Source organism: Rutidosis leptorrhynchoides, chromosome 3, assembly GCF_046630445.1.
Source record: "Rutidosis leptorrhynchoides isolate AG116_Rl617_1_P2 chromosome 3, CSIRO_AGI_Rlap_v1, whole genome shotgun sequence".
NCBI lineage: Eukaryota > Viridiplantae > Streptophyta > Magnoliopsida > Asterales > Asteraceae > Rutidosis > Rutidosis leptorrhynchoides.
In genome coordinates this window covers 16,195,597-16,267,685 of record NC_092335.1, presented here as the reverse complement: position 1 = coordinate 16,267,685, position 72,089 = coordinate 16,195,597, and positions in this window count along the sequence as shown.

The following is a 72,089-nucleotide window of genomic DNA, read 5'->3' as shown; positions in this document are numbered from 1 at the left end:
CATTAATTTTAATATTATTATTAAAACGATTATTATAACTGTTATCAGTTGATGTTATTACTAAAATTATCTTTATTACTAAAAATTAATATTTTTATTGAAACTATCATTTTATTATTTTTATCATTATTATTATTATCAATATTATTTTATCAAATAAATATGCGTACAAAGATATTTTTACCACACGTAATGTAATTACATTAATAATACATACCACTATATTTTTATGATATTAAGTGAATTTTATAAATTTTATTATTTGAGATATATAAAAGTATATTTTTATCATATATGAATTTTAATATAAATTTTTATTTATTAATAAATGACTTGTATTATTTAGTATAATAAGATCTGATAAATATATTTAAATATATAAAACTACTATATATAAGTTATATAATAAACATGTATAGATTTTGGAAGTCATTTTGGGTCAAGTTGACTTTTGTTGACTTTTGCATGTCGGTCTCGAGCATTAGGATTGTGATACACTACGACTTGACCTAAATTGTTAGACAGATATTGACCAACATATAAATATATATACTTAATATAGGTTCGTGAATCCGAGACAAACACTGCACTTGTTCAGTGCCGTCATATACATAATTGCTACGAAATACAGTATTGTGAGTTTCATTTGCTCCCTTTTTATATATATTTTTGGGCTGAGAATACATGCGCTGATTTATAAATGTTTTACGAAATAGGCACAAGTACTAAAACTAATTCTATGTGGGTTTAAATCAGAAATATACCCTTAGCTTGGTAACATTAAACTACTTGTCTATGTACGGTAGGCGCGAATCCTAAAGATAGATCTATTGGGTCTGACAAACCCCATCCTGACTATGGGATGCTTTAGTACTTCGAGGTTATTTTAAACACACCTGATCTGGTGTACTTCAGAGGGTAAAACATGAACGTTAAAGCTTGTTACCGGGTGCCTACAACTTATAGAATACTTTTATACACTTGTGAGTGTACGGATATTTATAGAAACTGAAATCTTGTGGTCTATTACTATTACGGAAATGATGGATTATGATAAACTAATGAACTCACCAACCTTTTGGTTGACACTTTAAGCATGTTTATTCTCAGGTATTAAAGAATTCTTCCGCTGTGCATTAGCTCATTTTAAGGATATTACTTGGAGTCATTCAAGACATACTTTGAAAGACGTTGCATTCGAGTCGTTGAGTTCATCAAGATTAATATTAAGTCAATTATAGTTGGATGTAATATGAAATGGTATGCATGCCGTCAATTTTTTATGTAAAGAAAGTTTGTCTTTTAAAAACGAATGCAATGTTTGTAAAACGTATCATATAGAGGTCAAATACCTCGCGATGTAATCAACTATTGTGAATCGTTTATAATGTATATGAACGGGTCCTTTCAGTTGGTATCAGAGCGGTGGTCTTAGCGAACCAGGTCTTGCATTAGTGTGTCTAACTGATAGTTGTTAAGATGCATTAGTGAGTCTGGACTTCGACCGTGTCTGCATGTCAAAAGTTTTGCTTATCATTTTTAGTCGGAAATCATCTACTTACCATCCTTAGGAAATTACCTGCTTATCATTCTTAAGTCTAGACGCGTTTTCCTACATTTATTGCATAATAGTGTATAGACGAATTCTTATCTTAGCATATCTGTTACTGTGAACTTTGACTGACATCTTTCAAAGATTCCTCCGTAATTTATGGGATTTTGGTATTATATATACATATGTAAATTATATATTGAAGAATACCAAATCTAAATTCTACAATCTATTTCTTACCAAAAAAATTCTTTCCCTGATCATACAAGATGGATCCCTCAACCAGTTCGAGTTCCTTGGATTCCGACAGCTATGCCGATATGGATTTCCACATGAGCTCCGAAAGCAGCGTGACCGGAATGGATCAACCAATTAGCCATCATCTATTCTGGATGAATTAGGGATGTGTTCATAATCTACTTAACCATTGGAGACAAGAAGAAGGCGATCCCTTTCATCCACCACATTGCCCTCTTGGCAATGAACCTGAAGCACTTACCTTCGAACCTGTCCGAAACACCATTTTCTCTCTCATTTCCAGAGTATCTCGTCATGATTATATACTACACCAAATTCTAGATCTTATTTATCCGCTCGTCCGAACCGACAATCACCCCGGTGTAATAGAAGAAGTCAACGAGCTTCGCGCTCGGGTAGTGGCTTTGGAGAATATGGTGCAAAGGTTACAAACACCAGCAGTAGCACCAGCAGCATAACCAGTACCACCATCAACAACATCAACAGTACCATTACCACCACCAACAACAACCGCATCGCAAACCTCAACTTCACAATCTGTCCCACGAGCATCGACGTCATACGCCATGTAGATACCAAGGAATACCACAACGATGAAGTATTGATTCATAACTTCATTGGGGAAACATTCTACGGCGATTATGTAATTTCTAAAGTTTAGAAATTATCTATCTTAGCCTTAACCATAAATCAAATGAGTTTAATTTAATATTAACTCATTAAATCAATATTACATCTGAAGAAATATACACATATATATTTCCATAAAGACTGTAATAAAATTCTTTTGTACAAAATATTAATTGTGAAATTTTTTTTTAACGGGTAGGTAATACCCGAGAGATATATAAATTCACAATTAATATGTTACATTCTTCGAATCTGATTCAGCAAATAATCCATTATACTCCCTACTTTCACAACAATATACATTCTTTTATAGAAATCAAAACAACCAACTCATTCAAAATCTAATTACATATTCTGATTTTGAAATCCCAGAATTCGATTCAAGATATAACCGAAAGCATCACTCTTAGATTCCTACATCTTTCAAAACTATACTTTGACACTTCAAAACTGTCCTAGAACCTCATTTCTATTCATGGAACTCACAAAAATATTTGTATCATTCAAAATCTTAGAACATCATATGCATATTAACAATTACAATATGTGTTCAAACACTTCGAAATTCCTAAAGACATGCGAGATGATGATCCAACCACATATTACCCACTGTCATGCATCTGAAAAGCTCTCGAAACCAAAGTTATAGTTTAACACGTATCCGTGTCAGATCCTTTGATATTTATTACCAAATATAATTTTTCAATCTCTTTCCAAAATAGACAGTTTTGTCACAGCTCCAGCAAATCACCTTCATTTGTTTATACGAATAAACCTTATTATAACAATTACCCCTTCATCATTGTTACCGGGGAACCTTTCATATCTCGCCACATTAGCAGTAAACTTATCAACAACTTCATTAACCTTCGACTTAAGCCTCTCCGAAAAGCCACTATACTTATTCATTAAAACCCCATCATGTACTCACCTACATCCTGTAACAATAATTGTCACACCAACTACTGGGAATTAGCAATCAGTATTTTGAATTTCGCAACAATTTTACGTCAAAAGTTATACATATAACGTCTATCTCCTAGACTTACATACTTCGAATGTGAATTTTCTGAAAAACATCCCAAACTATGAACTAGTTCTCTGAAATTGGAAAAATGCTGATGAAGCAGCAAAAACTGTAAATGACTTTAACAGTCAAAAGTTTGATGATAAAGAATAGTATGGTGGTAAAGCTGAGAAAAAGAGAAGGTTTGAAACTGGAAAACGGATTGAGCAGACCATGAAGGAGGCTGTGGATAAATCACAAAGACTAAACCTGCCTTCAAAGGATCCAAATGATTCAGTGTCTACTGAAATCGTTAGCAAACACCTTACTTCTTATTCTAAACCTTCACAGACAAATCTTCTTCATCATCCATATTATCGTATCTTTTATTATAATATCTTCGATATTCCTGAAGATATTTTCACAACTATTCTTATCCGATATCTTTTATCTCTTCGCAATATCTGCGTTATAACATAAAAAGAAACTGTGTTAGTTTCTAAATTTAAAAAAAAATTTGAATTTAAAATAGGAATGTTTTTGAAGTAGTGTTGGGAACTGAAGCATGAGTTAGTATAATATAATAACACTTGATCAACGTGATTATATTACAGTAAGTCATGCTGAGTTTCTAATGGAACGTGATGATTCACAGAACATACCGTCATCATGTACTGTTTACACGACTCTTACATTCTACCCAATTTTCAAACATATTAAGAACATATCATCTTGATAGCTCTATATTTTCGGATATTCTGGTAATTTGCCAAATCAAGATCGTGCCATTACGATTTTCTTCTTGGAACATTAACTATGTTCATCCAAAAATTCATATCTACGAATTCTGGACTATTATCCGCTTGACTTAAGATCGGGAAGAGAAAACGAAAGCATGAAGCTCCGAAATATAATGGAAAATATAAAGCCCGATAACAACCCCGAAATTACAAACCGTGTATATAAATGCGTATAGCAATATAAAGACACGGGAGAATGAAAAACACAATAACCCCAAGGTAATGGTAGAAGAAAATAACTTCCTCCGGTGGTAGATGAAAAAGAAGAATGACAGATATGAAAGTTAAAAGTATATCAAGAATCAATACTGGATGAAGCATATTAATGAATGCTTTAAAGTATAAATTGGGGAGAAAGACTAGAAGGTGTGAGCTGTGGAAATAAAGAAACGAAGGGGGTGGAATTATAGTAAAATATCAGACAGAGAAATCGATACAGATTATCGCATTTAATCAAAGAAGATCCTGATTTCCTTAATCGCCAAAGAACCAAATCTTATTGCAAAGATTTTCTTTAAATCCCATGAATTCCGGAAATCAATCATAACTACGTCATCGGTTAAAACGAATATACGTTTACTCATTTCACTCTCTTGCGATAGCTTCACTTATACTCTTCGCGTAATCAAATTGTTTTATCTATATTACTCAATGATGATAAAACTCTATTTATCAACTCATATTCGTCATGAAAACATTTTTATAGTTAGCCATGACGACCTCGATCAAATTTCGGGACGAAATTTCTTTAACGGGTAGGTACTGTGACGACCCGGAAATTTCCGACCAAATTTAAACTTAACCTTTATATGTTTCTGACACGATAAGCAGAATTAGTAATGTTGAATCTCAAAAAGTTTGGAACTACATTCATGTAATCAATTACCCTTTGACCGTGTTCGACGATTCACGAACAATTATGTGTATATAGATATGTATATATAATATATAATATTAACTGAAAACATTAACAAAGTATTAGATATATGATACTTTACATAAACATATTTGTTTCGATATATTTATCGACAGAATTAAGAGATAATATCAAATGATTGAATTATTAGATACATTATGATATGATTACGGGCCTATGTTATGAGGTCCACTGTGATTTAAGAAATCTATTTTTTTTGACAACTCATTACTTAACCAGTATGATAAAGATAACGATATTTATATTTTATTTTATTAATATATATATATATATATATATATATATATATATATATATATATATATATATATATATATATATATATATATATATATATATATATATATATATATATATAACGATTTAAATTAATATTATATATATTTTTATACGCGTATTATACGTACATAGTTTTATACTTTTACTATACTTTAACTTTACCTTTACTTTACTTTTACTTTACTTTAACTTTAATAATTCATACTTTAATAATTTACTTTAATAATTCATACTTTAATAATTCACTTTAATAATTCAAACTTTAATAATTCACTTTAATAATTCATACTTTAATAATTCACTTTAATAATTCATACTTTAATAATTCACTTTAATAATTCATACTTTAATAATTCACTTTAATTCATACTTTAATAATTCACTTTAATAATTCATACTTTAATAATTCACTTTAATAATTCATACTTTAATAATTCACTTTAATAATTCAAAAATCTATTATAAATAGAATTCAATAGGTTTCATTATTTCATAGAAACTTGAAAATATATTTCTCTAAACTCTCTCAATCGAATTACATATATATATATATATATTTACTTAGTATTATTTCAAGATATTATTAGTATACATAAAATACTACGACGGAGTTATATTCAGACGATTTCAAAATAAGTTTTCAAATGGGATAGAGCTAAGGAAATTATGGGTTATAGCTATAAAGGTTATGAGTATTGATCGAGGGTATTGCTCGTGAGGTCAACCTAACGTTTATCATTTTCGTTGCGTCTACGTACTTTCCTGCAATATTGAATCACAATATTGATACGTGAGCATTCATATCTTATCTTTTATATATTAATAGTGTATCCCTGACTAGTGCTCGAGTATATATGATTATGCATGTTTGTATGCTTAGTTTCGTCGTTAAATAGTTTATGATAAATCACAAATTTGATACATATGCTACTGAGATAAGTTATATGATATGCATGTCGTTGAAAATCTGAAGAAAAAATTAATAACTTTTCATTTAGAAATCGTGTGGTTTCGATGAACGGATTAAAAGATATGGTCAATTGAATTATCATTAATTTTAATATTATTATTAAAACGATTATTATAACTGTTATCAGTTGATGTTATTACTAAAATTATCTTTATTACTAAAAATTAATATTTTTATTGAAACTATCATTTTATTATTTTTATCATTATTATTATTATCAATATTATTTTATCAAATAAATATGCGTACAAAGATCTTTTTACCACACGTAATGTAATTATATTAATAATACATACCTCTATATTTTTATGATATTAAGTGAATTTTATAAATTTTATTATTTGAGATATATAAAAGTATATTTTTATCATATATGAATTTTAATATAAATTTTTATTTATTAATAAATGACTTGTATTATTTAGTATAATAAGATCTGATAAATATATTTAAATATATAAAACTACTATATATAAGTTATATAATAAACATGTATAGATTTTGGAAGTCATTTTGGGTCAAGTTGACTTTTGTTGACTTTTGCATGTCGGTCTCGAGCATTAAGATTGTGATACACTACGACTTGACCTAAATTGTTAGACAGATATTGACCAACATATAAATATATATACTTAATATAGGTTCGTGAATCCGAGACAAACACCGCACTTGTTCAGTGCCGTCATATACATAATTGCTACGAAATACAGTATTGTGAGTTTCATTTGCTCCCTTTTTATATATATTTTTGGGCTGAGAATACATGCGCTGATTTATAAATGTTTTACGAAATAGGCACAAGTACTAAAACTAATTCTATGTGGGTTTAAACCAGAAATATACCCTTAGCTTGGTAACATTAAACTACTTGTCTATGTATGGTAGGCGCGAATCCTAAAGATATATCTATTGGGTCTGACAAACCCCATCCTGACTATAGGATGCTTTAGTACTTCGAGGTTATTTTAAACACACCTGATCTGGTGTACTTCAGAGGGTAAAACATGAACGTTAAAGCTTGTTACCGGGTGCCTACAACTTATAGAATACTTTTATACACTTGCGAGTGTACGGATATTTATAGAAACTGAAATCTTGTGGTCTATTACTATTACGGAAATGATGGATTATGATAAACTAATGAACTCACCAACCTTTTGGTTGACACTTTAAAGCATGTTTATTCTCAGGTATTAAAGAATTCTTCCGCTGTGCATTAGCTCATTTTAAGGATATTACTTGGAGTCATTCAAGACATACTTTGAAAGACGTTGCATTCGAGTCGTTGAGTTCATCAAGATTAATATTAAGTCAATTATAGTTGGATGTAATATGAAATGGTATGCATGCCGTCAATTTTTGATGTAAAGAAAGTTTGTCTTTTAAAAACGAATGCAATGTTTGTAAAACGTATCATATAGAGGTCAAATACCTCGCGATGTAATCAACTATTGTGAATCGTTTATAATGTATATGAACGGGTCCTTTCACAACACCAAACTCTCTCTTAATCGCAAACATGTTGAATTCTTCAATGTACGTCCAGGCAAGAATTCTTCCTTTCGCACTCTTTCTCAAATTAATCATCTTCAAATACTTTGGCTCAAGCTTCGGTTTCTCACAGTACTTTCTGATTCTCAATATATCACGCCAATCAGCTTCTAACTTCTCGACAACTTCATCATTATACTTAACCGGCAAGAAACCTTCAGGCAAAACCTCTGTCCTTTCCTTCTCTTTACACATTCTATTCAAAATCTCATCATCAGTTCTAAACAACTCCTCAAAACCCGGAAGATATTCATTCTTATCATTTTGATATGTAGGAAAATCTACATGAGTAACATCCTCAACTAAATCATCAACATCCCGATCATCAAGATCTTCAGAAATCTCAGGCCCAAAAGAATCATCCTCTGATGGAGGATCATCGGACTGTGCGTCAGCAGCTTTAGCTTCTTCTTGCTCTAGACGCACCATTTCGTCCAGCTCAGCTCTAGTGAAGTTGTGAGGGATCTCTCCCTCTTCTAAATCATCATAAATAACAGAATGCTTGAGCTCATCCTGTTTAGAAAAGAAATCACTAAAACTATAATCAATTTTAAGAGGAATTACTGACAGTGCTGTAGCTTTGGAGGAACCAGGTGCCTCCACCATTTGATTATCAGTCTCTCCCTCAGGCAATTCAATCAAATCAAACTTTTCTTCCCAAGCTGTAACCTTTGCTAGAGCAGATTCAGCCAACTTCCTAGCTTGAGAAGCCTCTCTTTTCGCATCAGTCAATAACAACGACTGATCACCAACCTTCTTCTGAAGCAATTCAACTTGCATACTTAACCGAGTAACGTCCTCGGAATTCACACGATTCTCTTCCTTCAAATTCTCAATCTTCTCATCCATTTCCTTTCTCAACCTCAAGTTGTCAGCCATCGCTTGAATATATAAATCATTCAGATTCTGAAGAGTAGATGAGCCAACACCTCCTTCTGCCCCTGTACGTGGTGGAGCACTAGGAATTAGAGTAGAAACCGTCTCATGTGACACTTGTTGAGCTATAGGTGGTGATTGATAAGTCGATTGGGTTTGTTGTATCGGTTGTTGTTGTTTTTGTCCTTGAGTTTGAGTGGGCGGTGTTCCTTGGGTAGCACCAGTAGCAGATCTACCAGCATCTTTATAAACCAACTTGAACCTTCTTTTCAATTTTAGCTTAGTTGAAACATGAGAACTCTCATCTTCAACCATTCTTCTTTTTGATCCCCTTGAAGCTTCTTCACCAACATCAGGATTAATATCACCAATCTCATCAACTAAACCTTCTGCACCCGAACCACCTGCAACTTGAGTATTCACAGGTTGATCAACTTCTTCATCACTATTAGCTACCTCAAAATCAGGCTCTCGATCAGATAAACTGTTTTCGTTTCTCCACTTCTTTCCTGGTGGACACCGATAATCCTCTCGAACAAGATGACACACCAACTTGCCATCACTAGCACTTTTCTTCTGATTCAATCGGTTGAACGTAAGATCTGTCATATGTTTCAAATCAATGGCATCTTTCCTCAATCTTGGCAAATAAACAGTTTGCTGGTTGATCATAATTTGTAAGAACCTTGGATAAATCAAATATAACTTGCTCGTCACATTCTCCACCAGTAGATCAAAGATGACCCAAGAGAAATTAAAATCAGCTTTTAAGACTAAAGCAGCAAACATTCCTTGATAGATTTCACTCAGTTCATCAAACCCTCCTTGCAACAGACTTAAAAACCTCAGCACAACCAGTGACCAATATCTATACGGTGGTGTGAATCCACTTCTTTTAATCGTTGCTCTCGTAATATCACCAGAATACTTGCATCTTAACACACATCCAGTAATCTTTGTCTTTGACAACTTCTTCGGCATATTCTCATCATCCTCAAACAAGAAAGTTTTTCGAATTGTATCTTCAGAAATCTGAATCTCCTGACCACAAACAGTACTTATAATTACCTTCCTCTCATCTACAGTCTCAACTCTTGCACGTTCCCAGAACTCTCTCTGATGTGAGTAATATGCTGTATAGGGCATAGAGATAGCTGCAAATACTCTTGAACGTTTCATAAACTCAATTACCCCCTTGTACTTACCAGCATTAGGACCTTTCTCATTTAGACATGCAGTGAGATTAGAGCCACTGTTAGCTTTCAATCCTGGAAGATCAATAGAAAACGGACCTCCCGATGACTCAGTATCAGATTCAGGTGCAATGTTTTCTGGATCAGCTTGAACACCTGACATTATGAAAATAACTGCAAACACAATTCAAATCAGCATCATAAAGACAATATCACGGTATGATCATCACAGAAGATATTACATTATAAAGACTAATAGATCAGGATCTCAGTTACACGATTACATGTCCGAAGTAGAATTAATACAGACATAGAATAGTGTATTAATGCTAACAAGCTAGCATTATCAAATTACATAACATGCTGAAACTAACAAACACATGAACATAAATTCAGAATCATTCATCCCATAATGGAATCCTCTGGCACTAGCTTTTCCTCATGTTGAATTACACCAAGTTTCTCAAACAAGGTATATAGTAAAGCCGCGTATGGAAATGGTTCTTCCATCTCAAGAAGATCTTTCATCACATGAATGAGAAAATGGCCCATATTCACTTGAATACCTTCTAGCAGGTAATACAAAAGCATAGCTTCAGTACCAGACAACAAATTATCTCCTTCTTTCCTAAAGGTCACATTCCTTTTGATGATTCTCAAGTGTATCTCATGTTGTTGTGACACCTCGTCATCACTGATTTCTACCCTACCAGCATTAACTACTTTCCCTGGCTTGCATAACCTTGCAACTATGTCAGATAGTCTAAATCTGTTGGGAATCTTTCGTATATCTTTACTAGGATACAAAATTTTAACCCCAGTGTGCGGGACATTCAATAGGTTTGAAAATTCCTCCATAGTCCACTTAAACTGATGGTCAAATAGACCTGAGTGCACAAACTTCTTCTTCCCATCTTCTAAGGCAACACTGGCATAAAATTCCCACAACAAATCAGGACAAAAGTAATCCCCAATGTCTAAAAAAGCTTGACATCCAATTTGTTCCCAAAGACTATAGGTCTGTCGAGTAGCAATGACCTTTTGTTCCACTAAGATGGGTTGTCCACTAGCTAGAATTCTCCTACGGTCAATGTTAAACATCCATTGCCCAACAAAGGATCCACCTGACATCCTAATACAGACTACAAGAACTAGCATTAGATAAGCATAACAGAAATTACCAGAGACCAAAAGAATTCATTCAAATATAACATAAAAATCGACCATCGGTTCAATCAAGTGACCATCGGTCGATGGAATGGACCATCGGTCCGATGGTCTAGACCTACGGCAGTTGGTCTAAAGCACATCTACAAACTGATCAATTTAGGACCTACGGCCGAGTGAGGTGTCATCCAGCCGAGTGTGAGACACCATCGGTCGATGGTCAGAGACCATCGACCGGAGGTAGTTCATCAGATCTGCTTGATTAAAAACCCTAATTCGACCAATCTGTGGTTTCTGGTTTGAATTTTGGTCACAATAGCAGCTAAAGAGGCCAATAAACATATTTAATCATCAATTTCAATAGATAGTTAACAAAAATCACTCGATTGGCATGTTAACCTTCGAACACAAATTAAACGATTCAGAACAAATGGAAACGAATTAGATTACCTCGATTATGGTGCTGGAATCACAATAAAAAGATGTACAATTCACACGGACCAAAACTCCTTTCACTTAACTTGAAAAACTAGGGTAAAATCAATCAAACTTGCACAAAGTGACTGACCCATTTGACTCTGGGTCCTTTTATACCCTGTCAGAGACCATCGGCCGATGGTCTAATCCTTCGGCCCGAGGGTCTTGACACTCGATCGAGTGTCTTTGTCCATCAGCCGGATGTAATTACAGTCGGCCGGTGGTCTGGGCTTTTGAAAAACTTTAAAACTTAACCCTTTTCATATTCAAACTATACTTCTTTTATCACATTTACTCCCCCTGGGACTGATCTCCACAGTATAAGTCAAACACGCTTTGTTCCTTTAAGCTCCAAACACTTTAATTAAATTTAATGAAAAACATAGGATCCTTTCACATTAGACTTTTTCGAGAACTGAGTTGTTTGGCTTAAACCATAAACAGAAATGCTCATGCAACTAATCTTATGAATTCAAACAATTTCAGATATGCATGCACATGCAAAAACACAAAGCAAATAACTGTACCAGACCCAGTGTGTCATGATTACCAATATTATAACAGACGTAATCAGTAACATTTAACCTTTTATATCTGTAGTGAATTAACTTCTAACATCAGTTTCATTAAACATTAATATTAACAAATGCATGATGTTATCGACATAAGAACAAGAAAAACTGCTTATCGTGAATCACACTTCAAGGAGTATAGCACATATTTTTGTGAGTTGATATATCAAATTGATTAAATCTTTTGATTTGGGGATCAGAACTGAACTATATTGACAAGTTATTCACAGTTCATTCATTAACTTATTTGATAAAGCATATACAGAACAACTTTCTAATATATCAGTAAACATTTATCAACTTTCACCCTAGACTTCGATGATCACGTTATATTAATTACCTTAACACTTTTCAATGTTAGACTTTGATCACGAAGTCAGTCCTCATTTAAGATCGCACGATGTTTCAGGTAGAACAATTGAGCACAACATGTTGACGCTGTCCTCTTATCACATCAATGTACTTTCAATTTGATTGAACATAACCATCTCACGATGTTTCTAGCAACCCTGTCAGCCATGAGCTTCTACCTTAAACTTACACTTTTTGTTTCAGATAACCTTGTGAATCTCAAATTTATTGCATACTTTGAAAAGACGCATACCGGCCGCTATAAACCCCATACTTAAACGGAAATAGTATGATCTATATATATATATATATATATATATATATATATATATATATATATATATATATATATATATATATATATATATATATATATATATATATATATATTTGAGTGATGGAACGCTAAGATATCCTCCAGAAGATATTCCATCTATCCAGGTCAATGGGTACAATTCCATACCACAGACAAAAGATATAAAGTTCACTAAATGAGATTGAACTGAATGATTTAAGTTCTCTATATCTGACGATCTGATAAATTCTCCCCCTCGGATGTAGATAACGAAATCGTTCAAATAAATCTCCGATTGGAATATCCGGTGTCTCAGACTTAGATAACATAGGAATCGCTGAAGCTTTGTTCAATTCTTGATCCATGATTCTCTTGCAGTTAGGTGGTGCATCATGTTATATACAACACTAAATGAATAAACATAAACAAACCATAACTTGCAATTTTTTTTTAATTTTTTTTTTAAAATTTTTTCTGATGTTGCCTTTTCTCCATAAATAAAACAAACAAAATAAATAAGTGAATACAACTATACATGATGATGATGATGCACCACTGTCTTTGACTTTATAGTAACTGCACGGAAAACCAATCTTCTGATATTGAAATCTAGAACCCGATGACATTGCAATATACAAATCATTCTGCGTCTGTGATACAAGACTGCACTTCTCAACCCTTCAAGAGAAAACACCTCCCTTTGGGTATCCGATATGTACGTTGTTGGATTTCGGTCCAAGTAATAAAGGTAAATAGAAACAAGTATGCATCCTAGACAAAGTATGCTCACCTTGGGGACTCACAAAATTATCCTTTTGCTACCGAGTATAAATCGTAGTAGGGGAGACCTCAACCGTCTGTTGAGATTCTGAACAACCATTTCTCAGTACATATTCAGTGATAAGTAGGTGACTACCCCCAACTGCTGTAAAACTTTCCGTGATTTCCTTATCATGATATTTATACTTTGTTCGTGTGATCATCTCTATCTAGAATTAGGCCAATAAAGTCTACTAACACATTATCAATCATTCTATATTACTTTTATTTCATAACTTACATGTCAGTTCAGTATTGCAATCACTTCCCACAAACATAACAAGCAACTCATTTTCAGGTTTTTCAATTTTTTATGGATTTTCCATTTTTCAATTTTTATTTGTTTTTCTGGTTTTTTTTTATATGGCTTTTTGATTTTCTCTGTACAAAAGCATAAATTTATCTAAAAACATAAGCAAACATGCAGAAATATCAGGAAAAACTAATCTATCATGCAAATGAAAAGTAAACATGCAAATGATCCACAAACTACCATGAAAAACTATACATACTCTACAAGCAGTTTCTTAACAATTCACAACTCAGTCTCAGGCTTAGGTTCCTCTGTGTCAGGAACCTCAGTTTCAGGAACCACATCTTTAAACAACTTAATACCTATCTCTTTTAACAGAAATTCAAAGCGTGGTTTATTAAAAGCTTTTGTGAAGAGATCAGCCCTTTGGGCTGTAGTGTCTATTTGCACTACATCTATCAACTTTTTCTCATAGCAATCTCTAATGAAATGGTATTTAATCCCTATATGTTTCGTTTTAGAATGGTTAACGGGATTTTTAGTGACAGCTATGGCAGCAGTATTATCAACATAAATAGGAGTGTTAGAGATTTGCAAACCGTAGTCACGTAGTTGCTGTTGAATCCATATAACCTGTGATGTACAGCTGGCCGCGGCAATATATTCAGCTTCACAAGTGGACTGAGCCACTGCTGTCTGCTTCTTACACTGCCAAGTAACTAATTTGCTACCAAGAAATTGACACCCTCCTGATGTTGATTTGAAATCTTTCTTACAACCTCCATAGTCTGAATCACTGTATGCTGTGAGATCAAAACCATCCTCACACGGATACCATAACCCTAAGCTGGGAGTATCTTTCAGATACCTCAGAATCTTCTTAACCACGAACATATGATGAACATTACGATTCGCCTGATAACGAGCACACAGGCAAACCGCAAACATAATATCTGGTCGAGAAGCTGTAAGGTACATTAGAGAACCTATGATCGCCCTGTACAAAGTAGGATCCACTGGAGCACCCTCACAATTGGGTGAGATCTCATGATTAACCGACAACGGAGTCTTAGCTGGTCTCTCTGTATCTGCCTGAAAGCGCTTTAGGATATCAGCAACATACTTAGTCTGATGCAAGAAGATGCCTTTATCCATTTGAGCTACCTGCAAACCTAAGAAAAACTTTATAGTTCCCATGGAACTCATTTTAAACTTCCGTTGCATAACCTTCTCAAATTCATCAACCATACTCTGATCTGTAGACCCGAAGATAATATCATCAACATAGACCTGCACTAACATAAGGTGTTGTCCATTCTTTTTGATAAAAAGTGTCTGATCAATGACACCTCTCTGAAAACCATTCTCTAGCATGTAATTGGACAACGTTGCATACCATGCTCTAGGAGCTTGGTGAAGACCATACAGTGCCTTTTCTAGTCGATAAACCTTTTCTGGAAAATGTGGATCTTCAAAACCAGGTGGTTGTTCAACAAACACTCTTTCATTGATCTCGCCGTACAAAAATGCACTTTTAACATCCATTTGAAAAACTTTAAACCCCATGAACGATGCAAAAGCCAAGAAAATCCTGATTGCTTCCAGTCGTGCAACCGGAGCAAAAACCTCATCATAGTCAATTTCAGGGATCTGTTGATATCCCTTTACCACCAATCTAGCTTTGTTTCTGATAACGATACCCTGTTCATCCTTCTTGTTCTTCAAAACCCATCGAAGACCATAGGGTACACAACCATGCGGTGGATTGACTAGCTTCCAAACCTTTAAGTATTTGAATTGTAACAGCTCCTCTTGCATTGCACTAACCCACTCGTCAAACTTCAATGCCTCATAAGCATCTTTAGGTTCAATTTGACACACATAACATGAGTGAGCATGCACAAATATTCTTCCTGTCTTATTCAATGTTGAATAAAAAGCTGTTGCCACATTCGCACTCTCTGTCTGAACATCTTCCGCTACTGTTGAACTTACACTAGTCACGGGAACCTCTGATGTAGTCAGAACTTCAGATGTAGAGGATGCATTACACTTCCCTAGAGGAATACTAATGTGAGGAATGCCTCTTGAATCCATATAATAATCATCAAGTCATTTAGGTGGCAGAATCACACGATTGGATCTACGTACACCTCCTGCTTCAGTTGGCGGTTCAGTCACTGTTACAGTTGGTGGTTGATTATATAGAGGATTAAGATGTTCCTCAGTCAGTTGTGTTCGACTAACTTCCTCGTCATCTTCAAGCTCACTATCTTCATCTGTATATACTACCCCGTCCTCATTTGAATCAAAATCACCTCTAACACTCTGCGGACTTGGTTGCAAGCTAGAAACCGGATTCTGAACCTGCGCTGGAGTAGGGATAACATTTTCAGAAGTGTTTTGAGAATCAAACAATATCTGAGTCGGAACTTCTTCATCTGTAGCGTCTGGCGGAAGATTGAAGGAATCAAATAACTTATCATATTCAAACTGCCATGCGAATCCTTTACTGACACGAGGTGGAGCATTGCGTTGAATATCAACCTCATAACGTTCTTCCACACACTTGGACTCAGTATTATACACCCGTTTGTTCGGATTCCCATATCCCAAGAAGATACCAGAGATCACCTTTGAATTAAATTTTCCTCCAGCGTCTCGTACCAGCATAGTACAAGGTGAACCAAAGGGTTCAATATGTTTAATGTTTGGCTTTCTCTTGTGTAACAGTTCATAACATGTTTTACCATGTCTCTTCACCACTAGAACTCTGTTCATCACGTAGCATGCAGTACTCATGGCTTCATCCCAGAAAACAATTGGAAGACATGAATCTGCTAGCATTGTTCTTGCGGTCTCAATTAGAGTCCTGTTCTTTCTTTCAGCAACACCGTTTGATTAAGGTGTATAAGCAGGACTGAACTGTTGCTGTATCCCCTTCTCATTACAGAACAGAAGCATCTGATTGTTCTTAAATTCCGTACCATTATCAGTACGAATCTTTCTAACCTTCAACTTATACAAACTTTCGAGCTTCAGAATCAAAACTTTAATATGATCGAAAGTTTCTGACTTGTGTTTCAACATTACGACCCACGAAAACCGGGAATACTCATATGTAACCACCAAGCAGTAAGACTCTCCAGTGAGAGTTTTATAGTTAACTGGACCAAAGAGATCCATGTGTAACAGTTCCAAAGGAATATTAACAGAATGATGCTTTTTGGTAGTATGTGACTTTCTAGTCTGCTTCCCCTGTTTACACGGAATACATACTTCAGGAATATGAAAACTCTTAACATTCACACCATCAACTAATCCATTGTGGACTAGATTATTCATCTTCCTTAGACTCAGATGACCCATACGCTTGTGCCAAATAATCGACTCCTGTTCAGTAGCTTTAGAAACAAAGGCCTGATGGCCTGAAGCTGCTTTAACATGAGCCTTACGCATATCAAGGATATAGAGATCCTTGCACCTTGGAGCCGTCATCAGAATCATGTCTTCCGGAATTACAAACTCTTTTCTCAAAATATAACAAAGTGTATCATCAAAAGCAATTGAATACTTTTTGTCAGCAACTTGTGAAACTGAAAGCAGATTGTTCGACATCTGCTCTACATAATTAACTTTATCAAAGCTGACGTTCTCATTAGAAATAACACCCTGAGCAGTAATAAATCCTCCTTCACTACCTGCAAAAGAAACTGGTCCTCCATCCACTGTTTTCACATTAGACATCAAAGACAAGTTCCCTGTCATGTGCCTGGACGCCCCACTATCAACAATCCAAGTACTGCAGTGTGGATTGTAGGCGACCTGCACATTAAAGTAAGAGGATTAGTTAGAAAGGGCCACCCATGCCCTAATGGCAGTGGGTTTCCCATCAACACCAACAACTGGCAACTCTACCCATTGTCCTTTAGATCCAGAAGGACCTTCAGGATGTTGAACACTCTTAACTTCTGATTTAGGTTTCCAAACTGTGTTATTCGGTAATGGTTTTCTATAATAATCATTAGTTTGAAAAACCTTTTTATCATTTGTTTGCACTGAAAAAGAATTAAACACCGGTGAAGGTGATCTCCTATTAAAGAACCGATTTGGACTAAGATCAACCTTCCTTCTTGGTGTCTGTTGAATGGGTCTGCAATTCATAGCCCTGTGTCCCAACCTCCCACAATTGAAGCAGTTAACATTATCAAAATCATGAGAATTAAACACTTTGCGTCTAATTGGTGAAAACTGTCTCCTAGGTGGTTCAGTATGTTGTCTAGTCGTAGGGGATGACGAGACTTGTTGCTTAACAGTCTGTCGATGACCAGGCGGAACATACTTGGACACACTCCCAGATTTGGAACTTGCCTCTGTTGGTGATTGTTCTACCTTAGCACCTGATTCATCTATCCTGTCCTTAAAGACAAACTTAGGTGACACTCCCTGGGTGTTCTTCTTCTTATTCTGTTTGGGAGTCAGAGTTTTCTTAGACTGAGCTTTTTGACTCTCAGTCATCTTACTAGCATTAACAGGATTTTTCAGAATGGTAACTGGTTTAGTGACAAGCTCAAATGGTTTGCTGTCTTTCTCAGTGTCGATATCAGTATCTGACTCTGTTTCATAGACAACATCTAAAGGCTTCTTCTACTCAACTATCTTAACAGTACTCTCAACAGGTGCTTCTTTAGGCTTACCATATTCTAGTTCTACAACAGGACCCTTACTTTTCTTAACTGGTTTGTTAATATACTCACCTAAAAGTGGCGGGGCAACCTGGTTGTAACCTAAACCCTGCTGTTTAGGAGGATTCAAAGTCTGTTTCACATAAGACATCCTCTGCCAATTGTCGATCCTAGCTTTTTCAGACTCGTATTTCAACTTAAATGAATCCCTTTCAGCCTTAAGAGTCTCTATCTGTCCCAAATACATAGTAATCACTTTTCCATCATCTATAACCGTTGATTTTAAGTGACCCACCTGATTTTCTAAAGACTTAATCACATCAACATAGTCTTTCTGTTTATTAAGGTAGAAAAGCGCATCATCATAGTTCTTTTTATTAGTCCGATTCTTCAAACTTAAATTCTTAAGGTCAACTCTAAGCTTAGGACAAGTCTCACATGTAACAGATATCTCATTAAGCTTTGTGATAACACATTCAAGCCTCTCAATTTCCTGTTCATAACCAATGCATTTAGAACAATTAGAAACTGAGTCAATACATACCTTATCATTTCCGGGCGTGTTAGCCATGAATGCATAGTCATTTCTTCCAACCTGAGAATCTGCATCTGATTTTGACTCTGACTCTGAGCTCGTACTATCTGAGTAATCAGCCTCATAACCTCCTCTACTCTCACCTTGATCTCCACAAACTGGACTCTGAACAGTAGCAATCTTCTCATCATCACTCTTAAGATCACAGTTGAGCAAATGTTCCAGCTCCTCTCTGAACCAAGTACCAACATGACAACTCATCCCTTCTTCTTCATCAGACGAGTCAGTAGTAAACTCAAAATCTGATAAGTCCTGAGCTTTGCGAAACTTATCATACAACCTATCCTTAATCCTCTTCCTGAAGCAAAGTTTCATCAGCTCTTCTGCTCTCTTCAACCTAGCATCACATTTGCACACATAGCATGTGCAATTCGGATTATCCTTACCCGTACAACCTGCATTTTTCCGAACAATTCTTTCCTCTTCAATTTCTGCTTCGCTTTTACCTACAAACACAACATTAGCCTTTTGCGTATCTACCGAGATGGACCAGTCACATACTTCATCCGCATACGTTGTAGTCAAAGCCTTGGATTGAATAGAACCTGAAGATTCTTTCTCTACAATTACATGTTGTGGTGTAACTGAGATGGTTGTCTGGTGAAAAGGATCATGAAAACCAGGCTTGGGTGGTCTCATGCAAGTCTTCTTAAAATGACCATATTCATCACAATTGTAGCACCTAACCTTTGACATATCAAAACTAAATTTCGAATCTCGATTCAAACTCAACGATTTTTGTCCTGTTTTCTTCAAGTACTTTCTAGCACGTCTCACAATGCTACCCATACAGTAAAGTATATCCATTCTCTCAAGCTCGTCCTCATCAATCTGATCATAGTCTTCATTTTCAAGATGACTATTAAGCACCTGTCCACCAATCATATCGTTGTATGAGTTAACAACAATAGCTGCTAATGTCATATCTTCCTGAATAGATTCTCGAGATCTCTTCTTGATATTCTCAGTGTGAAACACAGGAGTTTGATTCTGAGTCTGAGTCTGTTGAATCGGAGAATCCTCAATGTGACGATCGCTCCAAATCCATATGGACAATACGTCATTCATTGATTTCATTGCGAGGTATTTGACCTCTATATGATACGTTTTGTAAACATTGCATTCTTTTGAAAAGGCACACCATAAATGAATATTTAAATCAAAGGTTTTCAACATATGATGATTTTTACATATAGACAATCACTGTAAATAATAGTTTACAATAGTACTTCCGTTGACAATGCAGTCAAAATAAGATACATGGTGATGATTTGGTGAATGCAACGTTTCCTTGAAAAATATGCCATGTATGACTCCATGCACATAGCTTGTCTAACATATAAGCAAACAGCGGAAGACTTCTAGGGAACCTGAGAATAAACATGCTAACAAGTGTCAACACAAAGGTTGGTGAGTTCATAATTTTAGTGTTTTGCATAATCTGTATATAAAGGTGGATCACAAGATTTCAGTTGTTTCATCCAAAAACGTTTATCAAATATTCTACAAGATTGAGCACCCTGGTAACTAAGCTTTAACGTTATAATAAGTACCCCTGTTTTAACATACATGAAACCAACATGTACAATACACGCAATACAACGTGTACTAAACTCAAATAGCATACGTCTGTTTTATAGTTCAGGCTAGGGTTTCTATACCTGGAACAGACGGGGATGTCAAGCCCTATGGATCCATATACAACTACTCGCGCCCACCAGTTCTTATAACTGGCAATTATTAGTTACCAAAGCTAAGGGATTTTTGGTTCAAACTCAGTGTAGAATTTAGTATGTACTTGTATCCATTGCGTTTAAAATAAAGTGCATGTATTCTCAGCCCAAAAATATAGATTGCAAAAGCAATTAAAAAGGGAGCAAATGAAACTCACCTTAGCAGCACATAAAGTTGTTCATCGTAATGTGACCGAAACTCGGAATATCAAATAATCGTAGATCTCAACGTATCAATATTGAGATTCAATATTGTAGGAAAGTACGTAGACACAACGGAGATGATAAACACTAGGTTGGATTCACAAATATACCCCCGAACATTACCCATAATCTTCTTGGCAATAACCCATAATTTCCTTAGCTCTATCCCGCTTGAAAACCATTTTGAAAGTGACACGCTCGTGACCTCGTCGTAGTATTTTATGTATAATACTAATTAATAATAATATTACTAATAATATTAAGATTAATAATAATAATAATAATAATAATAATAATAATAATAATAATAATAATAATAATAATAATATAAATAATATAAATAATTAAATGTTTACGGAGTATATGAAAATAAATAAGATCAAAGTGCATAAATCGATCAATTTATAGATGTAATCTGGAATCCATTGTCATGCGATCGCATGAGTTTCATTTGATATGGCCATGCGATCGCATGGCCAGCTGTACCTGGTCACAAAGTTTTAACTTTTTGTTTGTCGACATAATTTAATAATAATATAATATATATAATGTATATAATTTAAATTAATTAATTATATATTATATTTTATTCCCGTGCTTAGTGGACTTGTAACTTTTGCTCCGATAAGTCGTACGTCATCACTCGACTTATGTCTCGGTTCCGGTTTTTCGAATGTCCTTTCGTACGCTGAGAAAACTTGTACATTACATTTTGGGACACGTACCTTAGTCAAAATATAGCCTTAAATTATCCCTAAATTATATCACTCGAAATATAACTTATACATTTGAGTGTTTTGGTCATTTACTTCTATAAATCATTGTCTCGATATTTGTTAAAATACATTTTAAAATAGTGTTTTACTGTAGCAATTCACTGTAGCAAATACAATTTTTACTGTAGCAATTCACTGTAGCAAATAGTGATTTTCGAAAACACTGTAGCATTTTGGGTACTGTAGCAATTTGAAAATACTGTAGCAAATTAGTGTTTTACTTGTTCATCTTAAACGCTTTAGTTAACTTATCTAAATATCAATCGAATCAATAAACGAATGTTACTATCGTTTACTAAATAACTTGAAATTATATATATGTATATATCTTTTTAATATACATAAATCAGTTTTTAAATACACATTGGAAGTTATTTATAAATAAATTTTAATAATAAATATTTCAACTTATCGTATATATTCAAATAGATATTTAAACCAATAAGTTTAATGTACGGTATCAAACAATTAATACATTGTTACCTTTTCAAGTTATAGTATATATGTATCTATTTACATATAATTATTCGCGAATCGTCGAAAACAACCGAAGGGTATTTAAATATATAAAAGTAGTTCAAAAATTTTGAGATTCAGTTTTACAGACTTTGCTTATCGTGTCGAAAATGTTAATCATACAAAGATTAAGTTTAAATTTGGTCAGAAATTTCCGGGTCATCACACTCAATCATCTTAATTGTAGAATTTTGAGCTTGTAATTTAGCATTAAAGTAGCCCGACTGAGACGATGGTGCAGACATTTGTGAAGCATTGGCTGATATGTATGATAAAACTTGTAAAAATGACATGACGATATATATATGGATATACATATGGTTAACATGAGATTATGATAAGTAAGTATCTCCATAAGTATATTAACAATGAGTTATATACATATAAACAAGACTACTAACTTAAGGATTTCGAAACGAGACATATATGTAACGATTATCGTTGTAACGACATTTAAATGTATATATATCATATTAAGATATATTAATATATCATAATATCATGATAATATAATAATTTAACATCTCATTAGATATAATAAACAATGGGTTAACAACATTAATTGAGATCGTTAACTTAAAGGTTTCAAAACAACACTTACATGTAACGACTAACGATGACTTAACGACTCAGTTAAAATGTATATACATGTAGTGTATTTAGATGTATTAAAATACTTTTGGAAGACTTCAAGACATATATCAAAACACTCATACTTAACGAAAATGGTTACAGTTACTTTTCCATTCTTTTCTTTCATCAAGAATTCTAGTCGTATTCTTACCCGTATTATACACAGCTTCAAAACGTACTTACTATGAGTATATACCAATAGGAACTAGCATGGGATTCCACTCTTGATTATGTCATGTATGACTAATCAATTTTAACTTCTACCATGAGCTAGTCAACTAACTAGAACTCCTTTTAACCCCACTCACCACTCACCAATTACCACTCATCATTCACTCCATTTCACTTCCAATTCTCTTTCTAATTCTCTCTCAACACACACACACTATTATGAACGTATTTTTCCAGTAGTTAATCATCATCTTCATCAAAAATCACTTCAAGAATCAAGCTATAATCATCATAGGAAGAACACTTCAAGAACACTTCAAAAATCCCTTCAAGTTTACTAATTTACTTCCAAGCTTTCTAATCCATTCCAAGTAATCATCTAAGATCAAGAAACCTTTGTTATATACAGTAGGTTATCTTTCTTATTCAAGGTAATATTCATATTCAAACTTTGATTCAATTTCTATAACTATAAACTATCTTAATTCGAGTAAAAATCTTACTTGAACTTGTTTTTGTGTCATGATCCTACTTCAAGAACTTTCAAGCCATCCAAGATCCTTTGAAGCTAGATCATTTCTTGTCACTTCCAGTAGGTTTACCTACTAAACTTGAGGTAGTAATGATGTTCATAACATCATTCGATTCATATATATAAAACTATCTTATTCGAAGGTTTAAACTCGTAATCACTAGAACATAGTTTAGTTAATTCTAAACTTGTTCGCAAACAAAAGTTAATCCTTCTAAATTGACTTTTAAAATTAACTACACACATGTTCTATATCTATATGATATGCTAACTTAATTATTTAAAACCTGGAAACACGAAAAACACCGTAAAACCGGATTTACGCCGTCGTAGTAACACCGCGGGCTGTTTTGGGTTAGTTAATTAAAAACTATGATAAACTTTGATTTAAAAGTTGTTATTCTGAGAAAATGATTTTTATTATGAACATGAAACTATATCCAAAAATTATGGTTAAACTCAAAGTGGAAGTATGTTTTCTAAAATGGTCATCTAGACGTCGTTCTTTCGACTGAAATGACTACCTTTACAAAAACGACTTGTAACTTATTTTTCCGACTATAAACCTATACTTTTCTGTTTAGATTCATAAAATATAGTTCAATATGAAACCATAGCAATTTGATTCACTCAAAACGGATTTAAAATGAAGAAGTTATGGGTAAAACAAGATTGGATAATTTCTCTCATTTTAGCTACGTGAAAATTGGTAACAAATCTATTCCAACCATAACTTAATCAACTTGTATTGTATATTATGTAATCTTGAGATACCATAGACACGTATACAATGTTTCGACCTATCATGTCGACACATCTATATATATTTCAGATTAACTATAGACACTCTATATGTGAATGTTGGAGTTAGCTATACAGGGTTGAGGTTGATTCCAAAATATATATAGTTTGAGTTGTGATCAATACTGAGATACGTATACACTGGGTCGTGGATTGATTCAAGATAATATTTATCGATTTATTTCTGTACATCTAACTGTGGACAACTAGTTGTAGGTTACTAACGAGGACAGCTGACTTAATAAACTTAAAACATGAAAATATATTAAAAGTGTTGTAAATATATTTTAAACATACTTTGATATATATGTATATATTGTTATAGGTTCGTGAATCTACCAGTGGCCAAGTCTTACTTCCCGACGAAGTAAAAATCTGTGAAAGTGAGTTATAGTCCCACTTTTAAAATCTAATATTTTTGGGATGAGAATACATGCAGGTTTTATAAATGATTTACAAAATAGACACAAGTACGTGAAACTACATTCTATGGTTGAATTATCGAAATCGAATATGCCCCTTTTTATTAAGTCTGGTAATCTAAGAATTAGGGAACAGACACCCTAATTGACGCGAATCCTAAAGATAGATCTATTGGGCCTAACAAACCCCATCCAAAGTACCGGATGCTTTAGTACTTCGAAATTTATATCATATCCGAAGGGTGTCCCGGAATGATGGGGATATTCTTATATATATGCATCTTGTTAATGTCGGTTACCAGGTGTTCACCATATGAATGATATTTATCTCTATGTATGGGATGTGTATTGAAATATGAAATCTTGTGGTCTATTGTTACGATTTGATATATATAGGTTAAACCTATAACTCACCAACATTTTTGTTGACGTTTAAAGCATGTTTATTCTCAGGTAAATACTAAGAGCTTCCGCTGTTGCATACTAAAATAAGGACAAGATTTGGAGTCCATGTTTGTATGATATTGTGTAAAAACTGCATTCAAGAAACTGATTTCGATGTAACATATTTGTATTGTAAACCATTATGTAATGGTCGTGTGTAAACAGGATATTTTAGATTATCATTATTTGATAATCTATGTAAAGCTTTTTAAACCTTTATTTATGAAATAAAGGTTATGGTTTGTTTTAAAAATGAATGCAGTCTTTGAAAAACGTCTCATATAGAGGTCAAAACCTCGCAACGAAATCAATTAATATGGAATGTTTTTAATCAATAAGAACGGGACTGATTCACAAGTCCCATTGACTCACCTAATAATAATGAAGAGTCAAATGTAAATTGGAATGACTCGTGGACTGATTCACAAGTTCCCGAAGAGGAACCGGAAGAAGAGTCGGAACCGGAAGAAGAATCGGAACTGGAAGAAGAAATAGAACCGGTGGGGGAAATAATAAAATGGTTAAGTAAAAGAGAATCCTCAACCAACCGACCAAGGTTAATTATGGTCAATGGTGTTTCCGCCAAGGAAGCAAAATATTGGGAGGATTACCAATTCTCCGATGAATCGGATTCCGACGAGAATTCCGATGATGTTATAGAAATTACCCCAACTGAATTTAAAAAGGCAAAAGAAAATAATAAGGGAAAGGGCATAAAAATAGAGAAATCTAATTCCAACCCCGATGAACTTTATATGTATCGTCAACCCCCGAAGTCCTTAAGTTGTAACAATGACCCGGGAACCTCTAAACCACCAGGTTTTTCTAAACCAATGTGGACAACGACGGCTCGTATTAGGGGAACATCATATATCCCTAGAAACTTGGCAAAACGAACCAAAACCGAACAAGAAGAAACGAGCGAGTCGGAATAAGATAGTTGTATTCGTGTGGTGTAATATATGTAATATAGTGTGCTTATGCTTTATGATATATGTAAAAATTGCTTGTATTAATAAGTATTTTTTTATGAATCTAACTCTTGTCTATTTTACAGTATAAAAACACAAAATGGATAGACAACCCAATATTTTAAGAGACCTACCCGGAGACATGATTGATGAAATCTTATCTAGAGTCGGTCAGAATTCCTCGGCACAACTATTTAAGGCGAGATCAGTTTGTAAGACATTCGAAGAACGTTCCAAGAATGCCTTGGTTTATAAAAGGCTTTCGTTCGAAAGATGGGGGATATCACATTGGGAAATCCATAAGTTACGATGTGTTTACTTTGACGCATATATTGCGGGGAACCCAAATGCTATTTTACGCAACGGGTTAAGAAATTATTTTGACTCAGTATATCCGAATATAGGACTTCGTGATTTAGAAAAAGCGGCTAACATGCAACATAAAGAAGCATGTTATGCTTACGGGTTAGTAATGTTCGCTTCTCACCAAAGTGAGAACAAGAACATCGGGCTACAACTATTAAACAAAACGTTCCCACAAGTGACGGAGTCAGTAATTGGGGTAAGAAATGAGGTTTTTAGGTTATTACGAGACTGTTGGTTATTACGTAACCCTCGTCCCTTTGACGACATTACAATACGCTGTCTTATCAACGGCCATAACGGTTATGTTCCACAAGACCAAGGATGGGAAGTAGTCCTAGTAAAACCAGAATGCATGACTTGTTTCTGGACGTATGAATTACGTGTCTTTATTGCCTTTGCTGAACGACTTGTGTACTAGCTAGAATTATCTTCACAACTATCTTGTATCAAAGTTATTGTGTGCTATATTTCATGCTTTATGTAAAATAAGCGGTATTGTAAGTTTGTAAAATATTGTATAAAAGTTTGAACGCGAAATATTATTACAATCAGTTTTTCATATAGAATTGTAGTAGTTGAATTGTATATTAGCTACTAAGTATGAACTTAAAGGGTAGGTACTACCCGAATTTAAACTTATAAAACGCTAATATGAAGAAAAAGCTTTTATAAATGAGTTCATATTATGCTACGAAATACTATTAACTACTCTTAATATTCTGTATGATTAACTTGTTCCATTTGACTATTTTGAAGGAAATGGCACCGACTACTCGACACACCGTGAATATGAATGAAGAGGAATTCCCTACTTTTCTAGCTTCAAACATAGCCGCAGTACAGGCTGTGCTACATACCAACAATAACCTTGGATCTGGCAGTACAGGAAATCATGTAGGATGCACCTACAAAGAATTCACTGCCTGCAAACCTTTGGAATTTGATGGAACCGAAGGACCGATCGGATTGAAACGGTGGACCGACAAGGTCGAATCGGTGTTTGCCATAAGTAATTGTACTGAAGAGGACAAAGTGAAGTACGCTACGCATACCTTCACAGGTTCTGCATTAACATGGTGGAATACCTATCTAGAGCAAGTGGGACAAGATGATGAGTACGCACTACCGTGGTCAGCATTCAAACACTTGATGAACGAGAAGTACCGTCCCAAAACCGAGGTCAATAAGCTCAAGACAGAACTTAGAGGGTTACGAACCCAAGGATTTGATATTACCACGTACGAAAGACGATTCACAGAATTGTGCCTATTGTGTCCGGGAGCATTCGAAGATGAGGAAGAGAAGATCGACGCGTTTGTGAAAGGATTACCGGAAAGAATCCAAGAAGATATAAGTTCACACGAGCCCGCCTCCATACAACAGGCATGTAGAATGGCTCACAAACTAGTGAACCAGATTGAAGAAAGAATTAAAGAACAGACTGCTGAAGAGGCCAATGTGAAGCAAGTCAAAAGAAAGTGGGAGGAAAACGGTGATAAGAATCACCAATACAACAACAACAGCAATTACAACAATAATCGCAACAATTATCCCAACAATCGCAACATCAATCACAACTACAACAAACGGCCCAACAACAACAACAACAACAGCAACTACAACAATCATCCCAACAACAATAAAAACCGCAACAACAACAACAATCACAAGCAGCTATGCCAAAGGTGTGAAAAGTATCACTCGGGGTTCTGCACCAAATTTTGCAACAAGTGTAAAAGAAATGGTCATAGCGCGGCGAAGTGTGAAGTCTACGGACCAGGGGTTAATAGAACGAAAGGAACAAATGGTGTCGGAACGAGTAATGGCGGAGCAAGTAGTGTCGGAGCAAGTTATGCCAATGTAGTTTGTTATAAATGTGGAAAATCGGGCCACATTATTAGAAATTGCCCGAACCAGGAGAACACGAATGGACAAGGCCGCGGAAGAGTTTTCAATATTAATGCGGCAGAGGCACAGGAAGACCCGGAGCTTGTTACGGGTACATTTCTTATTGACAATAAATCTGCTTACGTTTTATTTGATTCGGGTGCGGATAAAAGCTATATGAGTAGAGATTTTTGTGCTAAATTAAGTTGTCCATTGACGCCTTTGGATAGTAAATTTTTACTCGAATTTGCAAATGGTAAATTAATTTCAGCAGATAATATATGTCGGAATCGAGAAATTAAACTCGTTAGCAAAACATTTAAGATTGATTTGATACCAGTAGAGTTAGGGAGTTGTGATGTGATAATCGGTATGGACTGGTTGAAAGAAGTGAAAGCAGAGATCGTTTGTTACAAAAATGCAATTCGCATTATACGAGAAAAAGGAAAACCCTTAATGGTGTACGGAGAAAAGGGCAACACGAAGCTACATATTATTAGTAATTTGAAGGCACAAAAACTAATAAGAAAAGGTTGCTATGCTGTTCTAGCACACGTCGAGAAAGTACAAACTGAAGAAAAGAGCATCAATGATGTTCTCATTGCAAAAGAATTTCCCGATGTATTTCCGAAAGAATTACCGGGATTACCCCCACAGCGATCCGTTGAATTTCAAATAGATCTTATACCAGGAGCTGCACCAATAGCTCGTACTCCTTACAGACTCGCACCCAGTGAGATGAAAGAGCTGCAAAGCCAATTACAAGAACTTTTAGAGCGTGGTTTCATTCGACCAAGCATGTAACATCCCGCCTTTTTCCGTTAAATTTATTTTTAACACCGTCTTTTTTTTAAATAATACCTTTCGTTATTTAAATTCGTAGTTTCCGTTGACTAACATTCATAATAATTCCATCATTTAATTATAACATCACTCGTTTACTCGAGCGTTTTTAAAATATTCGTTTGGTTAATTCCCTCACCCGCTTTGAAACTTGAGGGACTAATCTTGGCACTTGGCCAAATTTTGGTAACTAGTCACCACCACCTCCCACCATCTCATCCATTCATTTCTCACTTCATCTTCTCCCTCTTTTTCTCTCTTCCATTTTAGAACTCAAACACCCATCTTTATAAAATCATCATCTAAATCCGGATCAAGAAGGAAACATCAAAACAAATTACATTTTCGTGATCCTCTCTTCATCCTCTACATTTTGGTACCAATTTCATCAAGTTTGGGTAACATTTCTAAAACTCTAGATTTTCTCTAAATTCGTGTTTTTATACTTGAAATGGTGTTAGTTAGTGTCTATGGCTCGTGTGTAACATGAATATATATTTTGTTTGCTCGATTTGTTGTTTTGAGTAACTAGTTTGAACATTTGAAATGGGTTTGCTTAATCTTGCATTTTGGAAGATTAAATGTTGTTTGATTGTTAAAGTTCATGTTTTAATTGTGTTACTAGTATCACTAGCTTCGTTTTGATGCGTAGGTTGATTAAGAAAACTTCAAACACATGATTATTGATTTTTGTGAATTTTGGTTAGGGTTTGATAGACTTTGAAATGAACTTTTGATGCGTTGAATGCTTGTTAATGTTGTTAGTAAGTGTTTAGATGCAATGTATGCTTAATTACCTTCGAAGCGGCATATCGTATGTGTAAATTGGATTCCCGAATCATAAAATACGTTTTACGAACTTGAAACTTTGAAAATAAACCTTTCTTGATCAATTGACGAGTTTTCGGTTATTGTAATTGATGTTTTTGCTTGGTGAAAGGTAGTTAATTGTATTCCTTGTCAAAAGAGCTTTCCAATGATATAAGATGCGTATTCTAAGTGTTTACGGTTTGCGTTTTGTGCTAAATTGAATTTTGGATCAAGACTTGAACTTTTGAAACTGACCAGGTACCAGGCCACGCCTAATGTCGCGGCGCGACACCTCTGGCCGCGGCGCGGAAATAGCCGTGTTTGGGTTCTGACCTACTTTGTCAAATTTCGAAAAATGTTTGCTATGCTACGCACCTCCGATTCACATGTAACTTGTTCTAACATGCTTATATATGAATAAAAACCTCAGAAAAATAGTTCGGGACCCGACCCGACCCCGTTGACTTTTTCGTTGACTTTGACCAAGTTTGACTATTAGTCAAACTTAACAAAACACTTATACAATCGTTCTAATCTTATTTTATACTTGATTCTTGCATGAAACTTGACAACGTGATTCACATGCTATATAATCGAGTCGTAATGAGCCATAGGACTAATTGAACACATTTCGCCCGATCTTATGTCGTAACCGGTTAATTGATACAACTTACTTGTTTAGGTCAAGGCTAAGCAACATTCATGCACACGTTTACTTTGTGAAGTACATTTATACTCGTGCACTCGAGGTGAGATCATAGTCCCATCTTTCAACAACTTTTATACTTTTAAATCATGGGATGAGAAACATATACGGTTTTATACTACATACTTTTACACTTTGAACACAAGTACGGAAATGAACATTCCACGTGCGGGTTTGAACAAAAAGCCTCAATTCAATTATCATTAGTTACACTTGCAGGGTGTAAACGAGAACTTATATTATGTGATCACATGGGCTTGACTAGCCTCATTCGGACGGTTCGCTACCGTTAGCGGATGAAATATATTTTCGGGTCTAGTGTATGTTCTAACACTACGCAAAGGGTGCAAAACAGTTAAGTTTGATAATTGGGTGCCCGGGATACAAATAACAACTTTTGGAATGCAAATGATTTTGATAATCATCTTATATTAAATCTTGTGGTTCAAATACAACGTTTACTAAAACACCTATGATTTCACCAACGTCTTTCGTTGACAGTTTTCTATATGTTTCTCAGGTTCATACATGGCTATTTGATACATGCTTCCGCGTACACTCATACTTACTTGGGGTCAAGCATACATACATGCATACGCTAGTGATAGCACCTTTGGATTCAAACATGTTGTTTACATACTTACGCTATTTATAGCAAACCGTGACTTTCAACTTATATTATGTCGCAAGTTATTTCATTTATACTTTACAACTTTTGTAAACTTAAACTTGTTGTCGAACCGTTTGGTAAACTAAACTTTGTAAGTATGATACGTTTCAAATGAATGCGACATAATTTTGGTCAAACGAGTCTCATATAGGGACTACGACCACGTAAAGGGACCTAAGTTAGCGGCGCCGTCAATGACGATTTTGTCGGGTCGCTACAGATGGTATCAGAGCGTTGGTTGTAGGGAACTAGGATGTGCATTAGTGTGTCTGACAGAGTCGTTAGGACGCATTAGTGAATCTAGACCACAACCGGATAGTTAATCATTGCATCCTGACTTGCATTTGCTATAGATAGCACTTACTTGACTATTTGTGCATATATACTTGAATCTTTCTTAGGTGAACTCCATAATGGTACCAAACTTTCATCATACGAATCCGTATTCTGCCACTTCCTGGTAACACACGTAAATTCGAGATTCATGTGCGTAAGGATGACAACGACTTCATTGGTCACACTTGTCCGGGAACCCTGTCTCCCAGATTATGATTCGCCACCGTTTCAACTTACTATCGGTGTCACACCGGTGTACCTTACTATCTACCACTTCTTGTTACTGCCATCACTACTCTAGGTGAGTATCGTCGTCACTACTTATCACTACGATTGCGTACTACTCGTTATCATGATTCGTTGCTCTTTTCGCGCCTAAAGACATTATTGTTTGACTTGAACCGCTTTGACATGAACAATCATTTATACACTTCCCTCGGGGAACGCTTCTTTAGAGTTGCACAAATTCTTTCGATTCAATACGAGTCACGTTAGAGATGCCGTTGCACTTTGTTCATTTTAGATCTTCACGGTTACACGAACTCGAATCTATGGAGTGATGTGGGAATGGAGGTATGAGTTAGCGTAATATAACGACACTCGATCAACGTGGTTATATTACGGTAATTCACACCAAAGTTCTAGTGACACGTGATGGTGATTGGACTCGATCAACCTAATCACCACCATGTGCCATGTACATGACTTTATTTTTCTTGTTTGAACATCCGAAAACTCCGAGAATACTGATAACAACCATACCCGGGACACATCTTCGATTATTGTCGAACCATATTGATGCTTCCGAATGAATGACAAATTCTTTCGACTTCAAACATATGTTACACGTGTGTACTATCTTGTTTTCTTATAGTTTTTATAGACGAACTACAAAATGCTTGGCATGCTCACATCGAGGCGAAAACTTCTCTCGCCTTACACTCGTACTTCCGTTTAAGGAAATATTTTATCTAAATTCTCAATGGAGATAGAGACTCTTCACACTATACTTGTATTCGCCTCGAGGGCGAATAGTCCTATCGAACATTTTCGGAAACCGATAAATCTTCCGCGGCGCGAAATTCTTGAGAAACAGAAACTTGTTCCAACAAACGTTTTCACGTCCTAACAAACTCTTTCAAATATACCTTAAAGAGATGTACCTCGTTTCGGATCGAGATCCTCGTTTCACTTCTAGATTTTGGAGTGCCTCACAAAAAGTCTCGGGACCACATTTAGACATGAGTACCGCACATCAACCACAACCCGATGGACCGAGCAAACATACGATTCAAACCTTGGAAACCGTAATACGAATTTGTGTTATCAACTTCAAATTTACTTGAGAAAAGTTTTTGCCTTTAACCAAATTCTCTTACAACGATGGTTATCATTCAAGTCTTAACGTCACACTTTTCGAGGACCCGTATAGCCGTAATTGTCGTTTTCTTAAATTGTTGAACTGAAGTAGCTAACAAGCGAACCACCGGACCCGAAATCATTCATGAAACAACCGGAAAATTTTTCAATTCCAAGAAAGGCTCAAGGCGGATCGTAGTCGCCAAAAGAACTATGCCGATGTTAGACGTGAACCTCTCGAATTCCAAGTGGGTAACCGCGTAACGTTAAAGTCGCACCTTGAAAAGGTGTAATCCGTTTCGGGAAACGTAGGTAGCTAAATCCGCGATATTTTTAGTCCTTTTAAAATCCTGGGGCGTTTTGGACCCGTTACTAGCCGTTTAGATTTTTGAACTCATTCGAGTCTCCGTTCATCCTAAATTCTACGTATCAAACTTAAAGGCGTGTCTTGCGAAACAAGAACTTGTTATCCTCTTCGATGAACTTACTATCAACGATAAACTCCACCTCATAGGAGGACCGATTGAAACTATAAATCGTGAAACCAAACTTTAAACCAACGTAAAAACCCCGACAGTCAAAGTTCGTTGAAATGCCCAAGGAAGTACCTTCACTTATTCGTAGAATTGGCAACACAAGATCTCGAGGAAGAAACAACGACTACTACTTTCAACTAAATTTTGGGACGAAATTTCTTTTAAGGTGTAGGTAATGTAACATCCCGCCTTTTTCCGTTAAATTTATTTTTAACACTGTCTTTTTTTTAAATAATACCTTTCGTTATTTAAATTCGTAGTTTCCGTTGACTAACATTCATAATAATTCCGTCATTTAATTATAACATCACTCGTTTACTCGAGCGTTTTTAAAATATTCGTTTGGTTAATTCCCGCACCCGCTTTGAAACTTGAGGGACTAATCTTGGCACTTGGCCAAATTTTGGTAACTAGTCACCACCACCTCCCACCATCTCATCCATTCATTTCTCACTTCATCTTCTCCCTCTTTTTCTCTCTTCCATTTTAGAACTCAAACACCCATCTTTATAAAATCATCATCTAAATCCGGATCAAGAAGGAAACATCAAAACAAATTACATTTTCGTGATCCTCTCTTCATCCTCTACATTTTGGTACCAATTTCATCAAGTTTGGGTAACATTTCTAAAACTCTAGATTTTCTCTAAATTCGTGTTTTTATACTTGAAATGGTGTTAGTTAGTGTCTATGACTCGTGTGTAACATGAATATATATTTTGTTTGCTCGATTTGTTGTTTTGAGTAACTAGTTTGAACATTTGAAATGGGTTTGCTTAATCTTGCATTTTGGAAGATTAAATGTTGTTTGATTGTTAAAGTTCATGTTTTAATTGTGTTACTAGTATCACTAGCTTCGTTTTGATGCGTAGGTTGATTAAGAAAACTTCAAACACATGATTATTGATTTTTGTGAATTTTGGTTAGGGTTTGATAGACTTTGAAATGAACTTTTGATGCGTTGAATGCTTGTTAATGTTGTTAGTAAGTGTTTAGATGCAATGTATGCTTAATTACCTTCGAAGCGGCATATCGTATGTGTAAATTGGATTCCCGAATCATAAAATACGTTTTACGAACTTGAAACTTTGAAAATAAACCTTTCTTGATCAATTGACGAGTTTTCGGTTATTGTAATTGATGTTTTTGCTTGGTGAAAGGTAGTTAATTGTATTCCTTGTCAAAAGAGCTTTCCAATGATATAAGATGCATATTCTAAGTGTTTACGGTTTGCGTTTTGTGCTAAATTGAATTTTGGATCAAGACTTGAACTTTTGAAACTGACCAGGTACCAGGTGAAAGGATCCGAAACTAATCATCCGGACGTTGTCCATATTGATTACAAACGAATTACAATAGTTGATAACATTGCGAGGTACTTGCCCTCTATATGATACATCTTACAAACGTTGCATTTATTCTTAAAAGGCAATCTATAGTTACATCCAGAATTGACATAATCGCCTGACATTTCATAATATTCAAATGACATAAACCGCCATTTACTTAATAATAGTCTCTATGAACTTCAATGACTCGAATGCAACGCCTTATGATATAAGTCCTTAATAGCCTCAAGTAGTATCCTTAGTACGAGCTAATGCACAGCGGAAGACTTAATTCATACCTGAGAATAACATGCTTTAAAATGTCAACATAAAGTTGGTGAGATATAGGTTTAATGCCGGCAGCGATATATATATATATATATATAGACCACAAGATTTCATATATAAACATTTTCATAAAAATATTCTAAGTGGTTGAGCACTTGGTAACCATACTTAACATTCAATCACGTCGCATATTCCCTTTAATATGAAATCTTACTACACCGTACCAAGTGTAGTCACAAAACGAAGTACTGTGCAACCGTTGAATACTGGTCGTCCAGTCCGGTTGGGGTTGTCAGGCCCGATAGATCTATCAACAGGATTCGCGTTTACAATACCGCTGTAAATATTAGTTACCAAGCTACAGGGAAGTATGCCAGTGGTACAACTCAACGTAGAATATATTTTTCAGTTACTTGTGTCCATAACGTAAATCATTTATAAAAACAGCGCATGTATTCTCAGCCCAAAAATATTTAGAGTTTAAAAGGGACTATATACTCACTTTCGTCTTGAAGATATATATATTTTGACTTGGTCTCCGGTTGATATCAATAACCTATCCATATATAATATATCAATACCTTTTCTTTTTAAACAAACGTCACATATATATACTTGTTATACTTTTAATACTTTTAATAATTCCTTAGTCCGTAGTTAGCAGTTCGATGTTAGTAATTCAATTTTAATGGTTCATTTTTAGATGTTTAATAAACCCCCAACGAAATAATAAAACCCCCATCGTATATGTATTGGTCGAGATTAATCTTGACCCACGGTACCGGTGTTGTCAAATGACGTGTTGCGTACATAAAGTACCGGTGTTGTCAAATGACGTGTTGCGTACAATCATGGGATCTTATGATTAATCTTCTCGTGTTGTTTACGGGTAATCCTGAACCATATAAAATTGAATTATAAGTACATATATATAAAATATCATGTTATCTTAAAAAGATGTGATTTATTTAATTTTTCCCAATTATTTTCGTGGCTAAACTAGTCTTGGATATCCGATTTTGTTTCGGTCATAGTTTCTTCGTTACAACTCCGTTTTCGTTGATTCAACTTTCCATCTCCTTGGATCGAGTCCCTCTTTAAGACTATGAACTGTAAATACCTTAGTTTGTATTCAAAATCACACAGCATAGGTGAAACTTTAGTGAAACTTATGAAGTTAAACATTTTTGTTACAAAAAATATCATTTAATGACCATTTTTCTAAAAATACTTATACTTTGAATTAAATCATGAAATTTTTATGTGTTAACATATTTATAGTAAAAATCATTTTTCCAGAGAATAAACTTCCAATTCAAAGTTTAAGATGGTTTTTAATTATCCAACCCAAAACAGCCCCCGGTTGCACTCCGACGTCATAAAAACAGTTTTTAAGGTGTTCTTTGAAAAACCAAGTTATACCTTGTTAAATTAGCATATACTTAAGTTATATTACAGGTCTTGAAGTATTTTAAAAGTTAAGTTAGAAGGATCTATTTAGTTTGCAAACAAGTTTGAAAACTTTCAAACTATGTTCTTGTTGTTAAAATTGTATACCACAAAATATGATAGCTATATATATATGAATCGAATAAAGTTATGAACATAGTTACTACCTCAAGTTCCTTGGACAAGGTTGCTGTAAAAGAGGAGTAAAAATCTAGAACCAAAAGGGTGATGGAATTGGATGAAAGATTGGAAGTAAGTTTGTGTTCTTGGAAGGATTTCTTGAAGTGTTTTTGTAAGGTTTTCTTATGAGGTTTAAGTGTTGTTTTTGAAGCTAAATGATGGGGAAAATGCTTAGAGATGATCAAGTATGAAGTTAAGAGTATTTTGAGAGAGAAATGGAAGTGTAAGTATGAGAAAATGGGGTGAAGAAATGGTGTGCATGCATAAAAACGTTTTTAGGTTATAAAGGAAAAAAAAAATACCTAACTTTGTTTTCTTGCTAAATAATTCATGCTACTTGACAAATGGTTGGTTCCACATGTTTCTTAATCATTTAAGGCTGCTAAGGAGCAGATTTTTATTGGTATATACCAATAGTAAATACATCTAGAAGCTGCGTATGATACGGGTACATATACCCTAGGTATACGTATAGAAATCTTTGAGAAAACGGAACGAGGATTCAAATATAGCTATCTTTTGTAAATATACTTATATTGTTTTATGTATTTAAGTCTTTAAAAGTGATTAAATACATTACTTATACGATATATGTATAAACATTATAGGTCATAAGTATTTAAGTCAAATAACGTTACGTATGGTTATCGTTTTGAAAACTTAAGTTAGTAGTTTCAAAATATACTTATAACTTATTGTTATTAATACAAAATGAGATATTAAAACATTCTTAGATCATGTTAAATATGTATATATACATATATATACACAAACATATAATTATCATATATTGTATAGTTCGTGATATCATCGGTCAAACTAGACGGTCAAACGTTGTGTAAAACTCTTTTCGAAAACATAAGTCTCAACAATTTGGATTACTTATCATGTTGGTAAGGTTTAATTTATGTAAATATTAATCTTATAAGTATAGAACGATCGAAAAAGTGCGGGTCAACTTTAGGGTTTTTGCTTATCGTGTCGGAACCATATAGAGATTAGAGTTTAAATTTGGTCAGAAATTTCCGGGTCGTTACAGTACCCACCCGTTAAAGAAATTTCGTCCTCGAAATTTGGTAGAGGTTGTCATAAATAACAATAGGAATGTTTTCATGACGAATATGAGGTAATAATGAAATTTTATCATTATTGAAAGATTTAGATAAAACGATTCGGTTATGTGAGACGCACGAGCGAAGCTATCACAAAAGAGTGAAATGAGTAAATATAGAATTGTTGTAACCGATGACGTGATTAGGATTGATTTCCGGAATTTATGGAAAATCTTACGTAATAAGATTTGGTTCTTTGGCGATCAAGATCTTCTTTGATTTAGTGCGGCGATCTGTTTCGATTTCTTTGTCGAATATTTTCCTATAAATCCATTTCCTTCTCTTCCTTATTTCCACAACTCACATCTTCTATCCTTTCTCCTTCAACTCATACCTTAAAGTATTCTTTTAAATTCTCCATCCCGTTCTAATTCTTGTTATACTTCTAACTTTCATATCTTTCATTCTTCTCTTTCATTTATCGCCAGAAGAATCTATTTACTTCTATCCTTTCCTCGGAATTATAATATTTTTAATTCTCCCGTGTCTTTACGTTGCAATACATATTGATATACACGGTTTGTAAATCCTGGGTGATTTTCGGCCTTTGTATTCTTCATTATTTTTCAAAGCTTCATACTTTCGTTTTCTCTTCCTGACTTCGAGTCAAGCGAGTAATGGTCCGGAATTTGTTGATATGAGATTCGAAATGAGTATAGCTAATGCTCTAAGAAAGAAATGGTAATAGGACAAATTTTGATTTGTCAAATTACCAGAATACCCCGGAAAAGATAGAACTGTCAGGATGACATGTTCCTATTATGTTTGAGAATTGGATAGAATGTAAGAGCCGTGTAACATGGCACATGATGATGGTACTGTGAATCATCACATTTCATTAGAAACTTAACATGACTTACTGTAATATAATGAAGTTGATCAAGTTTCATTATATTATACTAATTCATGCATCAGTTCCCAACACTGCTTCAGAACATTCCTATTTTAAACTTGAAGGTTTTAGAACTTAGAAACTAACACAGTTTCTTTTATGTTGTAACGCAGATATTACGGAGAGATAAATATTCTCAGATAAGAATAGTTGTGAAAATATTTCCAGAAATATGGAGAATATGTATAACGGAAGATATGAAGATATCTTATAATATCTAGGATAAGATGATGATGAAGAATATCATCGGGAAAGGTTTAGGATAAGGGGTAGGGTTTTTACTAATGGTTTCAGCAGGCACTGAATCGTTTGAATCCTTTGAAAGCAGATTCAGTTCTTGTGATTTATCTACATCCTCCTTCATACTTTGCTCAATCCGTTTTCCAGTTCCAACTCTCCTCTTTTTCTAAGCTTTACCAACACAATGTACTTCATCATTAAACTTTTGACTGTTAAAGTCGTTTACAGTTTTTGCTGCTTCTTCAGCATTTCAAGAACTACTTCATAGTCCAAGATTTTTTTTCAGAACTTCACATTCGAAATATGTAATTCTTAGGGATAGTCGTTCTCGGTATAACTGGGAGAATTTCTACGAGATTTTCAAAATACTGATTGCGGATCTCGCCAAAGAGATAACGAGTTGCTGGTACGTCTGCTGATGATGTTGTGAAAAAGGTTCTCCGGTAACAACGGCGAAAGGACAAAGTATAAATATCGAGATTATAATAGGAGTAGTCTCACTGAGAAGTCGAAGTGGAGCTGTGACAAAATTAGCTTCTTGAAAAGGAATCGTATGATTGTTTTTGATAATGAATGATAAGGAATTCGACGCGGATACGTTTTAACTATAACTTCGGTTTCGAAAATTTTTCAGGTGCATCACTGTATGCATAAATCTTTCTTCCGTAAACGAGGTGCGGCTGGTTCAACTTCTCGATCGAGGTGTTTTCAAGAATCATGAAAAGATTTGAATGAGGATTATAATTGTCGAAGTACAAATGAGGTTTAGGATGAAATCAAGTGGCAAACTTGAAGAATTATTTAGTTTCATATGTTATAATCAATATTTTAATTTAATTCATTTTAATTGTCCAAAGTTAGCAGTCCAATAGTCTGATGGTTCAATGATTCATATATAATTTAATATATAATATTCGAATTAAATAATACGTATCGTGACCCGTATACCGGTCTCGGTGTCGATCACAACTCAAAGTATATATATATTTTGAAATCAACTCCGACCCTGTATAGCCAACTCCCGCCTTCACATATAGAGTGTCTACGGTTGTTCCGAAATATATATATAGATGGGTCGATATGATAAGTCGAAACCTTGCATACGTGTCCCGTTATTTAAAGTGCGTAAAAGTAAATAACAGAAATTAAATGATGATAAATAAAATTGCGAGAATGTAAATTGCGATAAATTAAATGTTAATCAGTTAACTGGGAACAGTTAGCCGGAACAGTTAGCGTGAAATCCTATCACAATTTCAATTAATTAATTCGTTTATTTCTAACACTTTTTATTTTTGTCCAATGTTTTCTTCATTATGCCACTTGTTGGATTATGATAGATCAAAATCCAAATATGAAATTTGAATAGAAATGGTTATTCTGTGGTGAACGGATACGTATATCGGTAGTTGTAAGTAGGATAGTAAATGACCGTTGAATCAGATTTAGAGAATGTACAACGTAACTTATTAATGTGAATTCTAAATATTCCTCGGGTACTACCCACCCGTTAAAATATTTTCATCATTAACAGTTTGTACGAAAGAATTTTTAATTACAATCTTTATAAAAATATACTTGCATATATATTTTCTTCAGATGTAATCATAGATTCAATGAGTCAATGAAGTATTAAACTCATTTGATTTATCGTTAATACTAGATTACATAACTTCTAAAGCATTAGAGATTACATAATCGCCAGGTCGAACGAAGATAAATGAGGTAAAACGATACGTAAAGCGAAGATAATCGATGTAGAACGATATATAGAACGAAGATCATACTCGAAGTTCCGATGAGGTTTTTGAGGTATGTGATGTTGATATTCGAGATACAGTTTGTGATGTTGAGATTTTGGGGGTGACAAAAGTACTGTCGGCGTTGTTGATAGTGATACAGATTATGCTGCTGGTGCTGCTGCTGGTGTTTGTAACCTTCGCACCGTATTTTCTAAAGCCACTACCCGAGCGCGAAGCTCGTTGACTTCTTATATTATACCGGGATGATTGACAGTTGGAACGAGCGAATGAACAAGATTCGAAATATGGGATAGTATGTAATCATGACGAGATACTCTAGAAATGAGCGAGAAAATGGTGTTTCGAATAGGTTCGCCGGTAAGTGCTTCAGGTTCATCGTTAAGAGGACAATTTGGTGGATGGAATGGATCACCTTCTTCTTGTCTCCAGAGATTTAGTATATTACGAACCCATCCCCAATTCATCCAAAATAGATGATGGGAAATTGGTTGATCCATTCCGGTGACGCTGTTCTCGGAGCTCGAATGGAAATCCATATCGGCGTAGCTATCGAAGTCGGAGGAATTCGAACTGGATGAAGAATCCATCTTGTATAGTCGGAGAAATGAATTTTTGGTTTGGAATAGATTATAGGAGTTGGGTTTGGTACTCTTCAATACATAATTTACATATGTATATATAATATCAAAATCCCATGAATTACGGAGAATCTTTGAAATACGTCAGGCAATGTCTATAGTAACAGATACGCTAAGATATGAATTTTGTCTATACACTATCGATGCACTAAATGCAGTAAGACGTGTCTAGACTTAAGAATGATAAGCAGGCAGTTCCCTAAGGATGATAAGCAGATGATTTCCGACTAGGATTGATAAGCAAAACTTTTGACAGGCAGACACGGTCAAAGTCCAGACTCACTTAATGTATCCTAACAACTACTAGTTAGACACACTAATGCAAAGCCTGGTTCGCTAAGACCAACGCTCTGATACCAACTGAAAGGATCCGAAACTAATCATCCGGACGTTGTCCATATTGATTACAAACGAATTACAATAGTTGATAACATTGCGAGGTACTTGCCCTCTATATGATACATCTTACAAACGTTGCATTTATTCTTAAAAGGCAATCTATAGTTACATCCAGAATTGACATAATCGCCTGACATTTCATAATATTCAAATGACATAAACCGCCATTTACTTAATAATAGTCTCTATGAACTTCAATGACTCGAATGCAACGCCTTATGATATAAGTCCTTAATAGCCTCAAGTAGTATCCTTAGTACGAGCTAATGCACAGCGGAAGACTTAATTCATACCTGAGAATAACATGCTTTAAAATGTCAACATAAAGTTGGTGAGATATAGGTTTAATGCCGGCAGCGATATATATATATATATATATAGACCACAAGATTTCATATATAAACATTTTCATAAAAATATTCTAAGTGGTTGAGCACTTGGTAACCATACTTAACATTCAATCACGTCGCATATTCCCTTTAATATGAAATCTTACTACACCGTACCAAGTGTAGTCACAAAACGAAGTACTGTGCAACCGTTGAATACTGGTCGTCCAGTCCGGTTGGGGTTGTCAGGCCCGATAGATCTATCAACAGGATTCGCGTTTACAATACCGCTGTAAATATTAGTTACCAAGCTACAGGGAAGTATGCCAGTGGTACAACTCAACGTAGAATATATTTTTCAGTTACTTGTGTCCATAACGTAAATCATTTATAAAAACAGCGCATGTATTCTCAGCCCAAAAATATTTAGAGTTTAAAAGGGACTATATACTCACTTTCGTCTTGAAGATATATATATTTTGACTTGGTCTCCGGTTGATATCAATAACCTATCCATATATAATATATCAATACCTTTTCTTTTTAAACAAACGTCACATATATATACTTGTTATACTTTTAATACTTTTAATAATTCCTTAGTCCGTAGTTAGCAGTTCGATGTTAGTAATTCAATTTTAATGGTTCATTTTTAGATGTTTAATAAACCCCCAACGAAATAATAAAACCCCCATCGTATATGTATTGGTCGAGATTAATCTTGACCCACGGTACCGGTGTTGTCAAATGACGTGTTGCGTACATAAAGTACCGGTGTTGTCAAATGACGTGTTGCGTACAATCATGGGATCTTATGATTAATCTTCTCGTGTTGTTTACGGGTAATCCTGAACCATATAAAATTGAATTATAAGTACATATATATAAAATATCATGTTATCTTAAAAAGATGTGATTTATTTAATTTTTCCCAATTATTTTCGTGGCTAAACTAGTCTTGGATATCCGATTTTGTTTCGGTCATAGTTTCTTCGTTACAACTCCGTTTTCGTTGATTCAACTTTCCATCTCCTTGGATCGAGTCCCTCTTTAAGACTATGAACTGTAAATACCTTAGTTTGTATTCAAAATCACACAGCATAGGTGAAACTTTAGTGAAACTTATGAAGTTAAACATTTTTGTTACAAAAAATATCATTTAATGACCATTTTTCTAAAAATACTTATACTTTGAATTAAATCATGAAATTTTTATGTGTTAACATATTTATAGTAAAAATCATTTTTCCAGAGAATAAACTTCCAATTCAAAGTTTAAGATGGTTTTTAATTATCCAACCCAAAACAGCCCCCGGTTGCACTCCGACGTCATAAAAACAGTTTTTAAGGTGTTCTTTGAAAAACCAAGTTATACCTTGTTAAATTAGCATATACTTAAGTTATATTACAGGTCTTGAAGTATTTTAAAAGTTAAGTTAGAAGGATCTATTTAGTTTGCAAACAAGTTTGAAAACTTTCAAACTATGTTCTTGTTGTTAAAATTGTATACCACAAAATATGATAGCTATATATATATGAATCGAATAAAGTTATGAACATAGTTACTACCTCAAGTTCCTTGGACAAGGTTGCTGTAAAAGAGGAGTAAAAATCTAGAACCAAAAGGGTGATGGAATTGGATGAAAGATTGGAAGTAAGTTTGTGTTCTTGGAAGGATTTCTTGAAGTGTTTTTGTAAGGTTTTCTTATGAGGTTTAAGTGTTGTTTTTGAAGCTAAATGATGGGGAAAATGCTTAGAGATGATCAAGTATGAAGTTAAGAGTATTTTGAGAGAGAAATGGAAGTGTAAGTATGAGAAAATGGGGTGAAGAAATGGTGTGCATGCATAAAAACGTTTTTAGGTTATAAAGGAAAAAAAAATACCTAACTTTGTTTTCTTGCTAAATAATTCATGCTACTTGACAAATGGTTGGTTCCACATGTTTCTTAATCATTTAAGGCTGCTAAGGAGCAGATTTTTATTGGTATATACCAATAGTAAATACATCTAGAAGCTGCGTATGATACGGGTACATATACCCTAGGTATACGTATAGAAATCTTTGAGAAAACGGAACGAGGATTCAAATATAGCTATCTTTTGTAAATATACTTATATTGTTTTATGTATTTAAGTCTTTAAAAGTGATTAAATACATTACTTATACGATATATGTATAAACATTATAGGTCATAAGTATTTAAGTCAAATAACGTTACGTATGGTTATCGTTTTGAAAACTTAAGTTAGTAGTTTCAAAATATACTTATAACTTATTGTTATTAATACAAAATGAGATATTAAAACATTCTTAGATCATGTTAAATATGTATATATACATATATATACACAAACATATAATTATCATATATTGTATAGTTCGTGATATCATCGGTCAAACTAGACGGTCAAACGTTGTGTAAAACTCTTTTCGAAAACATAAGTCTCAACAATTTGGATTACTTATCATGTTGGTAAGGTTTAATTTATGTAAATATTAATCTTATAAGTATAGAACGATCGAAAAAGTGCGGGTCAACTTTAGGGTTTTTGCTTATCGTGTCGGAACCATATAGAGATTAGAGTTTAAATTTGGTCAGAAATTTCCGGGTCGTTACACCAGGCCACGCCTAATGTCGCGGCGCGACACCTCTGGCCGCGGCGCGGCAATAGCCGTGTTTGGGTTCTGACCTACTTTGTCAAATTTCGAAAAATGTTTGCTATGCTACGCACCTCCGATTCACATGTAACTTGTTCTAACATGCTTATATATGAATAAAAACCTCAGAAAAATAGTTCGGGACCCGACCCGACCCCGTTGACTTTTTCGTTGACTTTGACCAAGTTTGACTATTAGTCAAACTTAACAAAACACTTATACAATCGTTCTAATCTTATTTTATACTTGATTCTTGCATGAAACTTGACAACGTGATTCACATGCTATATAATCGAGTCGTAATGAGCCATAGGACTAATTGAACACATTTCGCCCGACCTTGTGTCGTAACCGGTTAATTGATACAACTTACTTGTTTAGGTCAAGGCTAAGCAACATTCATGCACACGTTTACTTTGTGAAGTACATTTATACTCGTGCACTCGAGGTGAGATCATAGTCCCATCTTTCAACAACTTTTATACTTTTAAATCATGGGATGAGAAACATATACGGTTTTATACTACATACTTTTACACTTTGAACACAAGTACGGAAATGAACATTCCACGTGCGGGTTTGAACAAAAAGCCTCAATTCAATTATCATTAGTTACACTTGTAGGGTGTAAACGAGAACTTATATTATGTGATCACATGGGCTTGACGAGCCTCATTCGGACGGTTCGCTACCGTTAGCGGATGAAATATATTTTCGGGTCTAGTGTATGTTCTAACACTACGCAAAGGGTGCAAAACAGTTAAGTTTGATAATTGGGTGCCCGGGATACAAATAACAACTTTTGGAATGCAAATGATTTTGATAATCATCTTATATTAAATCTTGTGGTTCAAATACAACGTTTACTAAAACACCTATGATTTCACCAACGTCTTTCGTTGACAGTTTTCTATATGTTTCTCAGGTTCATACATGGCTATTTGATACATGCTTCCGCGTACACTCATACTTACTTGGGGTCAAGCATACATACATGCATACGCTAGTGATAGCACCTTTGGATTCAAACATGTTGTTTACATACTTACGCTATTTATAGCAAACCGTGACTTTCAACTTATATTATGTCGCAAGTTATTTCATTTATACTTTACAACTTTTGTAAACTTAAACTTGTTGTCGAACCGTTTGGTAAACTAAACTTTGTAAGTATGATACGTTTCAAATGAATGCGACATAATTTTGGTCAAACGAGTCTCATATAGGGACTACGACCACGTAAAGGGACCTAAGTTAGCGGCGCCGTCAATGACGATTTTGTCGGGTCGCTACAAAGCACATCACCGTGGGGAGCTCCTGTTTTGTTTGTCAAGAAGAAAGATGGTACATTCAGGTTGTGTATCGACTACCGAGAGTTGAACAAACTTACCATCAAGAACCGCTACCCACTACCGAGAATCGACAACTTATTTGATCAACTACAAGGCTCGTCTGTTTATTCAAAGATTGACTTACGTTCCGGGTATCATCAAATGCGGGTGAAAGAAGATGATATTCCAAAGACTGCTTTCAGAACACGTTACGGTCATTACGAGTTTATGGTCATGCCGTTTGGTTTAACTAATGCACCAGCTGTGTTCATGGACCTTATGAACCGAGTGTGTGGACCATACCTTGACAAGTTTGTCATTGTTTTCATTGATGACATACTTATTTACTCAAAGAATGACCAAGAACACGGTGAACATTTGAGAAAGGTGTTAGAAGTATTGAGGAAGGAAGAATTGTACGCTAAGTTTTCAAAGTGTGCATTTTGGTTGGAAGAAGTTCAATTCCTCGGTCACATAGTGAACAAAGAAGGTATTAAGGTGGATCCGACAAAGATAGAAACTGTTGAAAAGTGGGAAACCCCGAAAACTCCGAAACACATACGCCAGTTTATAGGACTAGCTGGTTACTACAGAAGGTTCATCCAAGACTTTTCCAGTATAGCAAAACCCTTGACTGCATTAACGCATAAAGGGAAGAAATTTGAATGGAATGATGAACAAGAGAAAGCGTTTCAGTTATTGAAGAAAAAGCTAACTACGGCACCTATATTGTCATTGCCTGAAGGAAATGATGATTTTGTGATTTATTGTGACGCATCAAAGCAAGGTCTCGGTTGTGTATTAATGCAACGAACGAAGGTGATTGCTTATGCGTCTAGACAATTGAAGATTCACGAACAAAATTATACGACGCATGATTTGGAATTAGGCGCGGTTGTTTTTGCATTAAAGACTTGGAGGCACTACTTATATGGGGTCAAAAGTATTATATATACCGACCACAAAAGTCTTCAACACATATTTAATCAGAAACAACTGAATATGAGGCAGCTGATGTGTGCAGCGGGGTGTACTAAATAGTATTAATTTTTACTACAAAATGCGACGAAATATTACACAAGTTTTATTTATTTATTTATCGAGTGGATATACCTAAACCTTGCTACAACACTTATAGGCAGTGTACCTAATCGTAGAGTAGTGTAGTTTTTAGTAAGTCCGGTTCGTTCCACAGGGAGCTGGTGAAGTTAACGCTATATTATTAAGTTTATTTGTAAAAATATATATATAAATAAGTAGTAGTATTATTATAAAATGGGGGTTTTACCGTTTAATGACCAGTTTGTCGATTTTAAGCGTAAAAATAAATGACAAAAATTAAAGTGCGTAAAATAAATTGCGATAAATAAAATGACAGAAAATAAAAGTGCGATGAAAAATACAATAAAATAATTATGCTTATTTAAACTTCCGTAATCATGATGTTTAACGTTTTGATTTTAATTAATTGTTACTCGGGTTAATTGTCCTTTGTCATGGTTTATTTGATACCTATCTGGTTTTTATCCATAATAGTCCATCGGTCATAAATATAAAGTGCGAGTGTCCTCATCAAATTACCCTTATACCCGAAGTCAAATATTCCAACTAATTAAGGATTTAAACTGTGACGCAGTTATCACTTCTGTCAACAATTACACCAGTTATCACTGTATGTAATCTACCCCTGTTTTGATTAGATATGAATATTAATTTACCCACTTGATCAGTTTGAATAATCAATTACCCAACCCGAATAATTAATTAAATGATTATAATAGATTCCATATGAACGTCACTAAATAGGACAACCATAATCATTATTAATTATTAGGATAATTAATTTGAAGATAGGTTCGACAGACTCCAATGAGTTGTCACTCAATTAGACAATACCCCCCATCTATTAATAGTCAATAGTCCAATTTCCACAAGTGTCGGTCTTTTGCCCAAACCTTAATTATGGTACAAAATCCAATAACCCCGTCTTAATATTTAGTCAAACATCACGATTACTTCGGCTTAAATAAGCATAATAATGACTTAGCTACTAGACATTAATTTAAAAAGGAAGAACATAGCTTACAGTGGTGATTAATCGCGTAGCGTTACACGGACAGAGTTCCTACTTTAAAACCCGTAAAACATTTCTTACAATAACCCAATTATTATTAATCTTAAATTAAACTTAATATTATAAATATAAATATAAATTACATAAGAAAGAAATAAGATTGGAAAAAGGTGTGTTTTTACATTACGATTACAAAGCCTTTTATAGGCGAATTTAGAAATTGAATTTTCACTTATGACCCCTGAACTATGCTCAATTAACAACTTTTTATTATTTAATATTATTCTTATTATGAATTATTTAAATATTATATTTTATTCTTGTGCATAGTTGACTCGTAATTTTTACACCGTTGCGTCGAGCGTTGAGAGTTGACTCTGGTCCCGGTTCCGGATTTTCGAACGTCCTTGCATACAATTTTATATTTTGTACTTTGCGTTTTGTAACTTGTACTCTTGTCATTTTTAGACGTTCCTCATCAATAATTTGAACCTTTTTGATTGTATCTTGTACTTTTGAGCTTTTTGGACCTTTGTGTCTTCAATTCGTCGTTTTCGCCTTTTGTCTTCGCACTTATTTAAAATAAACGAATATTACTTGAAAATGGAACAATTGCAACTAAAATCTTGTCTTTCTTGGGGGATTTTGCTATGAAATATATGTTCCTTTTTAGCCTTATCAATATCCCCACACTTGAGCGTTGCTTGTCCTCAAGCAATACAGTCTTGAAATAATATAATACAAATCACACGAATCACTTCTTTATTCTTCACACTTTGTACATCAGTGATTTTGATAGAGCGGTATAAACAATGATAGTAACGATATGGTTTACAGTCCCACATGACTATAAAAATTTAGATCCATTAAGGAAATTGGATCTTTATGAAAACATTTGATCTTTTGAAAATTCATTCTAGCTTTTACCCTAGATAAGTTTTCTGATTTGATCCATCATCGGTGTTGCAAAATATATTTGTGGATCAATATTTTGGCTAAAACTTTTAGGTTCGTGTAATCCACTGCTATCCCGGTATCGGAAAGCACACATCCAGTTTACTTGTTCCGTATATTACCTTTCGGTAAACTACCGTCCGGTTGTAAAGGAAAGCGATGAACAAGAAACTGTTAAGGCAATGTCCCGTGACATGCAGATGATTATGGTCTTATTAACGTGTCGGATGCTAGAACTATCCTTGGTAGGAGCGATAGTAAAGATCATCCTATAATTTTTCGGTCTGGCACAAGGTCCTGTCTCCGACCATGCTATGCAACCACCGTTCTTACGGTTGACACCCGATTTGGTTCAGGTGACCTAATGAATTCCAGGTGAATTTCTTAGGATTTTACATTCAATGGTAATGAACGCATTGAAAATGGTTTTTCAGAAAACAAATCGGTTTGTATTTTTGATCAAAATATTTTCTCGTTCATGCTCGAGTTTAGATATCATCGAATTCCATGAGTTTGAATTCTCAATCTTTAAGGTCAATCTCTAGGATTGAGTATTATCAGTCTTAAAAGCTGATTTTTAATCTTTAAGGAGATTATCCTTTTCTGGGGATCTGATTCATTAGTCTTATCAAGCTAATTTGCACGGTGCCTCCCCATTGTACGAGATAAATCCTTCTCATGGTTAGGATAAATCTGACCACTTGGCGACCCTGTTTGATGCTGAGGTCCGTGGATTTCCTGCTGATTTTAGTGATGACTTTTCTAGATTTTTCGTCAACCTACAGCTGGTCTGGACGACAACTTCATGACCTAAATCAAGAAGCGCGTGTCTTTTTTGGAAGACTTTACTTCCTTTTAATGATGGAATTGATTCATCGTGTAGATCCATCTTTCTTTCAAATGTATTACAGTAAACCGGGTAAAACTGATTAGTATCGTCCAAAGCAAAAGTACCTGCAATAATCTTGTACAAAAATATGTGATATATGTTTTAAATTGAATAACTTGGTACATTCTTCCCACACTTAGTTTCTTTCTTTGCCTTTTTATTTTCTTCTATTTCATTTTAAATGAATTCAAGCGTTTTAGGGTGTTTCTCAATTTATGTCCTTTTCGAGGTAACGATAATTTCGGTATTATCACCTAGTTTTCATCGTTCATAAATATGTATAAACATGATTTTGAGTTCATTTAATTGAAAATTTTTCAAATTTTCACAAAATTTGGCAAATAAACTAAGTGTAAACCCGAGAGAATTTATAACCCTTCCCCACACTTGAGATCATGCAATGCCCTCATTTGCATGAAATCAGACTATAATTATAAATTCATGAGGGTGATTAGTGTAGAAAAGTGATTAAAAATACCCAGTTTGTAAGCATATTATTTTACATCACATTTGATATTTTGCGCCTTGTCATCAAAATTAGTAGCTTTTTGTTGAACTTAATGACAGTCTTTGAAAGTGCGCTGTTTTACCCTGTTGTGTACATAACATAAAATACAAACATATATACATATTTTTGAAGTTTGGTATATAACCCCTACGTTCAAAAATTAATATAATATATTTTTTTTTTTTTGCATACTTTAGATCAATAAAATTAAATGATAACAAAATTTGTCGCCCCGTCCTCGGGTAAAGCAATTTCGGCTCAACGACCTAGTCTTTAACTCACGACGAATTTTAGAAATCATTTTTTAAACTTAATGAATTAAAGTAAATTTTGTTTTTAAAAACACACAAAACTTAAATTTAAAAAGCATATTAATTTCATATAAAACCTACAAAGCAAAAATTCAGAATGGAGGGAGAAAACTAGTTCTTTAGTGTCTGCTAGCGGAAAAGACCAATCGGATTCCATTCTCAGAACTACACGAGAACAGAACAACTAATTCTAAATAACATTTTCTTTTAGAACATTTGAATCTCCCCACACTTAGGTAGCTGTGGTGTCGTAATTGTGATTAACTTCATCTTCAATTTCTCTTGGTCCATAATCAACTTGCATATCTGTGACTTTTTCTTTAAGCCATTGACTAGCTTCTCCAGTAATATCCACAATTTCAACTAGTTTCGCCTTTTCTTTAGGTGACAGATTGGATACTAACCGGTTACATAACTTAAAGTTCCCCTTACTTCTAGCATCTATAACCCGTTTATAAAGTTTCTTCATTGAACTGTTAATAACGGGATCATTTAATTTCGTATCAACAACGGGGTTATTTGTTATTGGGTCGTCATTAGGTGTTACTTCATTTTCCCCACACTTAGGTGTTTTATTATTAGTAAGCACTACCGTTGGAGTTGGTAAAACAACATGGTTATTACCAGTTATTTTTATTGGTTCAACGGTTTTGGTTGGTGGAGATTTAGACTTTCGAATCATAAAGGTGATCGATTTGTCACCACTCTTAAGTGTCATTCTACCGTTTCCTACATCAAAGAACGCTCTGGTGGATGCTAAGAATGGTCGACCTAAAATTAGAGGAATGTTTGGGTCTTCTTCTATGTCTATGACAATGAATTCGACTAGAAACGTTAAATTGCCTACTTGAATGGGTAGGTTGTCAGCAATTCCAACTGGGTGTTTAATAGTTTGATCAAAGAGTCGAACACTCATATCCGTTGGAGTTAACTTACCTACACCTAATCTCTTATATAAGGAAAGAGGCATAACACTTACACTTGCACCTAAATCTGCTAGTGCATCATACATGACACAATCACTAAGTAGACAAGGAACAATAAATTCACCCGGATCACCTATCCTAGGAGGAGGTTTTGGTGGAACTGTCTTCACCGGGTTTACTTCTACGGCTTTTGTTTCTTGTACTTTCTTATTCTTTTTCTTCTTCTTCTTTCCAGAGGTATCACAATCTTTATTACCTATCACTTGCTCATACTCAACTCCTTTTCTTGGAAACGGGATGGGTGGTTTGTATGGTGCCACCACTGGCTTTACATACTCGGGTGGTGGTGGTGTAACTTCTTCATTGTTACTCTCATCTAAAACCTTCCCATCTTCTGATGCTGGTTTTTCAGAATTTGTTGAAACCATATTAACATTTTCATTCCGAGAATTTACTTCAGTATTACTCGGTAGCTTTCCTTGTTTCCTTTCACTCATCAATCTAACAAGAGTACCTACTTGTTTTTCTAGATTCAAAATGGAAGCTTGTTGAGTTCTAAATGACTGCTCAAACCTCTCATTCGTTTAGGTTTGAGTTTCAATAAATTGTGTTTGAGATTCAACTAGCTTAAATACCACTTCTTCCAGATTTGACTTCTTCTCGTCGGTTTGTTATGGTGGTTTATACAAGCCAGGTCTTTGTTGATTGAAAGTGTTGTTTTGAGTTGGTTGGTTATTCGGACCTTGTTGGTTATACGAGTTATTGTCGGGTCCTTTTGGATTGTAAAGAATGTTTTGATTTCGATTGAAGTTTGGCCTTGGCGGTTGATAATTATTCTGATAACTATTTTCCAGCCTTTGGTTCATGTAGACAACATTCTCACGTTGTTCCATCGTTTGTTCAATGTGACAGTCTTTCATTAAGTGTGGTCCACTGCATTGCTCACAACTGATTCGTATTGCGTGAATATCTTTATTCATCTTTTCCATTCGTCTTTCGAAAGCATCTATTTTTGCGGAAACGGAATCAAAGTCATGGCTAGAATCGGCTCTAGCCGCTTTAGATGAACGAAAAATATCTTTTTCTTGATGCCACTCATGAGAGTGGGAGGCTGTGTTATCAATAATTTTGTAAGCTACAGTTGCGGTTTTCTTCATAATGGAACCACCAGCTGTTATGTCGATGTCTTTTCGTGTAGCAACGTTGACACCTTGGTAGAATATTTGTACTATTTGATAAGTGTCTAAACCGTGTTGAGGACATCCTCTCAACAACTTTCCAAATCTTGTCCACGCCTCATATAGAGTTTCATTTGGCTTTTGCGCGAACGTAACAATTTCTCCTTGAAGTCTCACGGCTTTGGATGCCGGAAAGAATTGTTTAAGAAATTTTTCAACTAAAACATCCCATGTGTCAATCGCCCCTTCAGGTAACGATTCTAACCAATCTTTGGCTTCTCCCTTTAAAGTCCAGGGAAACAACATGAGATAGATCTGCTCATCTTCCACTTCTCGGATTTTGAATAGTGTACAAATTCTTTTAAACGTACGAAGGTGTTCGTTAGGATCTTCATTCGGTGCACCACTGAATTGGCATTGGTTAGTTACCATGTGTAGAATTTGTCCTTTGATTTCATAATCTGGCGCATTAACTTCTGGCTTAATAATGGCGTGACCTTGGCCCGTGCGTGTGGCTCTCATTCGATCTTCCATACTTAGAGGTTCCGTTACTTCCATAATTGAATTTGTTGAATACGAATCACTAGAGGATTCTGATTTAATGGTTTGTGGCTCAGGAGGAATAATTAGTGGTTCAGGATCTTGGAATTGTCCTTGAATATGCTCCGGGTTCTTAATTGTGAAGTCGGGTTCAAAAGATGGATTATCGGAAATTTGAGTTGGAGTTCTTGTTCGACTAGATGACGATTCTAAAGAAAAATCAACGGCGACAATATTTGCTAGATGTCTTGATCGAGTTACAGGTGGTGAACGTATGAAAGGTGGTGAACGTTTTGCTCGGTGCATTCACAGAATATCCTATTAGTTATAAAAATAAGAAAAACTTATATAAGTTGTCCAATCAATAGACTTTTCTGATTTTGCCCACGTTTCGAATAGCCAAAAGATGCAGCAGAGGGACAGGATTCGTTTGGTCTCAATATAATTGAGTACTGTTTGGCTCCAATAACCCGGTCCACGTACAAATCCAACTATTACTACGAACCAGAAAATTTTGATGTCTATCAATTTAACCACTTAAAATAAATTTTCGTAATTTTAAGAAATTTAGAGAAGAAGTAGAAAAAAATCTAAGTCCTAAAAACTAGAATGGCGAGAAATAAGAAAGAAAAAGATTGCGCGTCGAAAAAGGTCGAAAAATAGGCGTCGAAAAATAAAAATAAGAAAGTAGTGCGAAATACGGCGTCGTAAAATTCTAAAGCACCTAAAACTTAATCTAAGGAATAAGCACTTAAGGGATTTTACGGCAAAGCCTAAAAATTCTAGAAGTAAAAATAACTATGGCAAAACTAAACTTAATACTAAAAGTTGCGACTATAGTCTAAAAATCTAAAGGTAATAAAACTAAAAAAAAACAATTTTTTTTTTATAGACAAAATCTTAAAAAATATATATATTTTTTTTTAATAATTTTTTTTTTTTTTACGTTTTTGTTTTTTTTTAAGTTTTTTTTTTTTAAGTTTTTTTTTTTTTTTTTTACGTTTTTTTTTTTAAAAACGAATTTTTTTTTCTAAAAAAAACGTTTTTTTTTTTTACAAATTTTTTTTTTTTTTTTTAAAAATGATTTTTTTTACAAATTAATACTTTTTTTATAATTATTATTTTTTTTTCAAAACTTTTTTTTTAATTCATTTACTAATCATGAATAGTAAATGAAAAGAAATTAATTAATTTACTATTCACATGAAAGCGACATTATAGAAATTATTAATTACAATTTACATAATATACCCCTGAAGTATTTAATAAATACGACTTTTTAAAACTTTTACGATTCAAAATATATTCTAAAATATTATTATATTATTATATTCTATTTCAATATTATTATATTATTATATTCTATTTCAATATTATTAAATTATTATATTTTATTTCAATATTATTATAATTAAAAATATAGCGTTTTAGCGCTCCCCGGCAGCGGCGCCAAAAACTTGATGTGTGCAGCGGGGTGTACTAAATAGTATTAATTTTTACTACAAAATGCGACGAAATATTACACAAGTTTTATTTATTTATTTATCGAGTGGATATACCTAAACCTTGCTACAACACTTATAGGCAGTGTACCTAATCGTAGAGTAGTGTAGTTTTTAGTAAGTCCGGTTCGTTCCACAGGGAGCTGGTGAAGTTAACGCTATATTATTAAGTTTATTTGTAAAAATATATATATAAATAAGTAGTAGTATTATTATAAAATGGGGGTTTTACCGTTTAATGACCAGTTTGTCGATTTTAAGCGTAAAAATAAATGACAAAAATTAAAGTGCGTAAAATAAATTGCGATAAATAAAATGACAGAAAATAAAAGTGCGATGAAAAATACAATAAAATAATTATGCTTATTTAAACTTCCGTAATCATGATGTTTAACGTTTTGATTTTAATTAATTGTTACTCGGGTTAATTCTCCTTTGTCATGGTTTATTTGATACCTATCTGGTTTTTATCCATAATAGTCCATCGGTCATAAATATAAAGTGCGAGTGTCCTCGTCAAATTACTCTTATACCCGAAGTCAAATATTCCAACTAATTAAGGATTTAAACTGTGACGCAGTTATCACTTCTGTCAACAATTACACCAGTTATCACTGTATGTAATCTACCCCTGTTTTGATTAGATATGAATATTAATTTACCCACTTGATCAGTTTGAATAATCAATTACCCAACCCGAATAATTAATTAAATGATTATAATAGATTCCATATGAACGTCACTAAATAGGACAACCATAATCATTATTAATTATTAGGATAATTAATTTGAAGATAGGTTCGACAGACTCCAATGAGTTGTCACTCAATTAGACAATACCCCCCATCTATTAATAGTCAATAGTCCAATTTCCACAAGTGTCAGTCTTTTGCCCAAACCTTAATTATGGTACAAAATCCAATAACCCCGTCTTAATATTTAGTCAAACATCACGATTACTTCGGCTTAAATAAGCATAATAATGACTTAGCTACTAGACATTAATTTAAAAAGGAAGAACATAGCTTACAGTGGTGATTAATCGCGTAGCGTTACACGGACAGAGTTCCTACTTTAAAACCCGTAAAACATTTCTTACAATAACCCAATTATTATTAATGTTAAATTAAACTTAATATTATAAATATAAATATAAATTACATAAGAAAGAAATAAGATTGGAAAAAGGTGTGTTTTTACATTACGATTACAAAGCCTTTTATAGGCGAATTTAGAAATTGAATTTTCACTTATGACCCCTGAACTATGCTCAATTAACAACTTTTTATTATTTAATATTATTCTTATTATGAATTATTTAAATATTATATTTTATTCTTGTGCATAGTTGACTCGTAATTTTTACACCGTTGCGTCGAGCGTTGAGAGTTGACTCTGGTCCCGGTTCCGGATTTTCGAACGTCCTTGCGTACAATTTTATATTTTGTACTTTGCGTTTTGTAACTTGTACTCTTGTCATTTTTAGACGTTCCTCATCAATAATTTGAACCTTTTTGATTGTATCTTGTACTTTTGAGCTTTTTGGACCTTTGTGTCTTCAATTCGTCGTTTTCGCCTTTTGCTTCGCACTTATTTAAAATAAACGAATATTACTTGAAAATGGAACAATTGCAACTAAAATCTTGTCTTTCTTGGGGGATTTTGCTATGAAATATATGTTCCTTTTTAGCCTTATCAGCAGCGTAGGTGGATTGAATTATTGAATGATTACGACTTTGAGATTCGTTACCACCCGGGGAAGGCAAATGTGGTAGCCGATGCCTTGAGTAGGAAGGACAGAGAACCCATTCGAGTAAAATCTATGAATATAATGATTCATAATAACCTTACTACTCAAATAAAGGAGGCGCAACAAGGAGTTTTAAAAGAGGGAAATTTAAAGGATGAAATACCCAAAGGATCGGAGAAACATCTTAATATTCGGGAAGACGGAACCCGGTATAGGGCTGAAAGGATTTGGGTACCAAAATTTGGAGATATGAGAGAAATGGTACTTAGAGAAGCTCATAAAACCAGATACTCAATACATCCTGGAACGGGGAAGATGTACAAGGATCTCAGGAAATATTTTTGGTGGCCGGGTATGAAAGCCGATGTTGCTAAATATGTAGGAGAATGTTTGACGTGTTCTAAGGTCAAAGCTGAGCAACAGAAACCATCAGGTCTACTTCAACAACCCGAAATCCCGGAATGGAAATGGGAAAACATTACCATGGATTTCATCACTAAATTGCCAAGGACTGCAAGTAGTTTTGATACTATTTGGGTAATAGTTGATCGTCTCACCAAATCAGCACATTTCCTGCCAATAAGAGAAGATGACAAGATGGAGAAGTTAGCACGACTGTATTTGAAGGAAGTCGTCTCCAGACATGGAATACCAATCTCTATTATCTCTGATAGGGATGGCAGATTTATTTCAAGATTCTGGCAGACATTACAGCAAGCATTAGGAACTCGTCTAGACATGAGTACTGCCTATCATCCACAAACTGATGGGCAGAGCGAAAGGACGATACAAATGCTTGAAGACTTGCTACGAGCATGTGTTATTGATTTCCGAAACAGTTGGGATCGACATCTACCATTAGCAGAATTTTCCTACAACAACAGCTACCATTCAAGCATTGAGATGGCGCCATTTGAAGCACTTTATGGTAGAAAGTGCAGGTCTCCGATTTGTTGGAGTGAAGTGGGGGATAGACAGATTACGGGCCCAGAGATTATACAAAAAACTACCGAGAAGATCATCCAAATTCAACAACGGTTGAAAACCGCCCAAAGTCGACAAATGTAACGACCCGACCAAAACCGTTATTGACGGCGTCGTTAACTTAGGTCCCGTTGCGTGGTCGTAGTCCCTATATGAGACTCGTTTGACCAAAATTATGTCGCGTTCATTTGAAAGGTACAAAGTTTAGTTTAACAAACGGATCGACAATAAGTTTAAGTTTACAAAGTTATAAAGTATGAATGAAATAACTTGCGACATAATTAGTTTGAAACCACAGTTGCTATAAATAGCGTAAGTAAGTAGACAAAAGTTTGAATCCAAAAATGCTATCCCTAGCGTATGCATGCATGGTAGACTCCAATCAAGTAATCAAAGAGTGCGGAAGCGTGTAACAAATAGCCATGTGAAAACCTGAGAAAACATAGAAGAATCTGTCAACGCAAAAACGTTGGTGAAATCATAGGTTTGAGTAAGTGAGTAAAAGTAAAGTAAGTCGAACCACAAGATTTGCAAAGTTGAATAATAGTACATTCTAAAAGTTAATATTCACGAGCACCCAATTATCAAAGCTTAACATTCCGTTCGTTGTATACCCCATCCATAGTGCTAGAACAAACACTGATTCTCGAAAATATATTTCATCCGTAGACGGTAGCGAACCGTCAAAGATGAGGGTTGTCAAACCCATATGGCCATATAACATAAGTTCTCGCTTACACCATCTGATGTAACTAATGATAATCGGATTGAGGATTTTCGTTCTAAACTCGTATGTAGAATGTTTGTTTTCCCGTTCTTGTGTTCACTTAGTTCAAAAGAATCGTTTATGTTTTCTCATCCCAAAAGTAAGTTTAAAAGAGTAGAAAGTGGGACTATGATCTCACCTCGAGTGCACGAGTATAAAAGTACTTCACAAAGTAAACGTGTGCATGAAAGTTGCTTAGCCTTGACCTAAACAAGTAAGTTATATCAATTAACCGGTTACGACACAAGGTCGGGTGAAATGTGTTCAATTAGTCCTATGGCTCGTTACGACTCGATTAATATAGCATGTGAATCAATTTGTCAAGTTTCATGCACGATACAAGTAGTTAAGTATGTTAGAACGATTGTATAATCGTTTGGTTAAGTTTGACTAAAAGTCAAACTTGGTCAAAGTCAAAGTCAACGGGGTCGGGTCGGGTATCCGACAATTTTCCCAAGACGAGAAGTCATATAAGAGCCTAATAGTCAAGTTTCATGTTAAACGGAGTTTTAGTTAAGCGGAAACATTTTTGTGACATTTAAAAACAAAAGAGAGTGGCCTGGGGCTTTTGCGCGGCTGGTCAGAACTCAACCAAGAAGGCAAACATCTGGGATCTCTGATTCTGCGCGGCGCGCGGGTAAATGCGCGGCGCGCAATACCTGGGAATCATGCAGTTTGCAGAAAAATGGTCCAAGTCACGAACCAAAATACAAACAATCACATTTTATGATCCGCAAACAATTAGAACATGTATCTTATATCATCGGAAAGGTATTTTTACAAGGAATACAACTAAACACAATTCATCAATCACAAACATCATTTACAATAGCCGAAATCTCATCAAGTGATCAATAAAAGTCCATTTTCAAAGTTTCAAGTTCATCAATCGCATTTTAAGTTTCGGGAATCCAATTCACACATATGATATGCCGTTTTGAGGGTAATGAAGCATACATTACTACTAAACACTAACAATTAATATTTCATGGCATTCAAGCATCAAAAGTTCATGTCAAGAACTATCAAACCCTAGTCAAACATCACAAAATCATTAATCGGGTTTTTGAAGTTTTCTTAATCAACCTACACATCAAAATGTGACTAATGATACTAGTAACACAATTAAAACATGCACTTTAACAATCTAACAACATTAACTCATCCAAAATCAAGGATTAAGCAAACCCATTTCAAAAACTCAAACTAGTTACTCCAAACCACAAATCGAGCAAACAAAACATATATTCATGTTACACACGAGCCATAGACACTAACTAACACAATTTCAAGTATATAAAACGAATTTAGAGAAATTTAGTGTTTTAGAAATGTTACCCAAACTTGATGAAATTGGTATCAAAATGTAGAGGATGAAGAGAGGATCACGAATATGTAATTTGTTTTGAAGTTTGCTTCCCGATCCGAATTTAGATGATGAATTTGTGATTTTGGTGTTTATGTTCATAAAAGAGAAGTAGAGAGAAAAAGAGGAAGAAATGTGGAAGGTGTTGGTGGAAATGAATGGAGGAGGTGAAGTGGTTGACTAGTTGACCTAGTCACCACTTTGCCCACTTGTCAACTTAAGTCCCTCATGTTTCAAAGCGGGTGCGGGAATTAACCAAACGAATATTTTTAAAACGCTCGAGTAAACGGGTGATGTCAAAATTAAATAGCGGGAATATAATGAACGTTACTCACGGAAACTATTAATTTAAATACGAAAGATTATGTTTTAAAAAAAAAAAAAGACGGTGTTAAAATTAAATTTAACGGAAAAACGCGGGATGTTACAACAAAAGAGCTACGCTGACATTAAAAGAAAAGATATAGAATTTGAAATTGGAGAGATGGTCATGCTTAAAGTTGCACCTTGGAAAGGCGTTGTTCGATTTGGTAAACGAGGGAAATTAAATCCAAGGTATATTGGACCATTCAAGATTATTGATCGTGTCGGACCAGTAGCTTACCGACTTGAGTTACCTCAACAACTCGCGGCTGTACATAACACTTTCCACGTCTCGAATTTGAAGAAATGTTTTGCTAAAGAAGATCTCACTATTCCATTAGATGAAATCCAAATCAACGAAAAACTCCAATTCATCGAAGAACCCGTCGAAATAATGGATCGTGAGGTTAAAAGACTTAAGCAAAACAAGATACCAATTGTTAAGGTTCGATGGAATGCTCGTAGAGGACCCGAGTTCACCTGGGAGCGTGAAGATCAGATGAAGAAGAAATACCCACATCTATTTCCAGAAGATTCGTCAACACCTTCAACAGCTTAAAATTTCGGGACGAAATTTATTTAACGGGTAGGTACTGTAGTGACCCGAACTTTTCCATGTTTATATATATTAATTGAGATTGATATTTACATGATTAAATGTTTCCAACATGTTAAGCAATCAAACTTGTTAAGACTTGATTAATTGAAATATGTTTCATATAGACAATTGACCACCCAAGTTGACCGGCGATTCACGAACGTTAAAACTTGTAAAAACGACATGACGATATATATATGGATATACATATGGTTAACATTAGATTATGATAAGTAAGTATCTCCATAAGTATATTAACAATGAGTTATATACATATAAACAAGACTACTAACTTAAGGATTTCGAAACGAGACATATATGTAACGATTATCGTTGTAACGACATTTAAATGTATATATATCATATTAAGATATATTAATATATCATAATATCATGATAATATAATAATTTAACATCTCATTAGATATAATAAACAATGGGTTAACAACATTAATTGAGATCGTTAACTTAAAGGTTTCAAAACAACACTTACATGTAACGACTAACGATGACTTAACGACTCAGTTAAAATGTATATACATGTAGTGTATTTAGATGTATTAAAATACTTTTGGAAGACTTCAAGACATATATCAAAACACTCATACTTAACGAAAATGGTTACAGTTACTTTTCCATTCTTTTCTTTCATCAAGAATTCTAGTCGTATTCTTACCCGTATTATACACAGCTTCAAAACGTACTTACTATGAGTATATACCAATAGGAACTAGCATGGGATTCCACTCTTGATTATGTCATGTATGACTAATCAATTTTAACTTCTACCATGAGCTAGTCAACTAACTAGAACTCCTTTTAACCCCACTCACCACTCACTAATTACCACTCATCATTATTTCACTTCCAATTCTCTTTCTAATTCTCTCTCAACACACACACACTATTATGAACGTATTTTTCCAGTAGTTAATCATCATCTTCATCAAAAATCACTTCAAGAATCAAGCTATAATCATCATAGGAAGAACACTTCAAGAACACTTCAAAAATCCCTTCAAGTTTACTAATTTACTTCCAAGCTTTCTAATCCATTCCAAGTAATCATCTAAGATCAAGAAACCTTTGTTATATACAGTAGGTTATCTTTCTTATTCAAGGTAATATTCATATTCAAACTTTGATTCAATTTCTATAACTATAAACTATCTTAATTCGAGTAAAAATCTTACTTGAACTTGTTTTTGTGTCATGATCCTACTTCAAGAACTTTCAAGCCATCCAAGATCCTTTGAAGCTAGATCATTTCTTGTCACTTCCAGTAGGTTTACCTACTAAACTTGAGGTAGTAATGATGTTCATAATATCATTCGATTCATATATATAAAACTATCTTATTCGAAGGTTTAAACTCGTAATCACTAGAACATAGTTTAGTTAATTCTAAACTTGTTCGCAAACAAAAGTTAATCCTTCTAACTTGACTTTTAAAATTAACTACACACATGTTCTATATCTATATGATATGCTAACTTAATGATTTAAAACCTGGAAACACGAAAAACACCGTAAAACCGGATTTACGCCGTCGTAGTAACACCGCGGGCTGTTTTGGGTTAGTTAATTAAAAACTATGATAAACTTTGATTTAAAATTTGTTATTCTGAGAAAATGATTTTTATTATGAACATGAAACTATATCCAAAAATTATGGTTAAACTCAAAGTGGAAGTATGTTTTCTAAAATGGTCATCTAGACGTCGTTCTTTCGACTGAAATGACTACCTTTACAAAAACGACTTGTAACTTATTTTTCCGACTATAAACCTATACTTTTCTGTTTAGATTCATAAAATAGAGTTCAATATGAAACCATAGCAATTTTATTCACTCAAAACGGATTTAAAATGAAGAAGTTATGGGTAAAACAAGATTGGATAATTTCTCTCATTTTAGCTACGTGAAAATTGGTAACAAATCTATTCCAACCATAACTTAATCAACTTGTATTGTATATTATGTAATCTTGAGATACCATAGACACGTATACAATGTTTCGACCTATCATGTCGACACATCTATATATATTTCAGAACAACCATAGACACTCTATATGTGAATGTTGGAGTTAGCTATACAGGGTTGAGGTTGATTCCAAAATATATATAGTTTGAGTTGTGATCAATACTGAGATATGTATACACTGGGTCGTGGATTGATTCAAGATAATATTTATCGATTTATTTCTGTACATCTAATTGTGGACAACTAGTTATAGGTTACTAACGAGGACAGCTGACTTAATAAACTTAAAATATCAAAATATATTAAAAGTGTTGTAAATATATTTTGAACATACTTTGATATATATGTATATATTGTTATAGGTTCGTGAATCAACCAGTGGCCAAGTCTTACTTCCCGACGAAGTAAAAATCTGTGAAAGTGAGCTATAGTCCCACTTTTAAAATCTAATATTTTTGGGATGAGAATACATGCAGGTTTAATGTCTCGTAGCTAAGTTATTATTATGCTTATTTAATCCGAATTAATCATGATGTTGGGCTAATTACTAAAACTGGGTAATTGGGCTTTGTACCATAATTGGGGTTTGGACAAAAGAACGACACTTGTGGAAATTAGACTATGAGCTATTAATGGGCTTTATATTTGTCTAACTAAATGATAGTTTGTTAATGTTAATATAAAGATTTACAATTGGGCGTCCCTATAAATTACCATATACACTCGATCGGACACGATGGGCAGGGTATTTATATGTACGAATAATCGTTCATTTAACCGGACACGGGAATGGATTAATAGCCACTAGAATAATTAAAACAGGGGTGAAATTATGTACAAGGACACTTGGTATAATTGATAACAAAATATTAAAACCTTGGATTACACTTAGTCAACATCCTGGTGTAATTATTAAACAAAGTATTAAAATCTTGTTACAGTTTAAGTCCCCAATTAGTTGGAATATTTAACTTCGGGTATAAGGATAATTTGACGAGGATACTCGCACTTTATATTTATGACTGATGGACTGTTATGGACAAAAACCAGACGGACATATTAAATTATCCAGGACAAAGGACAATTAACCCATGGGCATAAAACTAAAATCAACACGTCAAACATCATGATTACGGAAGTTTAAATAAGCATAATTCTTTTATTTCATATTTAATTTCCTTTATTTTATATTTAATTGCACTTCTAATTATCGCATTTTTATTTATTGTTATTATTTAATTGTACTTTTAATTATCGTAATTTTTAATTATCGCAAGTTTATTTTATCGCACTTTTATTATTCGCAATTTCATTATCATTATTTACTTTACGCTTTAATTTAAGTCTTGTATTTATTTTTAATATTTTACATTTGGTTTTAACTGCGACTAAAGTTTTAAAATCGACAAACCGGTCATTAAACGGTAAAAACCCCCCTTTATAATAATAATATTACTTATATATATATATTTGTATTTTTATAAAAGTAACTAATATAGCGTTAAGCTTTGTTTAAAAAGATTCCCCGTGGAACGAACCGGACTTACTAAAAACTACACTACTGTACGATTAGGTACACTGCCTATAAGTGTTGTAGCAAGGTTTAAGTATATCCATTCTATAAATAAATAAATATCTTGTGTAAAATTGTATCGTATTTAATAGTATTTTCTGTAAAAATAAGCTATTTTATATACTACTCTGCTAAAACATCACTAATCCATACACCAACGACCAAAAACACCTACAAACACTTTCATTCTTCAATTTTCTTCATCTAATTGATCTCTCTCAAGTTCTATCTTCAAGTTCTAAGTGTTCTTCATAAATTCCAAAAGTTCTAGTTTCATAAAATCAAGAATACTTTCAAGTTTGCTAGCTCACTTCCAATCTTGTAAGGTGATCATCCAACCTCAAGAAATCTTTGTTTCTTACAGTAGGTTATCATTCTAATACAAGGTAATAATCATATTCAAACTTTGGTTCAATTTCTATAACTATAACAAGGTTTAAACTTGTAATCACTAGAACATAGTTTAGTTAATTCTAGAGGTAGTAATGATGTTCATAACATCATTCGATTCATACATATAAAGCTATCTTATTCGAAGGTTTAAACTTGTAATCACTAGAACATAGTTTAGTTAATTTTAAACTTGTTCGCAAACAAAAGTTAATCCTTCTAACTTGACTTTTAAAATCAACTAAACATATGTTCTATATCTATATGATATGCTAACTTAATGATTTAAAACCTGGAAACACGAAAAACACCGTAAAACCGGATTTACGCCGTCGTAGTAACACCGCGGGCTGTTTTGGGTTAGTTAATTAAAAACTCTGATAAACTTTGATTTAAAAGTTGTTATTTTGGGAAAATGATTTTTATTATGAACATGAAACTATATCCAAAAATTATGGTTAAACTCAAAGTGGAAGTATGTTTTCTAAAATGGTCATCTAGACGTCGTTCTTTCGATTGAAATGACTACCTTTACAAAAACGACTTGTAACTTATTTTTCCGACTATAAACCTATACTTTTTCTGTTTAGATTCATAAAATAGAGTTCAATATGAAACCATAGCAATTTGATTCACTCAAAACGGATTTAAAATGAAGAAGTTATGGGTAAAACAAGATTGGATAATTTTTCTCATTTTAGCTACGTGAAAATTGGTAACAAATCTATTCCAACCATAACTTAATCAACTTGTATTGTATATTATGTAATCTTGAGATACCATAGACACGTATACAATATTTCGACCTATCATGTCGACACATCTATATATATTTCGGAACAACCATAGACACTCTATATGTGAATGTTGGAGTTAGCTATACAGGGTTGAGGTTGATTCCAAAATATATATAGTTTGAGTTGTGATCAATACTGAGATACGTATACACTGGGTCGTGGATTGATTCAAGATAATATTTATCGATTTATTTCTATACATCTAACTGTGGACAACTAGTTGTAGGTTACTAACGAGGACAGCTGACTTAATAAACTTAAAACATCAAAATATATTAAAAGTGTTGTAAATATATTTTAAACATACTTTGATATATATGTATATATTGTTATAGGTTCGTGAATCAACCAGTGGCCAAGTCTTACTTCCCGACGAAGTAAAAATCTGTGAAAGTGAGTTATAGTCCCACTTTTAAAATCTAATAATTTTGGGATGAGAATACATGCAGGTTTTATAAATGATTTACAAAATAGACACAAGTACGTGAAACTACATTCTATGGTTGAATTATCGAAATCGAATATGCCCCTTTTTATTAAGTCTGGTAATCTAAGAATTAGGGAACAGACACCCTAATTGACGCGAATCCTAAAGATAGATCTATTGGGCCTAACAAACCCCATCCAAAGTACCGGATGCTTTAGTACTTCGAAATTTATATCATATCCGAAGGGTGTCCCGGAATGATGGGGATATTCTTATATATATGCATCTTGTTAATGTCGGTTACCAGGTGTTCACCATATGAATGATTTTTATCTCTATGTATGGGATGTGTATTGAAATATCAAATCTTGTGGTCTATTGTTACGATTTGATATATATAGGTTAAACCTATAACTCACCAACATTTTTGTTGACGTTTAAAGCATGTTTATTCTCAGGTGAATACTAAGAGCTTCCGCTGTTGCATACTAAAATAAGGACAAGATTTGGAGTCCATGTTTGTATGATATTGTGTAAAAACTGCATTCAAGAAACTGATTTCGATGTAACATATTTGTATTGTAAACCATTATGTAATGGTCGTGTGTAAACAGGATATTTTAGATTATCATTATTTGATAATCTATGTAAAGCTTTTTAAACCTTTATTTATGAAATAAAGGTTATGGTTTGTTTTAAAAATGAATGAAGTCTTTGAAAAACGTCTCATATAGAGGTCAAAACCTCGCAACGAAATCAATTAATATGGAACGTTTTTAATCAATAAGAACGGGACATTTTAGCAAACACCCTCCATTCATCCTTCAAAACCTTACCCTTAGTCGCACGATAAGTAGCTGTACCCTCTGTTGCTGATTGAAGAGCCAACCAGATAGTATACGATGTTTTGTTTCGGTTCTTAAATTGCTGAAAAATCTCCTTAGACAACGCTTGGGTTAGCTGAGCATAACATCTACACTCAAGATTGTACTCTTCATGCTCTGTGGGACTAAACTGTGAAGTTTCTTTGGGTTCACCATCTGCTCCGCATGACCATACATACGGATTCTCAATACATTCCCAAAGTCTAGAGTCAACTCCGTTTAAGTAAATAACAAACCTAACTTTCCAGTCCAAGAAATTCTTAAGGTTGTCAAGTCTAGGTACTTTATTCGCTGATCCAGATTCACTTTCATTAAGTAACAGTTTTTGTAGTCCAGGTGCAATTACTAACGCGCTGTATTCATTTGTCATTTGTTCATTAGTGTCAGACATTTTGACTGATTAAGATTGATTAAGATTACTTAAGTGAAATTAAAAGATTCTGTCTCAAAAGTGGATCGGCCGAAGGACGAGGACGATCGGTCGGAGGACGGTGACAATCGGTCGGAGGTCTAAGACTGACAGCCGATGGTGAAAACTCAGTAGCTCAATCTTAGCGTAAGGACCTTCGGTAGATGGAAGAGTCAGTCGGCCGATGATAACAGACGATCGGTCGGTGGACAAAAGACGAACGGCCGATGGTTAAGACAAACGGTTCTAAGTTATGAAAGATTGTCCTCCGGTTCACTGATAGACGATCGGTCGATTGTGTCTGACGTACGGTCGATGGTCGTGACGAACGGTCGATGGTCGAGGACGATCGGCCGAGGGTAGTTCTTACGAATTCTGGGCAGAAAAAACTAGGGTTTTTCGACAAAAACTTCAATCTTGATCAAATTTGACGTTCTAGACTTAAACAAAACCGATAGAAACCTCAGAAAAACACCCATGAACAAAAATAGACTCGAAAACACAAGATTTAAACGTAAAAATTTCAACTTTTGATTGAAAACCCGTTTTGGCCAAAACCCTAAAACAAGAAAACTATAAAATCGACTCAAAAACGTTTGGATCAGCAACTCTGGGCTCTGATACCACTTTGTAGAAGAACTATGGACCTTATATCAAATGTATTAACCTAGATTAACGGCGGAAACGATAACTAGGGCGAGTCGAATACTTAATTAACTATCGGGATCAATCTAACCAACAAATAGTTGATATAATCGATGCCTAGAGCCTTGTATTCGGTTGGGGATTAGTCTGGGACGATAAACACAGAGTGATACGACGGCTAAAGGGTTTGTGGTGTGTAACCTTACAATGAACCACAAAACCCGTATATATATATATATATATATATATATATATATATATATATATATATATATATATATATATATATATATATATATCTTCAGTGACCATCGGCCGGTGGTCTGAGACCTACGGCCGATGGTGAGAGTCCCTCGACCGATGGTCCCTACCATCGGTCGATGGTCTGAGCAGCCAACCAACTGCTCTTAACCATTTCACGACATTATACTAAGCAATTCAAATACAAAGTATTAATGACGATGTTCATACATGACTGAAATATGAAATACAAAACTAATAGAACTTATTACATAATAGAACTCGGGATTATGCACCAACATAGTCTCAAATCTATTATCTTCAGACAAAAAACATACAATTTAAGAAAAAATGATTCTTTTTTGTCAACTTTTTAGTGTTACATTTTACTTTTTACCCATTTTTTTGTCATACATATATAAAGTAGTGGCATAAAAAACTCTATCACATTATTTTTTAAGATTTATGAAAGTAAACAATGAATCTAGGACATCTCAAAAACAAATAGTAGACTGTGAAATTGAAATGGATGGAGTAATATTATAGAGATTGAGATATATTGTTTACCAACTTAGGTTGTGTTTCACACACATGAATTTATAGTAATCTAAAACTTTTTTTTTACAAGCTCAAACTAGTAGTAACATTATTAGATCAAAAGAGGTTGGATTTAAAAATAAGTTCAAAGATTTTACGAATTAAAAGTAAAATCACATTATTACCTCTAATATTCTTATTATATATTAGAAACACCTTTTTCACATATAAAATATAAACTTCGGTTTATTGCTTGAAATATGAACTGCAACTGCTAGTTTAGCTCTATGATTACAATTAATTTTGCGGAATACATATTAATTAACATTGATGATTCATTACATAATTTAGGAAGGAAAAATCTACTTGTTTAAGCCAAATTATATTCAGCGATGCAGAACAAATCAATTTTTTAGTCATTTAGTGGTCTTTTCCGGATAGTATATCATCCAGAAAGTCTGGATTTCTGATATTTCTTGTAGTGACAATTTTAAGTGGGTCTAATGTTCTATTGTGATATTGATGAGACACAATATTCTAACTTAAAGAATAGAGTGTCCGTTCAACATATTTATCCTTATTAATAGTAATTATGAATTAGGATGAGCTTTAACTGTGTTCACAGTGGTAAAAATGTCATTTTACCCCTTTTAAATTATCATGAACATTCATGATGATCGACCATATACTTTGGAATAACAAAAAGAAAAAAGTAAAGTATAGATACTTAATGTGACACCACTATATATGAAGAAAAAATGAAAGGATGTAGGTTCCATACATGAATGTATATCTTTTTAATTTGACGATTTCTGGAGTTGCAATATCATGTTCGAAGTATTTGTTCTGACAACTAATTGTTGCTATTTTGCTGATTAGATTTGCAATCAATATTTCCTTTCTCTCATGGCAGATTTAGAAGAAGTTGGAGGACAATTGACTCTTCAAAAAATTCAAGATTGCGTAAAAGAAAAGTAATTCTTTTTAGAAAATATAGTACTAATAATTTATAAGTTTTACCTTCTCATAAATAGAAGCGTTCTAGAAGGTTATTTTCTAAGTAAATATTTTAGTATAGAAAAGTTTATAATAAAATATGACCAGTTTGAATATATTAAAGATTTTAAGTGAAGTGTATGTTGGCTGTCATTCTATTAATCTTGAGAAAGTCGGTTTAACGAGCTGTTTATTATGCTCTGTAATCTTATTAACATAAAAAGGTCGGTTTATTTTGGCTTAATATATAATCAACTGATAACCGCCTTTCTGATTTGTCGGCGCCCATGCACATACACAGCTATGTTTTGACTTAATTATTAAACAATTAATCATTATTAAGGACACTACCGAACGTAGTCCTGAGAAATGGTTAATCACTATGCCACTTGCTTATTTTGTTCTCATCAATTAAACTTAAACACTTGCTTAACAATTAATACTTACTACCTTATTTTATTTTTTATGTTTTACTCCGTATTACCTACTCGATTTTTTTTTTAAATGGTAATTTTTTAACCAGACTTGCAAAAATGGAAAAAGTGGAATTTTTGTTGCAAAAATGGTAAAATCGAAGTTTGGAACTTCGGTTTTGCCATTTCTGAAGTTTCAAACTTCGGTTTTGGGGTGGTCTGTCAGCACAAACCCTAATCCGAAGTTTGGAACTTCGGTTTTGCAGATAAACAGTAAAACCGAAGTTTCAAACTTCGGTTTTGCAGTCTGCTTCAACAGTCTCAATTATGGACTGAAATCTGCAACCCTAGTCTCAATTATGGACTGAAACCTGCTACCCTATCATGTCAAAATCTGATTTATCATCTTTTTTCATTTATTTATATCACCATTATCATGAACTCAAACACAAACATCACCAAGAACACAATTCAAGCATTTTAAAGTCAGTTTCAAACACCAACAACACAATTCAAACAAATCTTAATCAGTTTCATACATCAACAATTACAAAAATTTCTATAATTCGTCCATTCATGGTACATTTTCTCTGGGGAGGCCGAATTTCATTCCAAAATAGTTGGCTTACTGGTGATAACACAACGATTAGAAGGAGTTTTGTGTTGAACACCAAGGTTAACTGTATGCAGTTAAACCAAATGACGTATAATTATGTAGGTGTGAGTCAAAGATCACACACGTTAAAAATGTTCTTGTGGGTTCTTTTCAATGGAAATGAATGGAAAAGGGAACTTACTGATGATAACACTTTGAAAACAATATATTTTTATTCTCAGAATGATCCAAATTATGATGCTCAAATTGAAATTCAGTTTGAGGAAGTTTTTTCAAACTTTGAAGGGTGGTCCATCAACATCAAACTACCATTCAACAGTTGTTGAAGATGAACAAGAACGAAGAGATGAAGTACAAAATGTATTAGACCCAGATGATGGTATGTCTACTGCAACTGACGATACAGTTTCTGATTATAGTGTTGAAGAGAATGTTTCCGGTGACGAAGGTAGAGACGAGCAAGTGGAACCACAACTGGAGCCTGCCCCAGTTTCACGTTTCGGGTTTGTTAATCAAGGTGAGGGTAGTAATAGTTTTCCAATCGATGATGACCAAGAAGCTTCATGGGTTTTTATGATAAGGAGATCGGTATTATTTCAAAAGGAATGGTGTTCCAGAACAAAGTCGAACTTATATATGCTGTTCGAAAATGGAATATACACCATAATAGAGAAATAATTGTTACACAAAGCAAGCCAGGTTATTAGCAAGCACATTGTAGAACAACTAGCTCAAGTTACAAGGGTCCACAAGAAAGATACCATTGTGGCTGGAGTGTTAGTGGTTCGTCTCACAATCGATCGAAGGTATGAAAAATAACAAAATGGAAAGATGAACACACGTGTTATGAACACGTATCAGAAAACAACAATCGTTG